The 62541-nt window shown below is 38.5% G+C and overlaps 1 protein-coding gene and 1 pseudogene across 3 annotated transcripts; both read left to right on the top strand.

The window, feature by feature from the left end:
* Nucleotides 1-21018: 21018 nt before the first annotated feature.
* Nucleotides 21019-60883, top strand: LOC309857942 (ankyrin repeat domain-containing protein 26-like). 2 transcript variants are annotated; one of them, XM_082750649.1, is made up of 13 exons: nt 21019-21438; nt 23394-23508; nt 23660-23833; nt 26603-26709; nt 28394-28531; nt 30627-30694; nt 41166-41202; nt 46625-46700; nt 49209-49266; nt 49374-49573; nt 54338-54461; nt 54763-54821; nt 58215-60883. In XM_082750649.1, the coding sequence occupies exons 1-13, from the start codon at nt 21194-21196 to the stop codon at nt 58443-58445; spliced, it is 1632 nt and encodes a 543-aa protein (XP_082606775.1). In that variant the 5' UTR covers nt 21019-21193; the 3' UTR covers nt 58446-60883. The 2 variants fall into 2 exon arrangements, with proteins under 2 accessions (XP_082606775.1, XP_082606776.1); XM_082750650.1 differs by lacking the exon at nt 21019-21438 and adding an exon at nt 21938-22004.
* On the top strand, nt 41255-42639 carry LOC309857944 (RAD51-associated protein 1 pseudogene; annotated as a pseudogene). The gene is made up of 2 exons: nt 41255-41279; nt 41546-42639. The product of its transcript is annotated as an RAD51-associated protein 1 pseudogene (transcript).
* Nucleotides 60884-62541: the final 1658 nt, after the last annotated feature.

Raw genomic sequence — 62541 nt, 5'->3', positions numbered from 1 at the left:
CCAGGTAAGGTATGTTGATAGCTTGGACTAGGGTAGAGATAAGATATCTTTTCAGGTCTGAGTCAACTAGACAGTGCTAAATTGGACTGGGAGGCCCAGGAAAGGGGGAATCAAAGATGACTCCTAGGTTGGGGCTTGAATAGCTGAATATGTAATGGTATCATTTGCTGAGGTAGTGAGGAATAGAAAGGAACATATTGAAATGGGAAAGGGAAAAAGAAAGGGAGTGTTCCATTAGGGACGTAGGAAATTTGAAATGCTCGATAGACAGCCAGTTGGGGGTGTTGAGTAGTTTGGTCCATGAGACTGGAACTTGGATGAAAGTCTGACCCAGAAATATAAGTCAGCGTCTGTATATGGTCTTCCAAGCTATGCAACTAGATGAAGTCATTTGCAGAGAATTTGTATAGGGAAGAGGACCCGACCTGAGCCCTGAATCCCTGAAGCCCCGAAACATTCATTGTTTCAGCAGTAGGGAAGCCAGCCAAGGAGCCAGGAAGAAATTTTCCAAAAGGGAGGAGGAAACCAGGACTATGTGGTGGCAGAAAGACAGTGGGGTCAACATTGAATACAGTTGAGGGCAAGAAAGTCCCCATTGAATCTGGTAACCAGGAGGGTAAAAGCAGTTTCAGTGGCTTGTTGGGGAAAGCTAAGGAGCGACAAGGGAGATGAAGAAGAGACAGTGGGGTTGGAGGCAGGCCCGTGCCTCTCTCCTCTCCTTCAGGACGCTTACAGAAGAGGGAGGGCTGGTTTACCCATCAGTGGAGGGAAGGGAATTTCAAATTATTACTTCAACTGCTTTTCTTACTAGGTGATGGGGAGATGACTCAATTTTTTTTTTTAATCCATACATTGATAAACATTGAATGGGGCTGTGTATGTGCATATACGGCATGTTGTACATCATGCTGAGTTTGATTTAGTTTGACCAAATATTCTTTTAACTTTAAAATGTATCTTTATAGACTTCACCATGACAGTAAACATCTATTTAGTGCCTGCTGAGATTTCTTCTAGTTCAGCTAATGCTCTAAATTGAAATTGATCATAGCCCCATCTTGTGAACTTGTTTAGCGAGTGAAGGTACAACTGTGTCCTGTTCTCTGTTCTCTATCACTCTCTCTGGAAGACAGTCAAGGCTTTAGTGAGCTTACTGGCTATCTGGTAAATGAAGACAAATCCAAACATTTGGCCACTTTGCTTTATTTTTGTTTGGCTTATAATTTCAGTGATTCTATGTTAAACCCATAATTTTGTGGGAGAAATAGAGACTCCTGAGCTAACAGTGATACAGTGTGAAATCCAGACTCATTCCAATGTCAGGAGGCTGTAGCAGTTTCTAGGAAGTGTCAGAATTCTAATCATCCCTTGGTTTCTGAAGGTAGAAGCAGGAGGTGTGGCCCTTCCATGACACAGTCAGTTAGGGAATTTTCTGATTGTGTAAATGATTGAAACTTTTATAGAAAAATTTTAGAGATTAATATTAGAAAATAGAAATCATTCACCATCCAATCACTTGAAGACAGTTGTTATTATCATTTTTGTATATTCTGTTTTGGAGCATAGGATTTTGGTGCTTATTTTTAAAGCCATTGAAATCATTATATAGAGAGAGCTATGTATTTGATTAAGGTTTGAGGGCTTTGAGGTTATGTAGGAAGTTAGAGATAATCTATCCATTTCTGTTTGTGAATCAGGAACACAATGATATTCAGACTGGTTTCTCTAAAGCCAGGCCATGAGGATTCATATCCTTAGGAGTTTACAGTGGCCTATTTTGTGCAGTGAGATTGTAATAAGTTTTTGCTTTCTAACTTCTCATGGACCCTGGCAAACACTTAAAGTCTTAGGCAACCTGAGATTTTGACTTTGATGAGTCACTGTGATTTATGGCCACTCTGACCACAGGGAAGTGGTTGTTTTAGATGTTGGTCTTGAACTAACTGGTGGGTGGTCATGGTGCCTAGCAGGGGCTGGCTTTAGAATTTGAATTATGACAGCTTTATTTTGAATGACACTGGTATTTAATAGCTTTACATGGTCTCACTGCCTGCAGACAGGGGGCCATCAGAACCTCAGTAACAAGTGCATCTGAGGCAAGGATTCACTCAAAAGGACAAGAGCATCTTGATTGGGGATAATTATTTGCTGCTTTTACAATCTGATCTTCAACCAGGACCACAGGCCAAGAATTTAATGCAGCTAATCAAGTGTATGAGCTTGATAACTAGCAAGCAAAGGGCTTGTGCAGGTGTGGGTTGGCTGCTCTCCTTTTGTGCTTTTTTTCCCCCTTTAGATTGTATTTGCTAAGATTTTATTTATCTGACAGATGGAGAGCACAAGCAGGTGGAGCTGCAGGCAGAGGGGAAGGGACGGGGAGAAGCTGGCCCTCAGCTGAGCAGGGACTCAAGCTCAGGACCCTGGGATCCTGACCTGAGCCAAAGGCAAAATGCGTAACCAACTGAGCCACCCAGGCGCCCCAGTTAATAGTGTTTGAACTGAATTCAGAGCCAAGGGAGGAATCTATGGAGGGACTAAGCCATGGATATGCATGGTTTATAAAAGCCTTTAAGATTCATTCCCCACTTTGACATCCAGAGCCTGTAACATCTCAAACCCTAGAATGCGGGGTCTCCAGTAGAAATGACACAGGGATTTGTCCCACAAGGCCTCTAGAGGCACACTTCACCAATAGCCCCTTTATTTCAGGAACTTGCTGAAAGTGGTTCTCCTGCTGAAATAGTTCTGGCCATGAACATTCCCTGGGAAGCTGAGTTCACAGACCTAAGATGTTCCATACCAAGGGGCAGTCTCCACTGTGGCTCGGGACTAAAAACACCGGTTCCTGGGAGAGAGTGCAGGCCCTGTCACCACGTGGGAGCCCACACTGATGCAGAAAGATGGCCCTCAAGGGAAAGTGGAAACTGAACGGGAAGAGCTGCTTCTCAGGGTCTGATGCCAACTGCTTCCCTTGCCAGTTTAAAGGAAAAAGAGAGAGAGAGAGAGGATTATCTCAAATGACAATCCCTGAGAAAAGAAATGAGTGACTCCCAGCCCCTACCACATCCTTGTCCCACAAAAGTGGTAAATCTCATAGTATCAAATCTAACCTCTTTTGAGATATTCTCTCAAGAGTTTTAAAAATTGAGATATAAAAGGACTCGTTTACAAAAACCAGGCTCTGAACTGTAGAGAGCAGATGGTTACCAGAGGGGGGATGGGTGGGGGCATGGGTGAAATAGATGAAGGGGATACGAATACATTTATAAAATTAAAACAAAAAAAGAAAAGAGAGAGTGCACTTATGATGAGCACTGAGTAATGTATGGAAGTGTTGAATCATTATCTTATACACCTGAAACTAATTTAACACTATGTTAATTACACTGGAATTAAAATTAAAACAATAAAATGATTGAAATTAAAAATGACTGCGCCCCAATTAAAAATGAATGAATGAATAAATAAATAAATATAAATAAAATTCATGGTTTAAAAATGCACATATCAGTAATTTTTAGTATATTAACTATCACTATTGCCAGTTTACCATTAACTAAAACCAGTAACAAATTCCAGAATATTTCCATCACACCAAAAAGAAACCCCACATCTATTAGCAGTCCGTCATATTTCTCTCTACCTCCACCACCTGGTAATCATTAGTCTACTTTTTATCTCTACAGATTTGCCAATTCTGGATAGTTCATATAAAAGGAATCATATAGGGTGTAGCCTTTGTGACTGACTTCTTTCACTTCAGCATAATGTTTTCAAAGTTCATCCATACTGTAACATGTAGCAACTCCCATTGGTTTTTAGAAGAATAATTTTTCGTTGCATAGATGAGCCACATTTGTTTATCCATTCATCAGTCGATGGCATTGGATTCTTTACATTTATTTTTAGACATTTATTTATTTATTTATTTATTTGAGAAAAAGAGAGACTGCAGTGGGGAGGTACAGAGGGCAAAGGGGAAGGAGAGAAGCAGACTCCCTGCTGAGCACTGAGCCTAGCTGAGCTCAGTGTAGTGACCCTGAGACCAGGACCTTAGGTGAAAGCAAGAGTTGGGTACTCAACTGAGCCACCCAGGTACCCCTGGATTGTTTTTGTTAATGTGTAGGTATGAAAAACAATTGCTGTGTAATTTTATATGCTTTAGATCCTTCATAGTGAGGCTGCTGAGCTGTGTGGCAAGCAAACAGACACAAAATCTGAGGTCCTGAAGTGCAGCCAGTCTAGAGAAGGACAGTCCAGGCTGCAGCGGCTTAAAGAATGAAGACATGGAAAATTCATCTAACCGAAATTGAGCAAATGAGCAGTTAAAGAGAATGATTACTTAGACTTTAAACTGAAATTGGGGACTTTAATTTTTGGATTCGTAATGCACATGGACAGCAGAATTTTTTCACACTTTACCCCTTTGGGACTTCAACTAAAAGATTTTGGATTTTAATTTTTTAAGATTTATATCTTTTAATTATATCACTGTGAAATTAACAATGGGAGGTTTTTTTTAATTGAATTTAGGAGTATCATGGTATGTTGATATATGATTTTTGGAATATTTTAATTCAATTTGGAATATTTGATTTCATTTTAATGTTTTAGTGCTGTTATCTGACCTCATTGCAGAAACTCTGAGAGGCTACGTTGGACCATATAGCTGGGCAAAATTTGGAATGGGAAATAGAAAAGAAGTGAACATTCATGTTTAAATTCAGAACAGCCACTGAGATCATTCAATTAATATACCATTCTGTCCCATTTCAGAGCCTAGAGAAAAATCCAATTCTATTAGCAGTAAGAAAGGTCCTAGAAAGTCCCAGAGAGATCCACAAATGAGTATGGAAGGGCAGTTATTTTCTTATAACAAAGATTTTCTTCACTATGATAACTGCGTATTAGTTCTATGCTAATAATAACTCATTGACTAATTTTTAGAAGAAATCTAAAAAAAAAAAAACAACAGAGAACTACATTTAGAATACAATTTTTAAAAAACACAGCGAAGTTAACTCTTCTATCCAAAGGTAAAGGAAAACTACAAGGAATGATGATTGTATTATCACTTACTCTTCCATCTGGGAAATGGAAAATTTCTTTTGCTGTAGTTTTTTAAGCAGTTAGATTACAGAGACATTCAAATGTGAAAAAAATAGTTCTGGATTTTCCTCTCCTAGCTGAATCACTGCTACTTCCACTGCCAGGAGTGTAAAAACAGTGATTGGACTTTGGCCCTTCAGGTTTTCTCCTTGGGCCAAAGTGGAATGTAAATTTGGCCATTCTTACAAGCATAGGCCTTGAGCCCTTTCCTGCCAGCATGGGAAAGAGGATGGAAACCAGCTATGCTCTTTCTGCCCCTGAGCTTTAGCACTGTGGGTTTTCCAGAATTTACCCATTTACTGCTCCTTTGCATACTCTTCTCTGGAAAGGAAGTCAGTTTTCCATTCCTGACATTATATCTTAATTTGGTGCAAGGTTGTGGTATAAGATTGGACCTTTTGTTTGTTTGTTTGTTTCATCATGAAAGACCTGTTCTTTACTGGTTTTATTTTTTAACTTCATGTCATTCACTTTTGAGAGTGATTTCAAAAGGGATTTCAAGAAGGGCACCTGGGTGGCTCAGCTGGTTAAGCATCTGACTCTTGATTTCGGCTCAGGTGGTCATCACATGGGTCATGATCTCATGGGTTGTGGAATTGGACACCATGTCAGGCTCCATGCTCAGTGGGAAGTCTTCTTGAGATTCACTCTCTCCTTCCCTCTCCTTCTGCCCCCCCCCCTTGCATGCCTGCTTGCTCTCTCTCTATTTATTATTAAATAAATAAATTTTAAAGAAAGAGAGAGATTTCAAAAATGTATGCGTATATGGCCATTTTATCCTGAACTTAGGACACTTAAAAATGTTTCAAATCTCCTTTAAAAAAAGTCTGGAATATTTGTTTAGTTAATGTATGGACACCATGCAAGGTTCTGAAGCAGAATGTCATATACATTAAAAGCCATCTCTGGAATTTTGAAGTTAGAGAAAAATTCTGCAAAATATCCCACGTAGCTGTCTAATTCAAGTAGTGTTAGGAAGCTCACCTACTTTTTTTTTTCTTTTTCAAAGATGATTAAATATAACACAGTCAGAATTTCACATTCTACCTGGCATATGGTGAGTGTTCAACAAATGTTGGCTTTTATTGTTACTACTCTTTAATTTGCTCAGACACATGTGATCATCACACAACAATTTTACCCTATGCTTATGTAATACTTTTTTGCTTTGCTTCACTCTCCCCAACCTGGCTCTTTCATTCTTCACTTTTTTTCTTTTCTTCTTGCTCTGGTCAGTTCCACAATCATCCTCTAAGTCTGCTACTATTTCTATTCTCATTGTTCCTGTCAATAACTCCCATCAGGCAAATAGTGCAGATTTGTGTGTTTACTTAAAAAAAAGATTCTATTTATTTATTTGAGAGAGAGAAAGAGAGCACATGAGTGGTGGGGGTTGGTTCAAGGGAGAGGGAGAAGCAGGCTCCTGTACTTTATAGAAGCTAGTCCTATAACGTAAAAATGTGTTTCTTCTTTTTTTTTTTTTTAAGATTTTATTTATTTATTTATTTGACGGAGAGAGACAGCAAGAGCAGGAACACAAGCAGGCAAAGTAGGAGAGGGAGAAGCAGGCTTCCCAAAGAGCAGGGAGCCCTAAGAGGGACTCCATTCCAGGACCCTGGATTCATGACCTGAGCCAAAGGCAGATGCTTAATGACTGAGCCACCCGGGCACCCACGAACATGTTGAGGTATATTATTAAATTTAAACATGAACTATTTAAATTACTGTATCAACTTATACTAGGAGGTCCTATAAGTTTAAATGCAGACCACCCAAATATTATTGCTTATGGGCATATCCCTTTAGTCTTCATGGACAGATGTGAAGTAGCAGAATGCCTTTACAATGCAAAAGGTCTGCTTCTGCTTTCCATGGCACATTTTGTATTCAAAGTAAGGATGCTTGTTAGTTAGCTCATGGCATTTTCCTTTAGTCTATAAGATGTGCAGCATTTGGGAGGACGTCTTAGCTCATGCTCATCTTATGCCTTTGGTCAACCCAGACATTTCTGGGAAGAAGGATTTTAACACTTTTTATAGCATTACGTTTTCTGGAAGTCAACCTATACTTTCATGGACTCTTAAAAAATCCAGTCATGTGTTGTTTCCAGTGCATGGAATCATCTCTCAAAGACATTTGCTGATTACCATTTTAATGCCTAAAAAATGTCGTAGAGTAGAATCATGGAAACTATTTTTTCAGGAAATTAGATTTTCCTGGCTGAGATAGCAATAAGTCTGATTGACAAGGAAAACTCTCCACATGAACAATATTCTAAAGGAGGAGTATGAGGTTTTATCTGGGAATTTCAGAACACTGAGAGAAATGATTGTTTAAGGTGGGTCTGATTTTGGCAATGCTTCTTTCATATATTGAAAAAGTGAGATAAAATTTTTATTTTTACTTCTTTGTAACCACAAGATGGCACCAGTTTTCTATTTTTAAACGCTTGGCATTGCTATTTTTTATTTATTTATTTTTTTTTTTACATTTTTTAAAGATTACAAGCTTTTTAGGGACATTTGGTTATAACTTTCCCTCAAATACGGGCTCATAGAATATAAGGCTAAAGTTACGGTATTAAATAAGAATTTGTAGGTAGAATAAGGTTTATAATATGCATCGCATATGCATGGGATTGATTGGTTTAAATGGTTGAAATCTCAGTCCAAGGGAAAGGAGTTTCTCTGGGGGTTTTGTAAGTGAAAGGGCATTGGGCAACTTAAACTGGGTTACACCACGAGAAGTCAGATGTAAAGTGGTCTTGGCCAGGAGTTCCCTGTCTGATCCAAGGGTATGAGCTGGCAGAGAATATAGGCAGGAGGAGAAGGAGGCTAAGAATGTCAGCTGTGCTGAGAGTTGAACTCTCCTAGAAATGATATTTTGAAGTGAGGGGAGTACTGAGGTTGTGTTTGAGGAAGAAGAAGGAAGAGATCAGTGTGCCTAAGCGTGCCTAAAGCAGAAGCAAAAAGTAGAAGGCAATTCCACTCACTTTTCAGCTCTGACCTAACTCTGTTAACATATTCTGGTTTAGCAAATTGTCCTGGGCCTACAAAAGACAAATGAAGGGAACCAATGGGGAACCAGCTACCTTCCTGTCATAAATGCTGTTGTAAGGCTGTTGTCTAGCTATAGTTCTAAGACCTTCCTGTCCTCACCGTCCCTTCATTCCCTGTTTTCCTTCTCTTCATCAGTCCAATTTCTTTTGGATATAAGTCGTATAAACCCAGTGCAAAGTAGCTTAAACACAAGGGAATTTATCCACACATGAGACTTAAAAGTTCAGGGTTTGAATAACTTCCAACAGCTGCATGTAGATGTTCCCCTGTTGGTTCTGTGGTTGTTGTTTATCCCCTGTTGTCTTCATTCTTCCTCACATCTGTCCAGGTTACAGGATAGACTGCCCCAACTGCACTAGACGTTCACGATTTTCATAGCCATCAATCTCAGAAGCCATTAGTTTCTCTCCCAGTATTCCTACAAAGACCCTCATTGATGGGTCTGGGTTGTGTGTCCACTTAGCACAAGAATTATATGGACCACACAAGGTGCAATACTCAAAAGAAAAGGTTTATGGACAGATTATAAATGTAACCCATGCCCATTATATCGTCCTAAGAAAGTATCTGGATAGGTACATGGCCCCAGGCCAATGTTCCCAATGTAGTAAGAACTAATCTACTAAATGCAGGGAAAACGCACAGCTTATAATTATGGATAAGGACTAGATCTAAGTTTGGAGATCTTCAACCTAGGAGGAAAGTCTCTTAGAGAGAATTAAAGGTTTGATCTGTTGTTACCCTCTAGTATTTCCTGTTCTTTTTAGTCATTTACTTCTCTGGTAAGCGTAACGGTGGGCAGGTTGACTTGAGAAGAATTTCTGGTCTCAGAGTCTCCTGAACTAAAATCAGTCTTTTCCCCTCTCCCTCCTTCTATCCCTCCCTCTGTACCTTCCCACCCCATCACCAAATGTGACTGGATTTCCTTTGACCCATTGTATGTAGGACTCGTTCGGAATCCTGGAATGAGACATCCAACAGAAATCTTGGGACTAAAATTTTTGTGTTCAAAGCAGGGAATTGGAGATGTTTCCTTATGCTGATGTGTGGTCATTGTGTCAATAATGAAAGCTCTAGATGTAGTTACTTTCATTAATTTCTATCTCACAAAGTTGTGTAGTAAGTGTTCTGTAGTGAGTGTCTGGGAAGATGGCTCCTGCCAAATCTGGAGAATATAAGAAAAGAAGTGTTCTTCTGGGTAAACATTCTTAGTGCCGGGTATTAGAAGCTTTTGTAGAGCTCAACAGAATACTTAGACGTTTAATTATATAGTCATATATTTTAGGTTAATTTTATTTTATAATGGGTTGACCCATTATATTAACATGATGACTGTGTTTTCTTGTGGAAAACTTGGAAACAGACTTATAATAAAATGTCCCCCTGCCTCCCCCTCACTATGAAAACTAGATTGCTTAGTTTGAAAGAATTGATCATAGTCTTACAATGATAGTTTCTACACTATTTTACACAGCATTCTCAGAGTATTTAACATTTACTCTGACAGCAAAGCTGTGGAAAGCTTCTATCTGAGTAGTATGAACCAAAAAGCAGGTAAGAAGCCTGACTTTAAGGACTAATTTCTACCCTGTTAATTGTCCTATTGGTCTTAAGGAAATGAGATAGACAATCATCCATTTTTAGTGGACTAAGAAGGCACAATGTCTGAAAAGTTGGCATGTATATTAGAAATTCCTTCATTAGGAATGATGTCCAACATCTTTTCAAGTACCTGTTGGCCATCTGTATGTCTTCTTTGGAAAAATGCCTATTCAGAGCCTCTACTCATTGTAAAATCAGACTGTGTTTTGTTTTGTTTGTCTATTGAGTTGTATGAGATCTTCATGTATTTTTGATATCCGCTCTACTCCAAGTCCTGTTTCTATGTTCCCTTTTCATTGACTGGCACCACCATTCATTTGGACAGGCTAGTTTTTCACTCATCCTATCGACGACTTAATTATATAATTTTTACTTTCGAAACATCTTTGGAATTCTTCTGTCAGTTTCTACCATAGTCTGAATAACAATTTTTTTTAATGTGGAATACTGCATTATTAGCCTTAAAAATGGCTTTCTTGGATGCAATCTGACCTTCACCCTGGCAGAATAACCCTTTCAAATATGAATCTGTTGATACCACTGCTTAGAATTTCCCCTTTACATTGAAGATAAAGACTCAGTTTCTAAACATAAGTCACCAGTGGCTATATGATCTGGCCCCTCCCTTACACTCTGGCTTTCTCCGGCACCACCTCCCTCACTCCTCTATGCTCCAACCTCTCTGGCCATGCTCTCTCTTCCCAGAGAGTCTTCTCATATGAGGCTTTTCTGTCTGAATCACTCTTCTACCTCTCCACTACTTACCAGGTGGATTCCTATCTTCCGTGATATAAGCTCAAGCTTTAGCTCCTCAAGTCTGCCTTTGTGGACTTGCCTTGCAGCTCTTTCTTGGTGCTTATCACTGATAATTTTACATTTGCTTCTATTATTGTTGTTGGCCAATAATGCCTGTCTTCCCTACTCAATTCAAGCTCTACAAGGTCATGACTTATGTCTGCCAATCATTAATTCCATAGTCCCAGGCAAGAGAATGTAATAGGAGCTCAATAAATAGTTAGATGAAAAATTTCTTATATTGCTTTACACTTACTTTTCTATCTAAAAGAAAGCAGTGTGTGATTACTGTTAGGTTTGGGCTGTCTTGAGCATTGTTGTGAAGTGGTCAGCAGAACCTTCAATGGCATACATGAAAGGGATGTAGCAGGCTACTGGGTATGTTCTTCCAGAAGAGGTTGTGGGTAGAGTAGCCCAATTTCTCAGAAGAAATAGATGTTGCTCCCACCTTATTTCCTCTCTAGCCATGTAAAAAGCAGACTAAATGGAGCAAGTTAATTTAGCATAGTTTTAGATGAAGCCTCACACTATTCCTGGGATGGGATAGCATTATAGGATAGTCAAGGTGGTCTGAGATTGGCTGTGGACAGTTGCAATTAGTGTTCTTTCCATACACATTGGGAAGCATGTCGAAGTTTCCAGAAGTGTTACCCAAAATAAAAATCTTGTTTGCCTACTTAAAAGCTGTTCCCACCTTTTCTGGGGATGTAGAGCCTTTATTGCATTCCAGTGTGTAACCCTAACTCATGTGCCTTGAGAAAGATACAGTATCCAGATCCCAGCAAGAAATTCTAATCGATCTAAGCCAGTCACTGTGACCCGGTTTCCTTGTCAGTTATTGAATCTGATGCGGGCATGCCACTGCATGTGAGAGGCCTTCGTGTTCTTGGAGAAAAGGCTCTTCACTTGTTATCAGAGGCACCTGGATAAGCAGTCCCCCTCCTTCTGCTCAATGCTGTTGTGTGTGAATGGGGTCCTGAGAAGGCTACATCCAGCTTGTGACGTGGGAAATAGTCTGCAGATGAGAGACATGCTGAGCATGGCAGAGAGGCAGGGTAAAAAGCTCTGAGCTGCAGCCTAGTTCTCCAGACTCCAGCCTCCAGACTGCCACCAACCCACCATCTGTCTAAAATGTTTTAATGTAATAATTGTATTCTTCTGCTTTCTTTTTCTTTTTTATTTTTTATAAACATATAATATATTTTTATCCCCAGGGGTACAGGTCTGTGAATCGCCAGGTTTACACACTTCACAGCACTCACCATAGCACATACCTCCCTAATATTCATAACCTCACTTCCCTTCTCCCAACTCCCCTCCCCCCAAAGCAAAGGAGTTTGTTTTGTGAGATTATGAGTCACTTGTGTTTTGTCTCCCTCCCAATCCCATCTTGTTTCATTTATTCTTCTCCTAGCCCCTTCCCTGCTTTCTTGTCAGTTTCTTGCTGTAGTATCCATTTGGCCTCTGCCAACCATTTTTCTGTTCTCATCTTTAAATATGGCACCCCCTCTGATCCTCTGCTCCGCTTGTTTCTTGGCATTTAAAGTCCTGTCATACAAGATCGCTTGCCATTCCTGACTGCTAAGGCCTGTTATTTCATGACTCTGTCACAGTGTTTATGCTTTGTGTTCCCTGTGGTTTAGAAATCCTATTCTCTGTGATGCCTCTCTTGACTTCTGAGGTAGCATTTACTTTACCACCAGACCTAGAACCTCTTTTTTCTTTTCTTTTTAAGATCTTCTTTACTTGAGAGAGGGAATGCATGCAATCAGAGGAGGAGCAAAGTGGGGGAGGGAAAGAGAAGGGAAAGAATCTTCAGCAGACTCCTTGCTGAGAGCTCAGAGCCTAATGTTGGGCTTGACCCCATGACTCTTAGATGATGACCTGACCTAAAACCAAAAGTCGAATGCTTAACTGACTGAGCCACCCAGGTGCTCCCAGACCTAGAATTTCTTTTCTTCTCTTTTCTTTTATTTTTTTCTGTTTTTTAGACCTAGAATTTCTAACATAATATCAAAATGATTTCAAAAAATTAGTTATTTGTTTATCTCTCCCCAGTAGACTGAAAACATTCTGATCATTGGTTATTTATCTTTACATTTTCACAACCTATACAAGTCCAAGTTTGTAAAAGGTACTCAATAAACATTTAATAAATTAATGAGGCTTTTCCTCTAGTAGAGATAAAGGAGTGTGAACATCAAACCATTGGAACCCTGAGTCCACAGGTGACCTATTGTTTTCAATATTGTTTTCTTACAGAGAGTTTCTTTCTTAATTGACTGATGGAAGGGTAAGTTCCAGGGTTAGTTTCCTTGCCGTTGATTAGGTAATTTATTTTTAACTCTTAGTGTAATTCTTCTGATGGTCAACAAAAACTAGAAATTCTAGATTTTTTGAAGGGATTTTTATTGCAAGTGATCATTATATTATAGGGCAGTGTTATTTATATAGTAAGTCAGTACTGATGCCTTGTTTGTGTATTTAGGGGTTCCTACTGTTGGACAGGGGATCAGGTGTTGAAAGTTTGGACAAACTCATGAAAACCAAAAATATACCTGAAGCTCACCAAGATGCATTTAAAACTGGTTTTGCAGAGGGTTTTCTGAAAGCTCAAGCCCTAAGGAAAAAACCAATGGTAAGTTGATTAGACACCATCCATATTGGGGAAGAATACCTAAAAGGAAGTCAGAGTCCTACCTTTAAATGGTTACACATACTTTTTCCAACACATATGTACCTTTTCATTGGTTATATTCCATTATATTTGTAACTTAAGCTGTGTCAAAATGGAAATACCTGTTGACACTCTCCCTTTTCTCAAATGAGAACCAGAGTCAAGGACAGAAGCATGAGTTCCTTCATGAGGTTTTTGATAACAGGGTGCTGAAAGGAAATTATGGCAACTATATAAAAGAATGTCAGGTTCCAAAATTGCATATGATGGAATATGATTACCATCAATAACCATATTCTTGCTTTTCGTCAAGGTGTCATTTGTCATTGTTGTTATTTGATTTAATTTTTTTTTTCTTTTCCTCCTCCAGATTCTCTGAGATGAACTCATCCGATTCTCTTCGTTCTGCTGCTGTTTGGCATTTATGGACTCTTAAAAAATCCATTTTTATCTGGTAAAGTCTCTTTTTATTTATCTGACTTTTATTTTTAATCTTTTAAATACTCAACATTTTTTTTTCATTTTCTGCCTGAGACAGGAGAGAAGAAGTATTTTCTGTTTTGTTTTTGTTTTTTAAAGATTTTATTTATTTATTTGACAAAGAGAGAGAAAGATCACAAGTAGTCAGAGAGGCAGGCAGAGGTAGCGGGGAAAGCAGTCTCCCTGCTAAGCGGAGAGCCTGATAGCCTTGATCTCAGAGCCCTGAGACCATGACTTGATCCTGATGTGGGGCTTGATCCCAGGACCCTGAAATCATGACTTGAGCTGAAGGCAAAGGCTTCAGGTGTCCCAGCACCTGGGTGCCCCAACATTTACTGTTCTGGTGCCACCCGTGTGCCCCAGCATTTACTGTTCTGGTGTCTAGGCCTTTCTTTCCTAAGTCAACACTTCACAGATTGGTTCAAATTGAGGTGATTTTTGCATTGAAGTAGAAAAGTTTTAATCTGTTATGGTTACATGCCAAGTGCATTATTAGGGCTCATTATATTTACATTGCTTTGTGGGTTACAAGAAAAGTTCCTTTAGACACTGTACGAATTTCAAGTTTTATTTTGAGAAAATAATTAATATTTTGTTAATGTTCCAAGGATTATGTTAGAGCAAAAATGTTAGCTTAGTGGTTGGTTTTCCAGACTTCTAGAAAGTTAAACCTGTCCAATTATAAAACTTAAAAACATGTAGAATAATTGTATAATAAGAATACAAAGACATACTAATAAATTTATGAAAAATTTATATATAATACATAAGTATATAAAAATTTGGGGATCCTCGGTGTCTCTGTTGGTTAAGCATCTGCCTTCAGTTCAGGTCATGATCTCAGGGTCTTGGATCGAGATGTCTGCACCTTCCCCCACTTGTGTGCTTTCTCTCTCCCCATCTCAAATAAAATCTTAAAAATATATGTATCTATATATATACACACACACACACATATAAATTTAGTATATAATTAAGAATTGCCTCAAGTGATTCTCCTAGTTCTCACTTTACCAGTCTAAAATGAAGTAATAATGCCCATCCGAAGTAGTTCCTGTTGCTTTCTCAGCTATTTAGTTTTTACCTCGTGTTTTCTATGTTCTTTATGATTGGTTACCTTGAGAGAAAAAACTGATAACAATTAAAGAATAACAGTTGGTCTGGATCAGGACTTCATCCCAGAACTTGCATGTTACCCCAGATATTTTAAGTTTTTGTGGCATCAAAACTTAGATGAGATTTTAACATCCAGGAATATTCTTTTTTTTCTTAAGATTTTATTTATTTGACAGAGAGTGAGTGCAAACATGGGGAGCACCAGGAACAGGGAGAAGCAGGATCCCTATTGAGCAGGGAGCCGGATGTGGGGCTCAGTTTCAGGATCCTGAGGTCATGCTTAACCGACTGAGCCATCCAGGCACCCCAAGAATATTCTTTTCATAGCTAGTCACCTTTTGTCTCCTCATTTTCAAAACACAACCAGTGTAGGGACACCATATGATCGATATTGGAGGGGTGGGGTTAGTTCTGGCTATTGTTTTATGTTTCTTAATTTCTTATATTAAATCAAAATATATATCAAAATATGAAGTGCACTGTCTTATAATTTCTTATAAGGTTCACGTGGTTTGGCTATAAATTTAATTTGCATAACTTATAAAGTCTCACTGTGTAGATCCTTAAATAAACAATGTAGTGGGCTAAAACTGTTAGTGTCCAGTGTATATTTGCTCTGACAACTTGTGTAATTTTGGTATGTTAAGTGTTTTCAGCAAAACTCTAGTTTTGCTTACTGATCTTTTTTTTTTTTTTTTTGCATCTAAATTTCTGTCTTAAGACAATATTTTTGTCTTTTTCTCAGGAAATTAGAAATTGCTCTATTTACTCACTTACATCTGTTCAGTAGGGAAGTTTAACCAAAGGGGAGAGGTTTTAAGATATTTTAAGATAGTTTTGTAATAGTTCCCTGTAGTTGATCTGAAGTGTTTTACTGTCTTTCCAAGTTTTCACTGTCATTCTTAATGATATTATTACTGATATATATCATATGAGGGCAAGTAATAACAGTTGCTAGAGGAGGAGGCTGCATGAAAAGTGAAATAATCTTTTAAGGTATACACTTAAAAAAATATGCTAGTGCTAGCTTTTATATTGGGTTTAAGGCAGTGTATCTCGTGGTGTACATCCCTGACCAGTTGTATCAGGATAATTTAGGGTGACGGTTAAAAATGCAAACAGTCCTGGACCTTTTTCTAGAACTACAAACCAGAATTCTAGGCCATGGCCTGGGAACTTGCATTTATACATTTCTCAAGTGATTTTTATGCAGAGTTGAGTCTGAGAATGATTGGTTTAAATTTCTCTTGTTAGATATGATGAGGGAAGAGGGAAATAATTTTTCATTTTAAAATATTTATTTATTTGACAGAGAGAGAGAGATCACAAGTAGACAGAGAGGCAGGCAGAGGGGGAGGGGAGGCAGGCTCCCTTTCTGGGCAGAGAGCCTGATGCGGGTCTCAATCCTAGGACCCTGAGATCATGACCTGAGCCGAAGGCAGAGGCTTAACCCACTGAGCCACACAGGTGCCTCAAATTTTTGATTGGAAGGTGTAAAGATGTTATTTAAGGGGTCCCTGGGTGGCTCAGTTGTTAAGTGTCTGCCTTCAGCTCAGGTCATGATCCCAGAGTCCTGGGATGGAGCCCGCATCAGAAGCCCTGCTTGGCGGAAGCCTGTTCCTCCTCTCCCACTCCCCCTACTTGTGTTCTCTCTCTTGCTGTGTCTCTCTCTGTCAAATAAATAAAATCTTAAAAAAAAAGATGTAACTTTAATGTGAGTCATTTGTTCCTTCAACATGGTCTAGAAATCTGGAAGATGTAGTTTCTTTACTTCACTATGAATTAATGTATGTAAACTTAGATATAATTTTCTGTACTTTCTTACATCTGAATAATAGGGTGGTTGAAATTTTAGGAAACTAACAAATATATAAAGAATTACTTTTGTTCTCTTTAGTCTGCTTCTGGATAACAGGGATTGATTCTGCAGTAGATCCCGTCCACATGAAAAATGTCACCTTTGAACATATTAAAGGAGTCAGTTAAAATGTTTACCCTGCACTCTTCAAATATTATCTAATTATATAAGACCAATATTTGATTTTAAAGGTATAAAATAGAAAATATATTTATTGGTCTCTACCTCCAGTTTGAGGCACTAAAACTCTTGTTATTCCCTAAATGACAAGAGTACTAAGTGCATCTTTGCTTCTGCAGTTTGGTCTTTGATGCTGATGTCTGACACAGGGCTTCCTGGGTGATGGCAGTGTCATTTGTATGAGGCCACTCTGGTGGACTCCTGGGTAGGGCTGGACCCTAGAAAAAATGAAGCCGTGATTAGAACCTTGGAAGTTTTAGCTTCGCTGCATATACTCCAGCCCTCTTTTAGGTATTGGGGCAGAAGAAATAAGTCTCTGCTGTCATTTATAACAGAAACTAAACCATGATATTGCATATGAGGAAATAATAATAGAGTGTGCTCAAATGTGATGAAGCATTATAGGAAAAATATGGAGCAGCATGAAGAAGACTGGGAGTTTTGAGGGAAAGATCACAATTTTATTTTTATTTATTTATTTTTAAATATTTTATTTATTAGAAATGCAGCTTGCATTTTCATGGTCTTTTTGTTTGTTTGTTTTAAACACCATCATTCTTACTAATGAACTTTATTTCAGAGCAGCAAATATTTTGTTAAATAAAAAGTGAGTCACTTCAAAATCTGAATAACTATAAAAGTATGCTTAGTATTAAAAGAAAGATTAACCCCAAATCTCAATCCTTTCAAAGTGAACTTTGAATTACCCTCCTGGTTATGGAAAGTCATATTTGCTTTTCATTCAGATTTTGTGAATATGAACATGTTGTTACAGGATTTACAGATGACTTTATTTAACTGAAGAGAATTATTTTAGAGCTCATTGTATTGGCCTTACAACCAGATTATATTCTTGAAGTGATTTTATTAAAATTACCTACAGTTTTCTAATAACTTTTAAGCTGTATATGGTCTTCATTGAAGAAGTTGATAGAGGGAGTTTGCTATACCGTATCTTGCCTCTTTTTTTTTGGGGGGGTAGCTTTAAATCTTGATCTAATTTCAAACTTGATCTAAATTCCAAACTTTGGTCCAGATTCATTATCCCATTTTTTAATTGGCCACTTCCCTTTCCCCTTTCTCTCCTCTTTCATCCTTCCCTGTCCCTCTCTCCTTCCTTCCTTCTCCCTGTGTGTATACATGTCTTTGTGTGGATGCATGTTTTTATTTTTCCTAGACAGACTTCTCAGGTAGAAATTGCTGGGTCATGTAGTAAGTTTCTGTTTACCTTTTTACGGACCTGATGAAATGCATCATTCTCCGTATCTTCTACAGCATATTCTTAGAGTCATTTTGATAAAAATGTCATTCTTAGAGTCATTCTGGTGTGAATGAAATAATATCTCATAGATTAACATACGGTTATCTACACTAGTGATATCCTCTCCTGTTTTATTGGCCGTGTGTATATTTTCTTTGGAGAAACATCCACTCAGAGCACCCTCACTGTCCCTTTTGGGTTGCCTTTTTTTTTTTTTTTGAAAATTATAAACATATATTTTTATCCCCAGGGGTACAGGTCTGTGAATCACCAGGTTTACACACTTCACAGCACTCACCAAAACACATACCTTTTGGGTTGTCTTATTATGTGGTGTGAGAGATCATATATTCTGAACACAAGTTCTTTATCAATCTTGCTTTTTTTAAATCCAATTGACAATCTCTGTTGAGTGGAGTGTTTAGTTAATCAGATTTAGTTTTGATATACTTGTTTCTACACTTCCCATTTTGCTTTTTCTTTCCTGTTTTTCTCATATCTCAAGAGATCCTTCTGTTCCTCCTTTTTTGAGTTACGTCTTAGTGATTGATCTAGGTATGACTGTGTGCATCTTGTCAGTCTACTCTAATTCTGGTCAAATGTAGGAACTTTGTTTCAGTAGATCTCATTTTCTTCTCTGTGCTCCTAGTGCCATATGTTATATCTGTGCATGTTACAGCAGCTCAACAATACAGTGACATAACTAGTGCTTTATAGACTCTTATTTCCACAGTCTTTCTCTGGAAATGTCATTTATTTTTGCCTTTGTTTTTTTAAGAATAGTTTTACTGGATATAGAATACATGGTTACCTTTTTAAAATCTTTAATCATTTAGATTATGTTATCCCATAGACTCCTAGCTTCCATTATTTTTTTAAATTTTGATTTATGTTATCCCATAGACTCCTAGCTCCCCTTATTTTTTTGTAAGAAGTCAGCTGTTAATCATAATTTTGGTCTCCTTTTGTGATAGATTGGTTTTTTTCTCTTGCAGATTTCAAGGTTTTGTTTTTGTTTACTTATCCTTGATTTTAGCAGTTTGAACCCATGATGACATGTTTAGGTGTGGATGTGCTTTTCTATTTCCTAGTTCAGATTTACTGGGCTTCAAGGATCTGCAAATTAGATTTTCATCAAATTTAAGCAATTTTTGGCAATTACTTCTTCAAATATATTAATCCTTTTCTGTCTTCCTTCTGGGGGTCTCCTTACATATGTGTTGGTACACTTATCGTTGATCTGGTCTCAGGCTTTGTTCATTTTATTCATTGTTTTTTACCTCCCTCTCCGCTTGAGATTAATTTCTGATTCTTCAAGTTCACTGATTCTTCTGTCATCTCAAATCAGTTGAATTTTTGATTGCAGGTGCTGTATTTTTCAGCTATAATTCCCATTCAATTCTTTACTTTGTATCTTTTTATTTTTTTTATAACTTTTTTTTTATTTGACAGAAAGATCATAAGTAGGCATATAAACAGGCAGAGAGAGAGGGGGAAGCAGGCTCCCTGCGGAGCAGGAGGCTGAATGTGGGCCTGGATCCCAGGATCCTGAGATCATGACCTGAGCTGAAGGCAGAGGCTTAACCCACTGAGCCACCCAGGCACCCCTGTATATCTTTTTATTGAGACTCTTCATGTGTTGTGTCATTTTCATCATGGTTTTCAAACTATTTCCATTAGTCTTTGACCATGTCCATGTAGCTGCTTTTCAATCTTTTAAATCTTTGCTGAATCTACCATCTGGAAATACTTAGATGGGTTTCTCCTTAATGCTTTTTGTAGGAAGGGCCACCTTTCTTGTCTTTTTATAATCTTGTTAAATTTCAGGTGATGTAGCAATTAGGGGTTCTGATTTCCACCCCAGGGGGTTGTCTTGTTTTGCTTAATAACTTGCCTCCAGGAAATTTATGAAGTCTGTCTCTCCTGCAGTGTGCAGCCATTGATGTCTCTGTTCATTTCTTAAATTTTTAAGTCTTGCTTCCTACATGTTGCTGTTGTGCCTGCATCCTTTCACATTTAGCCAAAGATTGGGCAGATGTTGTTTGCACACCCCATTATTCATGCTTTCTCCTCTGCTGATGGATCTGTGTGGGCTTCTAAGTCCATTCAACATTTGGGTCATTTTCAAGGCTCCCTGGTTTTTGCTTACTAACAAGCTTTTTGCTTCTTTGCGTGTATGCGCATGGCTTGGCAACCATGGGTATGTGGGTGGCTTGAACCAGCTTCAGTTTCCACTGCATGCCCTGGGTAAACCTGGAGCTTCTGTCAAGTGCTTATCACATTCAGATGGCTCTCTGACCTCTCAGAGCTTACAGTTAAGTACCTTGCTACTCTTACCTTGTTTTCCCCAAACAGCATTGCAACCTCAGGCTAGAGAACCCTGTCTGCTTAGCATGGAGGCCACCTCTTTGACTTACTCTGCCTCAGGTCAGGAAAGTCCCTTCTCTAAGTGACAGGTTTCTGGCATGGGAACTGAGAGCGCAGCACAGACTCACAAAACTCTAATCAAACTTCAGTAATTTTCATGAATAAACACTTCTTAGTTTGTTGTAGGTGTTCAGAGTCTTTAAAATATTATTATCCAGATTTATAGCCCCTGAGCGGCGAGCCGAGCGGCGGCCCCGCCGCCCCAAGCGGCGAGCCCGGCGGCGGCCCCGGCGCCCCTAGCCGCGAGCCGGGCGGAGGCCCCGCCGCCCCTAGCCGCGAGCCGGGCGGAGGCCCCGCCGCCCCAAGCCGCGAGCCGGGCGGAGGCCCCGCCGCCCCTAGCCATGAGCCAAGCGGAGGCCCCGCCACTATGTGATCTTAGAGGCTTGGGCTTCGCACATGCGCTTTGGGCACCTTTAGGCGCTGCCCTTTATGCGCAGGCGCAGACACGCGGGATTCAGAGGTGCGCAAGCGCATTTGTGCTTGGCGTCATGGTTACGGTTGTTAGGTGCTCCAAGATTCCTAACTGTTGCTCCCTACGTTTGGCTTATCTCTAGCACTGGTGCTGGTGTCTAGAAGCGGCGAAGAGCCGAGCGGAAAGTGGAGTGTTGGTTAAGCCTGTAGGCTTTGCAATGAAGAAGTTTTTTGGTTTCCGGACTGCGAAGGTGCGTTCATCCCCGACCTTAGACATGGAGCTGATGAATGACTTGAGGGCATCGGTTCACAAGGAGGAAGTCACAGAGACCCAGCCCCGGTATAACATCCGCGTGAAAGAGCTCAAAAAGATCCACAAAGTTGCTGTCATGGACAACATATTCAAAATGCAGCGGTTGCTCTTGCGTGGGAAGAACGTGAATAAAAGAGACAAGAGGAAAAGGTAATAGGCATTAAGGGCCTGCTTAGCCAGAGGGAGTCATTTTGTGTTTATGTAGTGAACTTAGATTGACCCCGCCCCTCCCAGAGGAAATTACTTGCAAAGGCTAGATACAGGGGCAGGTCTGGCCAGGTGAAGACATCCAATCAGTAGGGTGCGCATATATCTACTAGGGTAAATTGAAATTCAGTTGGTCATCCATATATCTACTAGGGTAAATTGAAATTCAGTTGGCCATCCGTATATTACTAGGGTAAATTGAAATTCAATTGGTCACACATAGAAAGCCCGGGCAGTTTTCTCTGTGTGTGGCAGACCTAGCATGATTGTTCAGTTTTCTCTGTGTATCACAATCTCATTGGTCACCTGTGTATAGCCGGCTAAACGATCTCTAGAATAGTCTGTCAGGCTGGGAGGGGTCTTCTCTTTGCAAGAGATAGCCCTGAGCGGTCAGTTTGATCCTGTCTATCTGGTTGTGGAGCTCCAGGGTATGGCCCACCGGGGAGAAGCTGGAGCAGCCACGCTCCCCAGGGCTAGAGTGGATGCGGGGACGCCCCTTCCCTCCACTGGTAGGTCGCCAGGGGGTTTGTGTCCCCATAGGCAGCCAGGGGGTTTGAGTCCCCCTAGGAGTCCAGGGGCTTCAAGTCCCCCTAGAAAATCCCCACCTGTGTCAGGACCACAGGCCTGCAGTTGTCTTTGTCTTGTTTTGTTGTTGTTGTTGCAGTAGCAGAAATATCTGCTATTTATTTATTTATTTATAATGGTATTAAATACTAATATTGATAATTGGTAATTCTTGATTTTCATATGATCTATAAATCTAAATATCTAATAAAATGAAAAATAATTTCGTTTATTATTTAATATAATGTATATGAAAATATGTCATATATAAATATATATTTATGTATAAGATATATAAAATATATATTATTTCATATATAAAATATATATAAAATACATAGTGTACAAAAATAAAACTGTTCCTGTTTATTTGAATCCTGAGCTTCCTTTGGCTTAAAGTTTCTTGAACATCAGATTGTAGATTTACTTAAAAAGAATTCTTCGTTATTTTAGTCCTCTTTTCCCATAGTGCTTTCAAGAACTAAAATTTATTTAAATGCCAACCATGTGACTAGAACTGCAGTAGAGCTGTTGTATGTATATACCATTATTTCATTTAACGTAAGGCACATTGATTGTGTGATGCCCCACCATATTGTATACCAATAAGAAATCTTTAAAAATTCTGCCAATTATAGTTGTAAGACAGTTTGAATTATAAATCACATTCCAGTGTCAGAGATACTAAAAGGCGACAAAATGAGCCTCCTAGAATCATTGATATATAGTATTCTTGTGAATATTTAAAACATACCTGAGAAATAGGCATAATTGTATCACTTTACCTAATGGGAGTGTTGTCTTTGTACAATAGTAGCAATAGTAACAGTCATAAAAATAATATGAAACAAACTTTGCATAGATCCTCATTTAAGCATGGTGATGAGGTCTTGTGAGATAACTATCCTTTATTTTTATTAGTTTTTAGTAATCTCTGTAGCCAACGTGAGGCTTGAATTCATGACCCTTGAGGTCAAGAGTCACATGACCTTCAAACTGAGCAAGGCAGGGAACATGAGATAACTGTTTTTCTCTCCACTATTTTGATGAGGAAATTGAGGATAAGGCTGAGCCATAACTATTAAGTTTAAATCCTATTAAACCCAGGTTGAGCTGAATCCTGAGGTCAAGCTCTACCTCGTCAGATAGCCTGCTCTTTTATTAGTATGGTGAATGATCACTAATAAATACTGTACTTTCTTCAAAAGAAAATGAAATCTTTGTTTTTGAGTCAAAGGAATAAGATGCTACTTAAAGTTTACAATTACATGAATTAATTGCATGTTTTGAAATCGTGCACTATAATTTCCTAAAACATTCTTTCACTTTCATAGGACGCCTCTCCATCTGGCCTGTACCATCGGCCATGCTGACATGGTAGATTTTCTTGTAGAGAGGAAATGCAAGCTTGACCTCTATGATGGAGACTGTAGGACTCCTCTAATGAAGGTGTGTGGTAGCAGCTGTGTCTGCCTGAGATGGATTTGATTTAATTACTTAGTATGAAAATCTATTGCAATTAAGTGTAACTAATTGTTTGTAGCATGCTTGCTTTAAATTCCCAGAATTTACACTCTGTTTCTTGGGATACTACTGACAGGCTGTACAATACCAGGAAGAGGCATGTGTAACTATTCTTTTAGAACATGGTGCTAATCCACATCTTACGGATAAGTTTGGCAATACTGCCCTCCACTATGCTGTTGCTGGTGAGAACACATCAATAGTAGAGAAGCTGATTTTATTCCATGCAAATATTGAAGCAAGAAACAAGGTACATCAACATTATTTATAAAGTATTTGAAATTTTAAAACATATATATATATAAATTTTTTAGCTACAAAACATTTATTTACATATTTATTCATATATGTAATAAATAATAAATACTGAATTCTATACATCAAGTCCTGTACCAGGGAAACAACTCCAAAGCCAGGGCAGGGAGGACTAGAGAACGATGAAGCCCACGGAAAGGGCAGAGTTCTGTTTCCCAGCCGCCCTTCCACCCCAGGAGGAGAATCTTCCCATTAGTGCTTGGGAGTGGATGGTGGGCTCAGAGCCCACAAAGGCTTGAAGGCCTGATGGGGAATGAGATGATGATGGAGGCTGGGTGCTGTGCAGGGGCTTAGGAAATGGGTGCTGCTGGGAAGGGGTGGGAGACCATGACCTAGTGGGGTAACTTGGGTGAGTGCGAGTGGGAGGAGAAAGCAGCAGGTTGCAATCCCCGGGCACTCCAGGCCCCAAGGTTCTGAAGATGAGAGCACGGGGATCGGGTCCTGACATCCTCCAGGGGCATCTACTTGGGCTCATAGCCACTCTGCCTGCCATGTCCCGCACTGGGGTCTCCCATTTCACAGAGTAGTTCCTGCTCAGCATTGTGTAGGTCCTCAGGGTTAGTAGCTGTGCATGGGGAGTCGAGGGGGACCACACTCACTCTTCCATTTGTTATTTCTTTGACATGCCTTACCTCCTACCACTGCCCTTAAGGAAGCACTGTTGGTTGACATAGGGTCAATTTTTCATACGTACAAGCTCAAGCATTCCCTCAATGAAAATATTTTGAAATAACTTCATTGTCTAAGATTTCACTTTATTTTTATTTTTTGATTTTTTTTTCTTGAGTGCACTTTTTGGAAATACATTTTTGTAGGGACTGTAAAGAAAGAAAGCAGGAAGAAAGCACATATACAGACTTATAAGAAGAGAAGCATGTTCTTCACATAGCAAGAATTTTTATGCCTCTATGCTTCTAACCCAAGTAGTAATTCTGAGTAATTTTACATGGAATATGCCTTATTCTGCTCTAAGACTATGATCTAGTTATAGGGATAGAGAAGTGATCTATGTTTCTATCATTCAGTTGATATTAATACTAATCTTTGATACATTTTCATTCTTAAATGCAGCAATTATCTACAATTGATTATAGTTATTAAGTTTTTGTTGACCCAAGTGTTGGTTTTCTTCAAGTTTTGAAAGAGGCCGGCTTTGGCTAACAGTGCTGTAAACTGTCAGTCAATTATTCGAAGTTTTAAGATTTCACTTTAACGAACTTTTTTTTAAAGAAAGATTTTATGTATTTGAGAGAGAGCATGAGAGCAAACACACATGAGTAGGGAGGAAGGGCATAGGGAGAGGGAAAAGTAGGGGAGCCTGATGCAGCGCTGGATCCCAGAACCCCAAGAACATGACCTGAGCCAAAGGCAGATGCTTAACTGACTGATCCACCCAGATGCCCAAGAGCTGCTCTTTTAATTTAGAGCCCATCTTCTTAGTGACCCATCTGGAGCAAGAGAGCCTTATGTTGACATCTGGGATCCTGATACCATTGACAGAAGAGAATCAAGCATGTTGGTATAACCTGGAGAAAAGCTTCACCTTTATTGGAAAGCTCTCGACACTGTATCCCTGAAACTAATTTCTGAAATGTTAATGTTTGCCATGAAAGTATTGTCAAATGGGGATAAGCAAATTTAAACCGGTTTCTTTTGCACTAGAGATAATGTGCAGTTCTGTAATATTTCTCAAACATAAAGGAACATTGAATCTTTCTATTGAGGCACAATCCTCACCTTCCTGCAAAGTATATGTTCTTTGGACTATAATTTAAGAAACACTACACCAGAGATAATCATTTAGGCTGTTAACTCAGTAAAAATACTTTAAGCTTTTAGAGCTATGTTTTAGAGTTTGGAGATATAGAGATAAAAAATAGTCCCTTCCTTCAAGAAGCTCTTGGTTTCGATGGGTGCAATAAAATAAGTAGTGTATACAGTGATAAATACTGTGAGAGAAGCCGAGATTCTTGGAACTGGTCAATGTTTGAAGTAAGATTTGGAGAATGACTACAGTTAATCTGTTGAAGAGGTAGAGGAGGACTATTTAACTGAATTTATTTTATTTTTCTCAAAAATATTTATTTATTTGAAAGAGTGAGAGTGGGAGAGAGAAGTGAGCATAGGGGTGGGGCAGAGGGAGAAGGAGAAGCTGACTCCCCACTGAGCAGGGAGCCTGACGTGAGGCTGGATCCCAGAACCCTGGGCTCATGACCTGACCTGAAGGCAGACCCTCAGATTGAGCCACCCAGGTCCCCTGTGGAGGGCTATTGCAAAGAGAAGGAGCAGCTGATGAAAGGGGGTGGTGAGGGGGGGGTAGGGGTAGTCGCAGGGGGTGGGGAAGATGGAGGGCTGGGGAAGTTGGGGGGTTGAGAGTACTTATATATGTGTTTAAGGTTAGAGGATACTTTATAGGTTTTAAAATTCAGTATGGGGGCGCCTGGGTGGCTCAGTGGGTTAAGCCGCTGCCTTCGGCTCAGGTCATGATCTCAGGGTCCTGGGATCGAGTCCCGCATCGGGCTCTCTGCTCAGCGGGGAGCCTGCTTCCTCCTCTCTCTCTGCCTGCCTCTCTACCTACTTGTGATCTCTCTCTGTCGAATAAATAAAAATAAAATCTTTAAAAAAAAATAAATAAAAAAAAATAAAATTCAGTATGGAAGTATGTAATTTTGTAAATTACAAATTGTTTTTTTCACTTTTACAGGTCGAATTCACACCATTTTTACTTGCTGTAATTGAAAACAATCATGAAATGGTGGAATTGTTAATTAGAAAAAAAGCAGATGTACATGTGGTTGATAAGTTTAAAAGGTACAGTAGTTGTGTTTTTTTTAACCGTATATTGTCCTAGGGTGGTATAATTAAGTCAGAAAGAGTAACATAATAAGAAGAGGATTAATTTATAATTATATAGTGAAAATGTCAACATGTCATCAGTTAGGCAGAAAGCAATTATTCTGATGGGGCAACATGAAGAACAGTATACACAGAATTTATATTCCTTCCTATTATTGACTGATGTGATCTGTAGTCCTTTTTTTTTCTGCCATATGATTTTATGTTACCTAAAAGGGTTTCATATTAGTTTTATTATAAAGTGTGCACTCCTTTTATTTTATGACACAATATTAAACTTCTTAACCCTTTTATAGTATTTTTTAGAAACTTCTACTTAATATAAATTCTCCTTAAAAGATGCATATTAAACATAAATAGGAGTTGTTTTATCTTTTGGATGACTCCTTGCTTTAAATTTTTTTTTTTAAAGAATACTGATGTTAGGTGATCCCTAAGTGATTATTAATTACTATTACCAGATAGGGTGGGCTTATCATCCTTTTTCATGTTATATATATATATATATATATATATATAGAGAGAGAGAGAGAGAGAGAGAGAGTTTTCATTGGTAAGGGTAGAAGGATGAAAGATAACTTTCATCAAATAGATTTTTCTTTTTGTGAGTACAAATCATAGGTTGATGATAAAGAGAAAAGAGATGGACTTTAGATAGACACAAGACTAGGTTTAATTCCTTTCCTACTTGCTGGATATGTGACTCTGATACGTTCTCTGATATGAAAAGAAGGATAATATATCCTACAAGGGTTGTGTGTAAATAATATTTTATATATATAGTATTTAATTTACTGCCTAACCATGCTTATTTTAGTACCATTAACTGCAACTATGACTCTTTTATTACTGTTAGTATGAATGCTGTTATTTTAAGCCTTCAAGTAGCGTTTTTGTTTTTTTTTTATTTTTAAAGATTTTATTTTTTTTTTGAGAGAGAGAGAGATAATATGAGCAGGGGAAGGGGTTAGAGCAGGGAGCCAGACATGGGGCTCACTTCTAGGACCCCAAGTTCATGACTGAGCTGAAGGCAGACGTTTAAATGACTGAACCACCCAATCACCCCTGCATATAACTTTTTTTAAAAAAGATTTTATTTATTTATCTGACAGGCAGGGATCATAGGTAGCCAGAGAGGCAGGCAGAGAGGGAGGGAAAGCAGGCTCCACACTGAGCAGAGAGGCCAATGTGGGGCTCGATCCCAGGACCCTAAGATCATGACCTGAACTGAAGGCAGAGGCTTAGCCCACTGAGCCACCCAGGCACCCCTGCAAATAACTTTTTATACAGACCTGTCCTCTAGAAGACTTGGAAATACACCGAATCAGCTTAAGGAAAAAAAATGGGGAATTCTTTTTTAAAATCTTCACTCGTTCAGTTAAGTGACCTCAGCATAGTTTCTTGTTCATCAAATGACTTTAGACTAGCAACTTCTACTGTCATACCCAGGTGGGACAAGAGGCTTCTCTTTTGCCTTTTAATTTTAGCCATGGAGGTAATTTACAAAGATAAACACTTGAAGTTGTTAATGGTCAATTCTGTACTGACAGGAAAGATATTAACCTGGTAAAATATATGAAATTTGCTGTTTAGATAACCCTAAGTTCCTAAGGGTGAAGTTATGTCTCTGTTATTTTAGAACAGCCCTCATGCTTGCTGCACCCTCTACATCTCCAGATGTAGTCAGGCTTCTTCTTCAGCAAGGTGTTAATACCTCTTCTCGAGATGAACGTGGATGGACGGCAGGAGACTATGCTCTTTTTAGTGGATTTGATGGGTAAGTGTTTACATTAAAATGTTAGTTATTACTAAAGTGAAGTTTAAAATAATTGAACTCTTAGTTCTTATGTAACAGATGAGCGTTCGTAGTTTGATTCCTGCAATTTGGGGACTGTAGTGAGTTAGCCCATGTCACTTGCCAGAAACCAAGACAAAGGCTAGACTAGTCAGCATTAAAAATGAGTGCGGGATTTTTTTTTTTTTTAATCTCAGGACTATCGAGACCTTTATCTTTAGGGACCCTAACTGTATCTGTTTCATTCCAAGGATAACTGTTATGCATGGGGTACAAAGAATGTTACATTTGTGTGTTTACTCCTTCCTGCCTCCCTCCCTTCCTCCCTCTCCTCCCTCCCTCTCCTCCTTTCCTTTCTTTGTAGATTTCAGTTATAATTATTTCAGAGAGGGGCAGAGTAGGGACAGAGGAAGAAGCAGATTTCCTGCTGAGCAGGGAGCCTGATGTGGGTCTCAATCCCAGGACCCCAAGACTGTGACCCGAGCTGAATGCAAATGCTTAACCAAGTGCCAAGTGAGCCACCTAGGTACCCCAACATCACGCCCCCCCAACTAGTTACTTGGGTCCTGAGATGCTCAGTTTAGTAGAAAGCCCTATCCTTTTCCTTGAGGGTTATCTCCTATTCTTTCCCCCTTGAATTTTCCAAGAACCTAAAGAGTTCCCAAAGACCAAAGAGACCAACCTCTTTCTTCAAGTCATTTGGAAAGAAAAAAGGACATTCTTATCATTGCCTTGTTTCCTTTGATTCTATTGCTGCAATATTGCTGTGTGGTGCCTTCTTGACTCAGTGGGTTAAGCGACTGTCTTTGGCTCAGGTCATGATCCTGAAGTCCCAGGATTGAGTCCCCCCAGGTGGGCTCCCTGCTCAGAGGGGAGTCTGCTTCTCCTCCTGACCCTCCCCCCTCTCATCTTCTCTCTCTCCCTCTCTCATTTTCTCTCTCAAATAAATAAATAAATAAATAAATAAATATCTTAAAAAAAGAAAGAAAGAAAAATAAAGAATTAATTATTTGTGAGAGAGAGAGAACAAGAGCATGAGCATGAGCAGGGGGAGAGGTTGAGTAGGGAGCCAGATGTGGGGCTCAATTCCAGGACCCCAAGATCATGATGGAGCTGAAGGCAGACACTTAAATGACTGAGCCACCCTGGCACCCCTGCAAATAACTTTTTATACAGACCTGTTCTCTAGAAGGCAATTTTTTCCCCCTGCAGTCTGGTTATGATTGACCTTTGCTCCCAGGAAGCCCTTGCTGATCCACATTCCCCAGTCTCCATGGTGACCCACAATGAGACTTCAAAGTCACAACATTTTTTAGTTTACGACATATGCTTATATGCTCAGCTGTTATTCCAAGGCACCAGCACCCTGTTCTGGCTGCCGGGCCCCCTGGCTTTAGCCACAAATACCCTTCCCTTCACACTCAAAAGTCTTACGTGAAGCCCATATGTTTGTGCTGACCTTCATAATGAAGTACCACTTGAGGATTTTGCTTGTCTATCCTGCTAGCAGATGATAGTTGGGACCCTTCTAAGCTGTTAAAGAGGTTCAAATAATGCTACAGGAAGAGCCTGGGCTTTCCTTTCTCCTTTGTTACTAGGCCTGTATCTCAAGCCTGATTTAAATCCTGCAGAGCGCCTTTTCTTATGAGGTGATGAAAGGTGTCATACTGACCTTCTTGGAGTGGTGGGCATCATCTTTCCCAAGAGGCCATGTTTTGGGTAAAATATTTCATTAAATCCTCTTAACAACATTGTGAAATAAGGCAGTAAGATGCCTGTTTTATAGAGGAAGACTTGAGATAGAGAGAAGTGGCTCCTCCAAGAGCAAATAGCTGTGGTTAGAGAGTTAGGACCACTGAGTTCAAAACACGTTCCATTATGGCAAGCTAACACTACTAATTGCTAAACTACTACTTCATGACTAGTTCACCTTACTTTGAAGTATATGGGGTATTTTAAGTTTTGATATTAGCTCTGATATTATTTCAAATACACTTATGAATTTGATATATTTGGTAAATATTTTTCATATCAGTATTAAAATAGTAACATTGTTTATCACCCTTTTTATATGTAGCAATCACCAAACAATTGCCAAACATACAGAAGAAAGACTTAAAAATTTTTCGCAAAATAACAACCCAGGTAAGACTTTTCAGAGTGAAGTACTTTTGGTGGTCACATAGATGAAGTCAGAGTAAAAAAGTTTTGATAAAGAAAGAACAGTGGGGAAAAAAAAAAAACCTGAATGTGTAAATTGTATAAGTTCACTTTCTTGCTTTCTTTCTCTTTCTCTCCCTCACCTCTCAATTTTACTTATTTGACAGAGAGAGAGAAAAGTGAGAGAGCACAGGCAGAGGGACAGGGAGAAGCAGGTTTCCCACTGAGCAGGGAGCGCAATGGGGGGCTCAATCCCAGGGTCCAGGGATTTTGACCTGAGCTGAAGGAGGATGCTTACCCAACTGAGCCACCCAGGAGCCCCTATTTTTTTTTCTTTCTTAATATCTTTCTATTGTTTTTTAAATTTCTTTTCAGTGTAACAGAATTCATTGTGTATGCACTCTACCCAGTGCTTCATGTAATACGTGCCTTCTATAATACCCACCACCTGGATCCCCCAACCTCCTACTCCCCACCCCTTCAAAAGCCTCAGATTGTTTTTCAGAGTCCATAGTCTCTCATGGTTCATTTCCCCCTCCAATTTCCCTCAACTCCCTTCTCCTCTCTGTATCCCCATGTCTTCCATGTTATTTGTTATGCTCTAGAAATAAGTGAAACCATATGATAATTGACTCTCTCTGCTTGACTTATTTCACTTAGCATAATCTCTTCTAGTCCGGTCCATGTTGCTACAAAAGGTGGGTATTCATCCTTTCTGATGGAGGCATAATACTCCATAGTGAATATGGACCGCTTCTTCTTTATCCATTCATCCATTGAAGGGCATCTTGGTTGTTTCCAGTGTTTGGTGACTGTGGCCATTTGTGCTATGAACATTGGGGTATAGATGGCCCTTCTTTTCACTACACCTATATCTTTGGGGTAAATACCCAGGAGTGCAATTGCAGGGTCATGGGGAGGCTCTATTTTTGATTTCTTAAGTAAACTCCACACCATTTTCCAAAGTGGCTGCACCAACTTGCATTCCCACCAACAGTGTAAGAAGGTTCCCCTTCCTCCACATGCTCTCCAACACATGTTGTTTCTTGTCTTGCTAATTTTGGCCATTCTAACTGGTGTAAGGTGGTATCACAATGTGGTTTTAATTTGCATCTCCCTGATGGCTAGTGCTGATGAATATTTTTTCATGTGTATGATAGCCATCTGTATGTCTTCATCGGAGAAGTGTCTGTTTATATCTTCTGCACATTTTTTGACATGGTTATCTGTTTTGTCTGTGCTGAGTTTCAGAAGTTCTTTATAGATCCTGGGTACTGTCATTTGCAAATATCTTCTCCCATTCCATGGGTTGCCTCTCTGTTTTGTTGACTCTTTTCTTTGCTGTGCAGAAGCTTTTGATCTTGATGAAGTCCCAAAATTTCATTTGCACTTTTGTTTCCTTTGCCTTTGGAGACATCTTGAAAGAAGTTGCTGTGGCCAATGTTGAAGACATTACTGCTTATGTTCTCCTCTAGGATTCTGATGGATTCCTTTCTCAGGTTGAGGTCTTTTGTCCACTTTGAGTTTATCTTTGTGTACGATGTAAGAGAATGGTTGAGTTTCATTCTTCTACATATAGCTGTCCAATTTTCCCAGCACCATTTATTGAAGAGACTGTCTCTAAGCCAGCATTAACCAGATCCCCAAAGCCAGCAAAGACCCCACCAAAAAGGAGAATTTCAGACTGATATCACTGATGATTATGGGTGCTAAGATTCTCAACAAGATCCTAGCAAATAGGATCCAACAGCACATTAAAAAGATTATCTACCATGACCAGGTGGGATTCATCCCTGGGTTGAAAGGATGATTCAACATTTGCAAATCAATCAATGTGATAGAGCAAATCAATAATAGAAGAGGTCCTCACAGTTGATGCAGGAAAAAGCATTTGAAAAAACTCAGCATCCATTCCTGATTAAGACGCTTCAAGTATAGGGAGAGAGGGAACATTCCTCAACTTCATAAAATCTGTCTATGGAAAACCCACAGTAGATATCATCCTCAATGGGAAAAAGCTTGCAGCCTTCCCGTTGAGATCAGGAACATGAAAAGGAGGCCCACTCTCCCCACTCATGTACAACATAGTATTAGAAGTCCTAGCAACAGCAATCAGACAACAAAGAGAAATAAAAGGTATCCAAATTGGCAGTGAGGAAGTCAAACTCTCTCTCTTCGCAGATGACATAATACTTTATATGGAAAACCCAAAAGACTCCATCCCCAAACTACTAGAACTCATTCGGCAATTCTGTAACATGGCAGGATACAAAGTTAATGTACAGAAATCAGGGGCTTTCTTATACACTAACAATGAAAACACAGAAAGGGAAATTAGAGAATCAATTGCATTTACTATAGCACCAAGAACCATAAGATACCTGGGAATAAACCTAACCAAAAAGGCAAAGGATCTGTACTCAAGGAACTGCAGAACACTCATGAAAGAACTCGAAGACACAGAAAGATGGAAGACCATTCCATGCTCTTGGATCAGAAGAATAAACATTGTTAAAATGTGTATACTGTCTAGAGCAATCAGAAGGCCATTCTGATCAAAATTCCATCAGTATTTTTCAAAGAGCTGAAGCAAATAATCCTAAAATTTGTATGGAATCAGAAGAGACCCCAAATTGCTAAGGAAATGTTGAAAAAGAAAAACAAAACTGGCTGCATCACATTTGATTTCAAGCTTTACTACAAAGCTGTGATCACCAAGGCAGCATGGTACTGGCATAAAAACAGACACATAGACCAGTAGAACAGAGTAGAGAGCCCAGATATGGACCCTCAACTCTATGGTCAATTAATCTTCGACAAAGCAGGAAAAAATACACAGTGGAAAAAAGACACTCTTTTTTTAAAAATTTTTTTAGTTTATTTTCAGAAAAACAGTATTCATTATTTTTTCACCACATCCAGTGTTCCATGTAATCCGTGCCCTCTATAATACCCACCACCTGGTACCCCAACCTCCCACCTCCTTAATATCTTTCTTAATAATCCAGTATTCAGAATTATTTAAGAATTTAAATACTGTCATGAACAATAAGAACAAATCCATGAGAGAGACTGGACTCCAGGAAATAAACTGAGGGTTACAGAAGGGAGGGGATTGGGGTATGCGGGTACTGGGTGATGAGTATTAAGGAGGGCACGTATCGTGATGAGCACTGGGTGTTATACGCAGCTAATTAATCATTGAACACTACATCCGAAACTTACGATGTAGTATATGCTGGCTACTGAACATAATTTTTTTTAAAAGTACCTCAGTGTGGACAACAACAAAAAAGGAAGTTAACTTTAGGCAATTTAAAATACAAGACATTATTGTTTGAAAAGAAATTCATTATTATAGTCATGACCCCTAAAATCCCTTATATCTTTGTGTCAATAAGAGAAAGATTTTTAAGTTAGTATGTTTTATACTTCCTCTTTAGGCATATTAAAACAAATTGAACTTATGTAAATGGATCTTTTAATTTTTTCAAGTGGATTACATTTAGTAAATATTATTACATAGTGATTTGTCTCATTAAAAAAGGAGCTATCCTTAAAAACTGGGAACTCTACAATACATTCGTGGTACCATAAACAAATGGCAAAAAATATGAACTGGAAAACTTAGCTAGTATGCAGCAATACCAGGACCCTGGAATCATGACCCGAGCCGAAGGCAGAGGCTTTAACCCACTGAGCCACCCAGGCACCCCGGGATAGTGTAATTTTGTTAGAACATGATACTCTGTTGCCATTAGTAAAGAGATTATCATAATAAAAATTCAAATGGGGCAGCTGAGGCTCAACAGATTATACTAAAAGCAGAAAAATGATTCACAATAACAAAAATGCTACCATTTGTCCCTACATATGGCACCTAGTGTTGTACAATCTGAAATGCATGAAGAAACATTTAATTTAGTAGACTTTTATCAAAGAAAATCTGTAGGTTGGTTCGGTTTTGCAATTTACTCATTTTCATTTGTTCACTTAGCAAATAACTATCAAGTGTATTTTAGCTACTGTCACTCTGATGTCGAATACAGACATTCAAAAAACACAATCCTTGCCCTCCAGGAGTTTGTTATTATCATTGTCATTTTTATTATCTACTCTATTTTTACTACTTTATTTTAATTATTTAGTTTATTCCGTGCTTACTATGTGCCAGAGCCTCTTCGTGTTTATAATTCTCATTGTTAGGTTTTTATTCATATTTAATATGTAAGTCAATAGTATGCAGACTGAGTAGTAAGTTTGCCAGGTAAATAAGCAGAAAAACCATGTTTAACAGGAGGAACGTCCATCAAGATTACATGTTTTGCAGAGGGAACAGCAGTGCAGACGCTCAGATGTATGAGTGAACTTTGGAGCACTTATGAGCAGTTCAGTTTTGCTGGTGCAAAAAGTGTGCTATGGGAATGGTTGGAATGAGTGAATACTTAGCTAAGGCAAGCTAATGAAAGTTTTTCAGTACCATAGAAAGGTGTAGATCTTACCATGTAGACCTTGGGAAATTTATCAGGTTGAATGCTTTAAGCTGCAAATAACAGGTGACTTATAATAGTGACTAAAACAGGGCCACCTGGATGGCTTAGTCAGTTACACGTTGACTCTTAGTTTTAGCTCAGGTCACAGTCTCATGGGTCATGAGATCAAGCCCCACATCCCACAGGGCTCCATGCTCAGCATGGAGTCTGCTTGACGATTCTCTTCCTCTGCCATTCCTCCCATTTGTGCACTCTCTCTTGCATGCGTTCACTCTCTGTCAAATAAATAAATCTAAAAAAAGCAAACCAAACCAAACAGTGACTAAAACGGTCAGAACCAGAATTCTTTTGATGGTTCAGTGATGTCTCCAGGATGCCAGTTGTCTCTTTTTAGCTTTGAGGTTGGCATTATTTTATATGTCCTTTCCTGATTGGCTAATTAGCAACAATATCCAGTGACTGGAAGGACTGTTTTTCTTTATATGTTTCTTTTCTTTTTTTTTTTTTAAGATTTTTTTTATTTATTTGACAGAGAGAGACAGACAGAGAGGGAATACAAGCAGGGGGAAGTCGCAGAGGGAGAAGCAGGCCTCTTTCTGAGCAGGGAGCCTGATGTGGGGCTGGATCCCAGGACCCTGAAATCATGACCCGAGCTGAAGGCTGACGCTTAACAACTGAACCACCCAGGCTCCGCTATATGTTTCTTAAAATAGGAAGAAAACTCCGAGGCTTGCAGCAACTTTCCTCTAACATCTTATAAGCTAGGTTATATCACATGCTTGTTCCTAAACCAGCCACTGGTAAACCAGGTACAGTGATTAGCTTAGAATAATCTTTTTTTCTTTTGAAGCTACGGTATGGCGGCTTCGTGTTTGGGACAATAAATATCCAAATAAAGTTGTGGTTTTCCAGCAAGAATGAAGACTATGGCATGGTTATTGGGGAGGGAGCCAGCAGTACTTGATGGAGCAGTACTTCACTGGGGAATGTGAAGCAGAAGGGTAACAAGATTAGATTTGAATTAGGGTCTTCTGGTTGTGGCACAAAATAGTGATCACCAAGATTTTTCTCTAAAGGTCCAGATAGTGAATATTTTAGGCCCTGTGGTTTTTCAACGACAACTACCACTATAGTGTGAAAGCAGCTGTAGCAACACGTAGGTGAATAGCAAGAGCCAACCATCTGGTTCTGTAAATAAAGTTTTATGGGGGCACAGGCACATGACTGGTCTGACTTGGCCTGTGGCCATAGTTTGGTCAACCCTCATGTGGAGGATAGATTGGAAAAAAACCATGTAAAGAGACTGGAAGATAAAGGACGCTTATATTTCCTTAGTCTAGTATCAGTCCATTATGAAATGTTCACTCCTCTATACTCAAAAAGTCAGGAGGCTCAATTTATTCAATTTACAATGTTGTTCTTTTCTAGGCCTTATATCTTTCTCATTTTTTAAAAATTTAAAACTTTTCAAAAGATTTTATTTATTTGAGAGAGAGCACAAGTGGGGCAGAGGGGCAGAGGGAGAGGGAGAAGCAGACTCCCCATTGAGCAGGGAGCCTGGAATGGGGCTTGATCCCAGGACCCTGAGACCGTGACTTGAGGGGAAGGCAGATGCTTAACTGAGTCACCCAGGTGCTGCCTTTCCCATTTGTTTTGCTTAAAAACTTTTTATTCATTTAATAAATAGCAATACTAGTTGGTGGGGTTATTTTTTTTCCCCTTCTGGAAGTCCTCAATTAAGAGCTCATGTTTGTGTAGGGCAGTGGCAGGGGAAATATAAAGCAATGATAGAAAAGAAGTATAGTTAATACAGTTTCATGATTATTGAATGTAGAAAGAGGAGAGAGGGCGATGCCTGGGTGGCTCAGTCATTAAGTAGCTGCCTTCAGCTCAGGTCATGATCCCAAGGTCCTGGGATGAAGCCCCACATTGGGGTCCCTGTTCCATGGGAAACTTGCTTCTCCCTCTCCCACTCCCCCTGCTTGTGTTCCCCCTCTCGCTGTCTCTCTGTCAAATAAAATCTTAAAAAAGGGGAGGGGGAAGAAGAAATCGTAGAAGAGTCATATATTTTCAGGTTGTGCACTAACATTTAAACTTGCCCATGAAGAATGAGTAGAACTTTATCGGAGTGCAGTGGGAATAGGGAAGACCAGGGATTTTCTGTATATGTTGAATTTGATGGAATATCCATGTAGAATATTTTTAGTAACTGGATAATTGAATACTAGGAGTTTCTAGCTGGAGACAGAGCCTCAAGTTTGTAGGTGCTGATTTGAAATAAACTGATTAGAATTATTAGGCTAAGTCATAGCTTGGACAAAGATTGAGCTTGTCCATGTTGGAAAACATATAGAAATAGACGAAGGCCAGTGAACAAAGCCTGGCAATACCAGTATATAAAGTGTGGATGGAGGTGTAAGACTTGGTAGAGAAGACTGAGAAGTGGCTGGGGAAACTTAGGAGAGGAATTAGAGAAAATGTTGTTGAAAAATTTGAAAAAAAATATTTCATGGAGTATTAATTGTATCAAAATCACTAAAAATAGTTGGATTTAACTTTTAAAAGTTCTTTGGTGGTAACCTTTTCAAAAGAACCATTTTTGAGTTGTAAGGTCTGTTATTTATGTGACTGGTCTTTTCTGTGTTCAAATATGGAAAAATAACACAACAAGTGTTATTTTTTCTAACTGCAGTATCTACCTGGACAGGGTCAAGGGGATATGGTCTGGCCTGGTGAGTAGACTGGCCAACATTTTTCCATAATTGTCAAAACCTAGGGGTCAAGTGTGAGGAAAAGTGTTGTCTTTCTTACCTGTTTTGTGTAGAGATACTTGAGCTTTTCTTCAAGTCCCTGATACACTCTCGTGGATGAATACTAGGACAAAAATCTGGAAGCAATAGGCAGGAAGCCGCTGTCAGGCCCTATCTCTGAAATGGAATCACGATGCAGCTGTCTTTTGACAGTTTTAAATTTGATCAGAAATACTTTATACAGACCTGCAGTTTGGGAGAAACTGACCTCTGTTAAGTATTTTATTGCAGAAAACTAGTATAATATCAAGGAGGAAATATAAGGTGATATGCTGAATATACCAGTTGTCACTTGCTAGGGATTCTGTGTCAGTAAAAAACGTCAGTACTGGACTATTTTTGTTAGTGCTGTCTCTCTCCATCCTCTTTAATTTGCCTTCCTCTTATATCTTTACTTTTACTGCTTCTTTCTGAATTTCATCTGTAAAGAAAGCACTAAGGAAAACTGTCTTGGAATCTATCACTATTGGAACACATTTCTACTATATGTATATTTCCTCCTAAGGTAACAGGCTACCCCATCTAAAATGTATTTCATATTTTGTTGTTTCTTGTGCTTAACTTCTTTGTACCTGTACCACAGTGACAGAGTTAGTGATGATGTTTAGCCAAGATTGAAAGCATTTTCTGGATTATCGGAAATTTTTACCTGATAACAGTTTTAATGTGACATGCTTTTGTACTTTTTCAGAAATTGGTAAACTATGGCTTAACAAGAATATGTGGCCAAATAGATTGACAAGTTTTTAACCATCTATGTATATAAGATAACTCACTTTGTTTTCCCCCAAATGAATTCTGTTGATCTCTAACGATCAAATCCACTATTTTCAGGCTGGAGTGGATAACTCATCCTACATTTCGAATGTAGTATTTCTGAGTTTTTGAGCAGATTGTCAACAACTGCCTTTAATAGGTGAACTGTTTCTAATTCTATAAGAAATTAATAAAATGAGTGGAAACAAAAAACCTCTAGAACCAATAGTGTGTTATTATACTGTGTATATTTTTCTATATATTTTTATATATTTTATATATATAATATATATATATTTTTTTCTATAATTATCCCTTACCTTATCGATTCATAACTACAATAGAAGTGAATTAAGCCCTATTTAGTTGCAGAAAATTTATGTGACCTTTTAGTTTTTTTATAGGAACTTTTATACTGTAGGACATATTGGTAATCAGCAGAATTCTCTTTTTTTCCCCAATTAAAATACGATTGTTGCTTGTTTCACATTATTTTCTGACATTATTTCATCTATTCCTTTTATGCCTTTATTCAAATGGATATAGAAATACAGTAGTCCCCCAGGCAAATTCTAAGAAAAACAGATTCAAGGAAAGGTATTCTGTGAAATAACCTTCTAACTGTAATCGTGTCTTAAAACATCAACCTTAATCATAAAAATTGCATATGATGCATTGGTATTAGAGGCTCCCAAAATGACACCCAGGTTTAGTTATTCACTGGAGGACCTCGCACGTCTCAATATATTTGTACGCATGCCTGCGGTTATTACAGTGAAATGATACAAAGCAAAATCAGCAGAGAAAAGGTGCATGGAGTGAAGTCTAGAGGAAGCCAAGTGCAGGCTTCTAAGAATCCTCGGCCTATGGGTGTGCTTAATTCCTCCAGCATTAAATCACGACAACTCGTGTGAGATGTCGTCTGCCAATACAAGAATCTTATAGATACTCAGTGCCTGAAGTTTTCTTTAAGTGATAATCATGTAGGCATCTTCTCCCTAGCATATATCAAAATTATGGTTCCCGGAAGGAAATCAAATAGTAAATGCTTGATAAATCACCTGGTTTGTACCAACACTTAACAGTCTCAATGGATACCTTTTGTTTTTTTCCTTCACAGTAAATAGACCTTATTTTTTACAGCATTTTCAAGTCCATTGCAAAATATCGCAGAAAGTACAGAGAGTTTCCATTTACCGCATGTTCCTCTACACGCGTAGCCTTCTTGTTGTCAACATCCTGAACCACAGTGGTACATTGTTATATTTATATTAGCTCATCTTTATCATCCACAGTCCATAATTTACATCAGGGTTCATTCTTGGTGTTGTACATTCTATGGGTTTTAACAAATGTGTGATGACATGTATCTACCATGTGGTATCACATAGAATAGTTTCACTGCCTTAAAAGTTCTCTGTGCTGTGCCTGTTCCCCTTGTCACAACCCTTGTCTCCTAACTTAAAAAGTTTTACTTTTACCAGAATGTCATATAGTTGCAATCATACAGTGGATATCTTCTCGAATGTTTAAAAAATTAAAATTCCGAGGTAATTGAATATAGTGATTCAAGATAATCTTTGTCCTTTGTTATGTTCATCAGTGTAGGATCTGATGACATATGCCTTACAGACTGAAAAAGTGTGATTTCTACAGATGTTTGTCACATAGTGGGGAAGGTTGAGAACAATGACATCATATCCTGCTACCTAGCACTAATCTTTGGTACCATTCAGGTCTAAGAGGTGGATCCAGATAGACTCTCCAGCAATGAAAGTAGGTCGACTCAAGAGGTTATACTTTATAGAACTAGAATCACTAAAATCACTAAAAGCTTTCATACTTACCTTGCAATTGGAAATAAGGCCAGAGAGAGTCTGTTTGCTATGTTTTGCCATGCTGCAAAGTAGAGTGGCTGTAGACCAAACTTTGTGATGAGGTGTTTCACCCTAAACTTAGCCCCTGCTGGAGATCTGGAGAAGTTCTGTTGTGTTACAGCAAAATAATTATAGTCTCTTTTAACTGTACCTCATAGTGAAAGTCCTGAAGAATCCAGAAGAATCCTGAATTTGTCAGTCTATGAGGATGATTCTGCTAATGACACCATTTTCTGTTAGTCTCAAGGGTTTGGTTAAAATTGTGGTCATTATAAACATCCACTTGTAGGTATCAAATTCCAATAAATACCATTCTTTTCTTCCATTTGGTAAATGTAGAGGAGAAAGTAACATTTTTTAGCGAGTTTACTGCCTACCAATAGTATAATTAATATTCACTCCAGTGTGGTTGCCAGGTTTGGTCCCGAAGAATACTTTTTAATACAACATCAGTCTTACAATTTGAATATTCTGTATTTTTCTGTTGTTGATTTAAAATGTACTTTGCTTTTTTCTTTAGTGGCGAATAAGACTTCTGAAGAAGACTCTTTAAGCAGGTAGGATTTTTGTGGATTTTTTTTTTTTAACAAATTCTGTGTTAACAAGGGAATGCAGAGAAAAGCATTTGTTGAGAGTCCTACTGTGTGTTAGGCACTATATTATGTGCTTGACATTTATTATTATATAGTCATTACAATAGCATCACAAAGTAGATGTGCTGTTACAGCCTATTTTTTTATTATTTAGTCAGCTGTGGTTCAGGAACATTGATTAATTGACCTATGATTCTATAGTTAAAGAGTAGCAGACCCAGAAACCGCCACTGCTGCTAACAAGAGCTTGAACACTGTGAATTTTTGGTCTTGGAGGGGGCCATGGTGCCCCCCCATGAGGCCTAAGAATCTAGTCAGTTACTCAGTTTGAAAATTCTTCAAATTTTCAAATGTGATGATGACTTTGTTTCTGCAACCACACCTTTGAATAAGAAGCCCAGAACAATACCAAAAGAGTTAATACTAGAAACAAGAAAACCTAAACTGAAGAATGTCCAGAAAGAAGATATCCCACTACAAGAGAAAACACCTAAAAAAGGATGGCTTTAGGTGACGAACTTTACCAGCGAGACTTAGAAGTGGCGCTAGCTTTATCAGTGAAGGAACTTCCAGGGGTCACCATTGATGTGGGAGAGGCTCGAGATACAAGCACCAAAAAATGTGGCAGCAGTGAAATTGGGATAATGACTAAGGCTCCCCATCTCTCCGATTGCAGTGTAGCCAGTGATGATTTAGATTGAGATAAGCTTACCGAGGGAGATGATGTGTGCGGTGCTCAAGGGAAAAGAAAAGCAGCATCAAAAGCTGTGGTACAGCAGAGGAAGAGTCTTTAGGAAGGCAGTCATGGCGGTAGTGCTGACGACTCTGAACCAACCCCCTGGTGGAGAGTCTGAGGATGAGTCTGATTTTAGGGAGAGTGAAGATGATGATGCAAACTTCACTGTGGGAGAAAATAAAGTGGAAGAAATTAAAAAGAAAGAAGTGAAAGTAAAATCCCCACTTGAAAAAAAGGAGAAGAAACCTCAATCCAAACATGATCCAAAGTCACTTTGGAAGTGACTTCAAGAGACTGTGCTCCAGTTGCTCTGAAATCAGAATCTCAGCCTTCACCAAAAAAGGCTTTATCAGTGAAGAGGCCACTCGGAAACCATTACAAATATGCAAACCTTCAGCTGGAAGCAGAAAACCTAAGTAGATGCCACCAGCGCTGTCTGGAAGTAGCAACAGCAGCAGCAACAGCAGCAGGAGCCCACTGGCAGGGGTGTCTGTTAAGTCTCCAAATCAGAGTCTCTGCTTTGGCTTGTCTAGATTAAAACAAGTGAAACCTTTGCATCCAAATGCTGCTAGTAGCTAAGTGTGGTAGTCAACAAAGGTTTGATTAAGAGAATAAGAGTTTTACAAGTGTGTTTATATTTGAATTGTGTTTCTGTTGAAGAAGTATCATAACATTTCTGCAAAGAAGACATCCAGATGGCCAACAGACACATGAAAAAGTGCTCCATATCACTCGGCATCAGGGAAATACAAATCAAAACCACAATGCGATATCACCTCACACCAGTCAGAATGGCTAAAATAAACAAGTCAGGAAATGATAGATGCTGGCGAGGATGCGGAGAAAGGGGAACACTCCTACACTGTTGGTGGGAATGCAAGCTGGTGCAGCCACTCTGGAAAACAGCATGGAGGTTCCTCAAAATGTTGAAAATAGAACTGCCCTATGACCCAGCAATTGCACTATTGGGTATTTACCCTAAAGATACAAACGTAGTGATCCAAAGGGGCACGTTCACCCGAATGTTTATAGCAGCAATGTCCACAATAGCCAAACTATGGAAAGAACCTAGATGTCCATCAACAGATGAATGGATCAAGAAGAAGTGGTATATATACACAATGGAATACTATGCAGCCATCAAAAGAAATGAAATCTTGCCATTTGCGACAACATGGATGGAACTAGAGCGTATCATGCTTAGCGAAATAAGTCAAGCAGAGAAAGACAACTATCATATGATCTCGCTGATATGAGGAAGTGGTGATGCAACATGGGGGCTTAAGTGGGTAGGAGAAGAATCAATGAAACAAGATGGGATTGGGAGGGAGACAAACCATAAGTGACTCTTAATCTCACAAAACAAACTGAGGGTTGCTGGGGGGGGGGGTTGGGAGAAGGGGGTAGGATTATGGACATTGGGGAGGGTATGTGCTTTGGTGAGTGCTGTGAAGTGTGTAAACCTGGTGATTCACAGACCTGTACCCCTGGGGATAAAAATATATGTTTATAAAAAATAAAAAATTAAAAAAAATTAAAAAAATAAAAAATAAAAAAGCAAACAAACAAAAAAGAAGTATCATAATATAAACAAATCATTTAATGTTAAAAAAAAAAAGAGTAGTAGACCCACGAATTGACTGTCAGCCTGCATGACTCCCACATCAATTCTTTTGTCCCTCAGCAGCACTGAGGTTAAGGAACAGATCCCAGTCAGATCAGCTCAGAAAGTCAGATTTAGTTATGTGTTTGCTGATTTAGAGTTTTCCTAAGAAACCAGGTTAGTCCAAGCATTTGTTCTATTATATTTGACAACTAGTGATAACTAGGGGTAATTAGTGCAGTGGCAACTAGTCTCTTGTTTTTACTGTCCAAGATTTTAGGATGGCTCTCATTACCTATGGCCATAGTACATAGCTTTTACATAAGCATGACCTAATCAGGCAAGTTCTTAGATAAAGAGATGTCTGCTCTCCTTGAGATGAATGCTTTTTCCAGAAGTGATGGATATGTAATCTAGGTGTAGGCCATGATACGTTAATTAATTTTATCATCTATTCAGAGGATATTTCTAAATGATTCCTGTTTACTGACTTCCCCGTCTAGTTTTCCCTTTAGACTAGTCCCTTGACCAGTTCCTTGAAGCCTTTTCTTTTTTTGTAGATTTTTTTCCTTTTCTCTCTTGACTTTTCTATAATCTTTTCTTGTATTTTTCTTTTTTCTTTCTTCTCTGCTTTTCTTGGTGTTTCTTTTATTCCATTAATTTTTTCCCTTTCTGCCAGCTAAGTATTCTCTGTTTTTCTGTAGACAAAATCAAAAGCACATAGAATTTCATGATTTTAGGGCATCTTAGAGATGAATTAATCAAAATACCCTCTGGTTCTACAACCTGTGTTTAACATCCTCACCAAGTGATTATTTAAATGGAGAATTTGAAATGCAGAAGAGACTAAAGTGACTTACTTGGATATGATAAGTGACAGAAATGATATTTACATTCAGGTTTTTTCCTTTTTTCCTCATCTTAATAGGTGAATGTTTTAATAATAGAAAGATGGGGAGTGGGTCTAGTGAACACAGTGAAGGTGCGTAAGGAAGGAATTGGCAGGAGAGGTCGAGTTTCAAGAATAACGACACTGGGTTGGATGGGAATAAGAGTTTTAGAAAAGATGTCAGAATATTTGGGCTTATAAGTTAGATCAAGATGGCTTACAGAAATGAGGGACACACACACACAGAAAGGAATGAAGGATATGGGATATTGGGAGTTTAGAAAAGCACATTAAAATAGAGGGTTCAAGAGAGTCATGAGCAGTTTTTTTGTTGGTTGGTTGAATTGAATGAACTAGCATACTTCAGGTTTTCTGTTGAGAGGTATTAAAATCATTTGAGCCACAGGGAAGGCTTTTTACAGCATATAGGAATGCTGTACTACTACTACTTCCAGCCCAATCTTGGATTAGATCCTCTCGAGTAATGGGGGAATGGAGATTCTGAACCACACAGATATATGGCCCAAGGTAGGGGTCTCCTCACTCCACCTCTTTTTCTAATACTCTGATGTCCTTCCCATGTACTTGTAGGGTTTGGTGGGCTAGGACTGGCTGTCAAATCAGTAACAGAGCTTCATTTGGGTAGTTGGTAACATGTCTACATTGCGATGATTACAAGGATGACTTTCAGTTTATCAGGAAATGGCTTCTACTCTTGATCATTTGATGCTGTGCTTGTTGTGGGAATCTGCTTTCATAGGCTAAAGATTTAAAAGTTTGGAGGGTACCACTGAGCCCTGCACTTGTTGTAGGGCTATGCTGTACTTGTATCCCTGTGACTTACTGTAACTGGAATCCTGAACCTTCCATTCCCCTTTACCCATTTTGTCCATCTTCCCACCCCATTCTCTTCTGGTGATACAGAATTCTCTGTATTTCTGGGTCTGTTTCTGTTTATTTTTGCTTTTACTGCTCTTGCCTCAGGAGCAGTAAAAGCAAAGCAAACTGTGGGGACTACATCAAAATCAAAAGCTTTTACACAGTGAAGGGATCAGTCCACACAATGAAAAGGCAACCTATGGAATAGGAGCAGATATTTGCAAATGACATAGCCAATAAAGGGTTAGTATACAAATAAAAAGAACTGATAGAACTCAGCACCAAAAACACAACCCAATTTAAAAATTATCAGAAGACATGAACAGACATTTTTCCAAAGAAAACACACAATGACCAAAAGGCACCTAAGAAGATTCTCAGCATCACTCAGCATCAGGGAAATGGAAATCAAAACTACAACGAGATAGCACTGCCTACCTGTCAGAATGGCTAAAATAAAAAACATAAATAACAATGTTGGCATGTATGTGGAGAAAAAGGTATCCTCTTGGATTATCGGTGCGAATGCAAACTAATGCAGCCACTGTGGAAACAGTATGGCGTTTCCTCCAAAAGGTAAAAACTGAACTACCCTACAATCCAGTAATCACACTATTGGGTATTTATGCCCCAAAATAGGAAAATACCAGTTTGAATGGATACATGTACCCCTATGGTTACTACAGCATTAGTTATAATAGTCAGCCTGAGTGTCCATTGAGAGATGAATGGATAAAGAAGTGGCACATATATATACAATGGAATATTCAGCCATAGAAAAGAATGAAGTTTTGCCATTTCAGTGAAATAGAGGGAACTAGAGAGTATTGTGCTAAGTGGAGTTAAGTCAGAGAAAGACAAATACCATATGATTTTACTCATATGTGGAATTTAAGAAACAATAGAAATGAGCAAAGAAAAATAAAACAACAAAAAGCGAGAGACAGACAACGAAGAAACTGACTCTTAACCATAGTGAACAAGTTGATGGTTACCAGAGGGGAGATGGGTAGGGAAACAGGTGAAATAGGAGCTAAGGGTTAAGGAATGCACTTGTCGTGCTGAGCGCTGGGTGATGGAATTACCAAATCATTATATTGTATACATGAAACTAATACAGCACTGTGTGATACTGGAATTAAAATAAAAACTTAATAACAAAAACAGAGGCTAAAGTTCAATTACATCAAGAAACTTTATTCAATAAATAAATAGATGACCTTTCACTTGATTTTTCTTTTTCATTAACTTGTTTTTGTTGTATATTTTTGCTCTAAAGTATTTCTGTTAAACCTGGTGATGATAATGCTTCATGGCCTACATCAGATGATGAAGACTTAAGTTTCAATATGAAGGTAATATACTCTCTTGTGAAATTAATTTTTCTGCTCTGAATTTAGTTTTGTGTATTATTTTCTCTTAAAACTTAGCAGTGGCCTGCCTATCATCATTTTATGTTTGAAGTGGAAAGTTGGTCAGAACAAACCACTTTATAGAAATATGACAAGTTGAATTTTTTTTAACTCTGTTAAATATCAAAGTTAGAAAAAATGGGCTGGAAATATATAATGACAGGAAAATTATATTGGGAAAAGCTTTCCCATGATGGAGGAAATATGACCTTTGGTCAAGGATAAGGATTCTTACTGTGAGTTTTAAATTATCTTATCATGACTTTTCTTTCTTTTCCTTTCTCTTTTTCTCTTTATCTCTCTTTCTCTTTTCTTCTAACATGACTTTTATAATACTCATTCCTAAATGAATCTTTAGTGGACCCAGTTATTTATTACAGATAGTTTTTTCTTGGACATTTTTTATTTTGGTAGCATACAGTTTTATGAAAGGCTTTTTTTTTTTTTTTTTTTTTTTTTTTGCTATTTCTTTCCCTTGTTCTACATTTAGACCAAAATAAGATTGGAAATTGTGGAAATTTAGAAATTTAAATTCTACTTAACACATTCTACTGTGTTTTCAAAATAATTCCATAAAGAGTTTAGTTAAAACTCTTTATCTAAGTAAAGAATACACGTTTTGCCTAAAAAAATAATTAACACTAGAAGCAGAGGCTTTTCATACCCATATGGTAAAATGTCTAATTTCAGAAATCTTTTATATTACAGTTTTTCAAAAATATCTACTCATAATCTTTGTATCAGATTCTAAGATTCAAACTTTTAGTCACTTTATATTTATTTAAATATTCATGATAAAGCTCCTGCATCATGGGATGCCTGGGTGGCTCAGTTGGTTAAGCAGCTGCTTTCAGCTCAGGTCATGATCCCAGCGTCCTGGGATCGAGTCCCACATCGGGCTCCTTGCTCTGCAGGGAGCCTGCTTCTCCCTCTGACTCTGCCTGCCACGCTGTCTGCCTGTGCTCGCTCTCGCCCTCTCTCTCTCTCTCTGACAAATAAATAAATAAAATCTTTAAAATAAAATAAAATAAAATAAAAAGCTCCTGCATCATTATAAGCTATTGGATTTTAGGAAACATAATTGTGCATCTCCTGGAACACCTAGAGTAAAAGCTTGCTTGAAGAATTAATTTTAATATTTTTTGAATGTGAATTAATGAGCAGACAGATGGAATTCTGTATAATGGAATGTTATATAAATAATGTAATGTGCATAATATGTCATAATTAAATATAAAAAATTTTTCAAATACATAATTTAAAAATTTATATTCCCTCTTCATGTTTAGGATTTATAAGTGCAAATGAATTATGTTGAGGAAATAAATGAGAAAGAAGGTTACAATCTATTTTTTACTATTCTTTAATTGTGAGCTTAGAATTTTAGATAGAGAGTCTTTTTTCTCCTGTATTTTTTTTTCCTGCTTTGTTGAAGATTATTTGACCATAGAGTCGAGGGTCCATATATGGACTCTATTCTGTTCCACTGGTCTATGTGTCTCTTTTTGTGCCAGTTCCATGTGTTCATCATCATTAGACATCAGAGAGATTCAAAGCAAAAACACATTGAGATACCACCTTCCACCAGTTAGAATGGCCAAAATCAAGAAGACAGTAAACAACAAGTGTTGGAGAAGATGTGGAGAAAGGGAAACTTCTTACAGTGTTGGTGGGAATGCAAGTTGGTGCAGCCACATTGGAAAACTGTGCTACCCGATGACCCTGCAGTTGCACTGCTGGATATTTACCCCAAAGATACAGATGTAGTGAACAGAAGGGCCATCTGTACCCCAATGTTCATAGCAGCAATGGCCACAGTCGCCAAACTGTGGAAAGAACCAAGATGCCCTTCAACGGTTGAATGGATAAAGAAGATGTGGTCCATATACAAGATGGAGTATTATGCCTCCATCAGAAAGGATGTGTACCCAACTTTTGTATGAACATGGATGGGACTAGAGGAGATTATTCTGCATGAAATAAATCAAGCAGAGAGAGTCAATTATCATATGGTTTCACTTACTTGTGGAGCATAAGAACTAACATGGAGGACATAGAGAGATGGAGAGGAGAAGGGAGTTGAGAGAAATTGGAAGGGGAGAAGAACCATGAGAGACTATGGACTCTGAAAAACAATTGGAGGGTTTTGTAGGGGCTGGCATGGGAGGTTGGTTGAGCTTGGTGGTGGGTTTTAAAGAGGGCACGTATTGCATGGAGCACTGGGTGTGGTGCATAAACAATGAATTTTGGAACACACGCATCTCTCATAATCCTAACCCCAGGAGAAAATGTAGGCTAGTAAATGGCAGAACTGAGATTTGAATCTACATTTGAATGATTCCAAAACCCATGTTCTTTGTGTAATGGTGCTCATTTGACAATGGTGAATATTATAATTATTTTACCAAATGTGTTATTTGTAATCCTTAATACTATTAATTTCTTTTCTAGAACACCTCAAAACCAAACTTAAGAAAATTAATGAATGCTTCTCAGCTTTTCAAGAAATGTAAGCTGTTTGAAGACTTGTTATGCACTGATTTTTGTCCATTCTTGTGTTAGTAACTTGAAATTACAGATATTTTCATATACTCTTTATTTTGTTTTTTTACTAAGTGGAAATAGAACTTGGCCTTCTATCACCAGGAGATAAAACTTTATCTGAGCATGATAATTCTGAAAACAAATGTGAAGATACAGTTGGTGTTTTTTCCAAACCATCTGCTGACATCTGTGACTCTTCTCCTCCTGCTTTGCCATCGCCTGATTCTATTCTAAAACCTCCTTTCACATCGTTAGGCCTTGGTCTTACAAAGGTAAGTTGTTTCATTTTAAACTTTTTCCCCGTTCATATTTTATCGTCTTGATCCTTCTAATGAAAAGAATCTTAGGAAGAAAGGGAAGTCCTCAAGATCATAAGAGAAAGCAGTGTCATACTGGAAGAGAGGTAATTGGATTGAGATTTATAAAGTCTGGTGGGAGTGAACAGTTCTTAGGTATGCCATTATGGGAGGAAAGAATTACAGAGCAACTGGAAAGAACAGCTATAGATGGAATATGAAGATGAGGGAGGAGGTGAAGGGAAAGAATTCATTTAAGAAGGGCTAGATGACTGTAAAGCTTGCAGAGTTGAGAGAGATTATTATAAAAACACAATAGCAGTTGTGGGGCTACGGGACAGCAGATACTCTACATTATAAAATATGGTAGAAATTATTTTAAGTGCGAATTAAGAAAACGGAGTCAGGTAATTTAAAAAAATGCTCACTCATCTGAATGATTACAGCTTATTTCTATGAAGAAGTGGAAGAAAATTTTATTCTTTTAAGTTGATAAAGTGTGATATTGTATATGTAATTTAGCAAAACCTGTGTTTATAGATAATGCAAAGTGAAATCTGTTTTAGGCCTTAATCAGACTTATTATGAATTTTGAATTTTGGCCATTATCCTTTTTTAAAAAAATTTTTCAATTTATTTATTTTCAGAAAAACAGTATTAATTATTTTTTCTACCAACCCAGTGCTCTATGCAATCCGTGCCCTCTATAATACCCACCACCTGGTACCCCAACCTCCCACACCCCCCTGCCACTTTAATCCCTCAGATGGTTTTTCAGAGTCCATAGTCTCTCATGATTCACCTCCCCTTCCAATTTACCCCAACTCCCTTCTCCTCTCTAACACTCCTTGTCCTCCATGATATTTGTTATGCTCCACAAATAAGTGAAACCATATGATAATTGACTCTCTCTGCTTGATTTATTTCACTCAGCATAATCTCTTCCAGTCCTGTCCATGTTGCTACAAAAGTCGGGTATTCATCCTTTCTGATGGAGGCATAATACTCCATAATGTATATGGACCACAACTTCCTTATCCATTCATCCGTTGAAGGGCATCTTGGATTTTATTTATTTTTCTGTGTGTGTGAGAGAGAGTACAAGAGCAGGGGGAGGGGAAGTGGAGAAGCAGACTCCCTACTGAGTAGGGAGCCTGATGAAGGACTTGATCCCATGAGCCTGGGATCATGACCTTCATGAGCTGAGGGCAGATGCTTAACCAACTGAGCCAACCAGGTGCTCTTTCTTGTGGCTTCTAATTTATGTACTGTGTGGTGTAATCTTGGAAAGTTTTAGATCTTTTTGAGAATAAAGAGAGGAGAGAAGTAAACACCTTACGTAGTCTTTTCATTACGCAAAACTGAAATTTATGACTATGTAAGTGAGGTTCTTAATCTTTATCCATTAAATGAAATAAATTTTAAGGTGCAACACTCTTAAAGAAAAAATATAATTTTTTAAAGATTTTATTTATTTATTTGACAGACAGAGATCACAAGTAGGCAGAGAGGCAGGCAGAGAGAGTAGCGGGGGGAAGCAGGCTCCCTGCTCAGCAGAGAGCCTGAAGTGGGGCTCAATCCCAGGACCCTGGGATCATGAGCTTAGTTGAAGGCATAGGATTTAACCCACTAAGACACCCAGGTGCCCCTAACATCTTGTTTTTTGATTCTGATTTATTTTTAATTGTATCTGCAATAGACACATGCACACAGATCAAATGAATAAACTAACAATTTATAGTTTTTTTCCTAATATGAACTAGTTGTCATTATAGAATCATAAGGAAGCAAAGGTTGCTAACAGAGTATACAGAATTATTTCTGGAAGATGATTTTTACTTTTTCAAATATCTCCAACAGTGGATACATTTTATATTATCAGGAAACGTTAGTATTCATAGCTATTAGTTTTGGGGGGTTCTTTTTAAATTTAAAAAATTTTAAGTAATCTCTATACCCAGCATGGAGATCAAGAGTCACACTCTCTTCCCACTGAGCCAGCCAGGAGCTCCATAGTTGTTAAATTTATCATGTGAATTCTTTCATATCTGAAATCCAGAAATGCTGGTGATTTTTTTTTTATTTATTTATGTCCCTTTCTTCTTTCCTCATGTGAATATTGGGTCCTGCTTGATAATGACACATGTATTTGGAGACTTTAAAACCTTCAACTTGGATGATCATAATTATTATTATTTGTTAAAGATTTTATTTATTTATTTGACAGATGGAGATCACAGAGAAGCAGGCAGAGAGAGAGAGAGGAAGGGAACCATGCTCCCTGCTGAGCAGAGAGCCCGATGCGGGGCTCTATCCCAGGACCCTGAGACCATGACCTGAGCCAAAGGCAGAGGCTTAACCCACTGAACCACCCAGGCGCCCCGATCATGATTTTTTTTAATATTAGATTCTTTCTCTGGTCATTACCTACTGGTGAAATATGCTGTTCACAGTGGAATAAGAAAATGATGTGAATTTTAAAATAGAGTTTTATATTTTTCTCATATATCATAGTAGTACTTAAAAATGCCTCAGAATTTTAAAATCCTATTATTTCTTTTATATAATAGAAATCTTTTAAGATTAATTTTCAAAAATGAGTATTCCTACAAAATCTTGGTGTTTTGCAGTTAAATCTTTATTAATCTTTTTAATAAAATTTTATTTATTTATTTGACAGACAGAGATCACAAGTAGTCAGAGAGGCAGGCAGAGAGAGAGTGGAGGCAGGCTCTCTGCTGAGCAGAGAGCCCAATGCGAGGCTCGATCCCAGAACCCTGGGATCGTGACCTGAGCTGAAGGCAGAGGCTCAACCCACTGAGCTACCCAGGCACCCGATATTTATCTTTTTAACATCATGAGTAATGTCATTTTTCCTACTCCAAATGTATTTGTCTAGAAATTTCTTCATAAGTCTTCTGGGTGCTTCAGGATGTCTGGGTGGCTCAGTTAGTTAAGCATCTATCTTTGGTTCAAGTTTTGATCCCAGGGTGCTGGGATTGAGTCCTGCATTGGGCTTCTTGTTCAGCGGGTAGCCTGCTTCTCTCTCTGCCTGCCCCTCCCTCTACTTGTACTCCCTGTCTCCAACAAACAAATAAATAAAATCTTTAAAAAAAAAAAGGCTCTGGGGTGCTTCAAATTTGGTATGTCCCAGATTGAAGACATTGTTTCTGATGCTTTCTTCTTCCCTGGCTTTCTGTAATTTGCTCTGTCATTTGTTTTCCCCTTCCTAGTAGATAGCACCACTGAAACACTGAAGTAGGAAAAATCCTGGACTCCAAACTTCCCTGAAATTACTACATCCAGGGACACTTCGGTGGCTTGCTCGGTTAAGCATCTGACTGTTGGTGTTGCTCTGGTCATGATCTCAGGGTCCTGGTATGAAGCCCCTGGTCGGCCCCCATACTGAGTAGGGAGTCTACTTGAGGTTTCTCTGTGTTTCTCTTCCTCTGCCCCTCCACCTGCATGCACACCCTCTCCTTCTAAATATAAATAAATTAAATCTTTTAGAAAAAAACATCACATCTCTACCTTTGAATCCAATAATACATTATATGTTAATTAATTGAATTTAAATTAGAAAAAGGGGCACCTGGGTGGCTTAGTCAGTTAAGCATCTGCCTTCAGCTCAGGTCAGGATCTCAGGGCTCTGGGCTTGAGTCCCTCATTGGGCTCCTTGCTCAGCGAGGAGTCTGCTTCTCTCTCTGCCTGCTTCTCTTCCTGCTTGTGCTCTCTCTCTCTGACAAATAAATATAAAACCTTTAAAAAATATTAAAAAGCAAAAAAAGAAAAAATCACCACATTCAGTCACTCTCTGCATGCACTATTTTGTATCTGCTTCCCATTTTTCATATCTTAATATAATTCCCTCTCTCTCTGTCCTATAATTTGAAATCCTCTTCTGGCTTGGGTTCCTTTTTTTTAATTCAAAGATTTTATTTATTTACTTGACAGACAGATCACAAGTAGGCAGAGCGAAGAAGAGAAAGCAGGCTCCTCGCTGAGCAGAAAGCCTGATGCGGGGTTCGATCACCCGCATCAGGGATCATGACCTGATGATCCCTGAGCCAAAGGCAGAGGCTTTAACCCACTGAGCCACCCAAGTGCCCCTTGGGTTCCTTTATGTTCGTCTCTACATTGCTATGAGAGTGACCTTTCTAGAATATATTTGTGGTGATGTAACTCCTCTGCTTCTTTAGTGGATGCCCATTACCTGAAGGAGAAAGTTTATATTCCAGCATCACACTTGCCTTTTTTGTTTCAGTCCTGGTTTTCCAATTCTGTCTCTCTATCCCACTCCCAAAAATTGTGTTCCAGTTTTGCCACCTTCTGTAGCTATAGTCACTTACTGTGTTATTCCATACGTCATCCTTTAGCTCATTCTACCTTTTCTAGAATGCCCTTCACACTGTCTTTGTGTAGTCTCTCTCTCCAGATACAGCCCTACCTTTGCAGCATTTCCTGAGCTTCCCATATACAACTGTTTTCCCCTTTGTGCCTTCACTGTGCTTTATTCACTTCACCTGTAGAACTAGTAAATGATACTCTTCTGTTCTCGTTTTTGTCCATCTCTACCCCTACTAGGATACATGACAGTCTCTTTTATTTATATTTCCAGCTTCTCCCAGGATAGTGCCTATGACTTGATGGACGCATTTGTCTTTCTGAGTGAGTGGGTGAGCACGTGAATTGATATGATGTTTTCTGAAGTCGGGCTTTTGTTTTGTATTGTTTTTATAGGAAGGAGAGGAGCGGCCAGGGATTGGAACAAAGGACGATGGTATCACTGAAAGTGTTCCACAAGCACAAACAATTAATGACTGTTTGACTTCTGCTGACAGGGCAGGTAAAAATGATAGACATGGTAAGTTAGTGAACATCTCCACATTTTTTTCTAGGCCTAAATGCTAGTATAAGAAATATCACAGTATGTAGATCCAGTTATGTTCCCCCATTTCATTAAGATATTTTTCTTTTTCTTTTTGCTGTCTTTCTTTTTAAGTATACCAGCTTTTGGTTCCTGAAAATTCTTCAACCCTCTGAAAATCTTTACTGCTTTTACTTTTATTTTATTGAAGTATTCATGAAGGGGGCATAGGCTTGTATATACGTTTAAAATTCATAATACACGTTCTCATTAATGTATCTGTGACTGTATTTTATAGTTATGCTGTCAGCATTAGGATTTGCAGAACAAAATGAAGAATCACCTTGGGATTCTGAGGTACCGTTTTATTATTATTTTAAAATAAAAGCAAGGAGTGATTTTCAAACGTAAAAGGGATGCTTAGACTTTACACTCTCATCTCTGCATTTGCCTATAAAAACTATTTCCTTATACTTTTTACCTGTAATTGATAAAATATTTCTGTGCTAAATATAATAATCCAGCAAATATAGTTCTATTAATTTACAAACTTAACCTAATGAAAACTGTGTAGTAGTAGTATTGCAGAAAACGGAGGCTTAGACATGATTAGGAATTAGTTTGTGTTTTGAAATTAAGTTATCTAAATAACCAAAGAATTACTCCAGGCCAGCTTATGGCCAGATATATGATTCTGTGGTGTATATGGATGTGCAAAACTCCTAATGAGATCTAGAAAGAGTTTAGATTTTAGTTTTTCACAAGTTGGAATTTGAAAAGATGATACCTGGGACTTGAAAGTGTATCTATCTATCTGTCTGTCTATCTATCTATCTGTATGTATGTATATGCATATGTGTGTATCTATGTAGTTGAGAGAGAGAGTTAGTGAGTGGGAGGGAGAGGGAGAATCTGAAGCAGACTCCAGTCTGAGCACAGAGCTCAACTGAACCATGGGGGGCCCCTGAAACTATTATATTTGGATTGTTAAGTAGATTTACAAGGAGCATTGTGATTATAATAAAAATTATAGTAATATAATGGTATTAGTGGTATTATTACCACTGGTTTAGTGGTGTTTTATTTATTTTTTAAAAGATTTTATTTATTTATTTGAGAGAGAGAGAGAGAGAGGGAGCATGAGTGGGGGAGGGGCAGAGGGCAAGGGAGAAGCAGGCTCTCCACTCCCCATTTCTGGGGCTCTATCCCAGAAATGCCTAGGCATCCCTAGTTTAGTGGTGCTTTCAATAGGTAAAAACTATTTCAGATAGTTAAAATAGTATGCCTTGAGTATCTTTGTGGCAGCCTTACTTACAGAAACGTAAGTGTAAGGTAACGATGACCTTTTCTAAGGTGACAGACTATGGAGGGAGCTTAAAAGGGCCTGATCTCTTAGGACAGGTAGGTGCTATACAGTACGGCAAGCACTGTGTTTCAAGTCAAAAGATACAGTGGCATCCAGATTCTGTCACTTGGTAGCTGTGGGATCCCAGAAAAACTTGTTTAACCTGTTTGAATGTCACAGACCTCATTCATAAAAATGGTTCTAATACCTACCTCTCAGGTATGTGTAATGAACAAGTATGGAAACACTTTGTAAACTGTTAAGGGCACTATAGAAACATGAGACAAAAATGATCACAGCGGTATTAGTGATTTACTAAATATCGAGGACCCTTTTTTGAAATGTGAAGATTTCTGAAGGGCAATAAAATAAATAGCAGTAGTGTTAAGAAAAGAAGGGGAAAGTTAGAATGGGCAGGTGGATTTCTAATTTGGGCTATGTTAAATTTCAGTGACATTGTGTTAGGTATACAGTTGACCCTTGAACAAGATGGGTTTGAATTGTTTGTCCACTTACACTCAGATTTTTTTGATACAGTACAGTACTGTTAATGTATTTTCCTCTTCCTTATGATTTTCTTCATAACCTCTTCTTTAGTTTATATTGTAGGAGTACAGTATATAATATATAGGACATACAAAATGTGTTAATTGACTTTACGTTATTGATAAGGTCAGCATTAGGTTATAATTTACTCTGACCTTCCGTGCTTAGTTTACAGAGTCAATATTCAAATGAGGATTAAGAAGTAGATGAGATCTACAGATCTAATGATCTCTACTCTAGAGATCTAAGGTCTTCTATTTAAATATTTTGGTTTTTAATATACACTTTTGCTATTTTTAAGTCTAATTGCTTTTGAAGTAGGAAGTTCAATAGGAGATGAGTAAAGTTTTGGGGGAATCCAAAGTTATATGTGAAGTTTGGACTGCACGGCTATCAATGCCCTTAACCCTTGCATTGTGCTAGGGTCGATACCTAGAATAGTGACTTGGTACTTGAGACCTCCTCAGTGAGCTTGTTGTTGTTACTTTTAGAGAAAAAGAAAGAGAGAGCATGTGAGAGGGGTGAGGAGGGGCAGAAGAAGAGAAACAGAAAGATTCCCAAGTAGGCTTTGTGCACATGATGGAGCCCAACATGGGGCTTAATCTCCCAACCCAGAGATCATGAACTGAACTGAAATCAACAGTCAGTTGCTTAACTGACTGAGCCATATAGGTGACTCCTCAGTGAGATTATTTTAGGTGTTTTGAACTTAAATATATTTGTTATTGAATACCAGCTATATACCAGGCTGTACAAGTTGAGGGGTTAGGCTGTAGTGGTTGATGCAGAAAAATGAAGAATAACAACCCACTGTAAGTCACTGTTAGTGGTTCATATAAGAAAATAGGAATGTTAGGTTAGGGAACAGTGGGGGAGTTTGCAGTTAGAATGGGTATGAGAATACAAGCAGAATTTTGTTGGTCAGAAACAATCTCTCTGCGTGTGGCAAGAGCTGTCAAGTAAAGGATGAGAAGGACCAGTTGTGTGAAGGTCTTGGAGACCTTCTAGACATTCTAGACAGACAGAACCGTGGATCACACCTGTTCATCATTTCACTCTAATGTCTTGGAATGACCAGGAAGCAGGAAGATCCACCCCATTGTCATAACCATTGGTATTATTGTTGTTTGTAGAAAAGAAAATGGGTATACTAAAATAAGTGCCTGGTACCTTTTAGGTAATTAATAAATAAATGTTCTTATTATTCCCTTATGAAAGCTTATTATACTTTTTGGAGAGTTTCATACCTATATCTAAAACTTTTTACTATTATTTAAACATAATTTCATGAAAAGTTTTTCTTCCTACTTTGGCATTGCATTTAACCATTATCCTGTCAATAAAGTTTCCAAGCCTTTGTTTATACAAATGAAGCAGCAGTTACCACACTGTATTCTTTATACTCAACATGATCTACTCCAAGGTTTCTTATGTCAGGTGTCCTATTTTTACATGGAAAAAGGTTCTGCTGTTCGGAACAGCTTAAATTTGTAGCAAATATACTTACTAAAGAATTTATTTAAATACATATTTTTAATATCCTTTAATTTGGTGGGGAATGCAAAGGAGAGTTAGGTGTTTTGTTAGTTCCTGTTGAAATGTACATATAAGTCAGTGTTCTGTCCAAGAAAATATTTACTCTAGCATTTGATGCTCAGTTTACAGCCGGTGGCCAAATGAAGATTAAACATTATATTTAATTTAGAAAGCATATATGAGTTTTTAAAATGTTTTGGTTTTCAGTATATGCTTTTCTTATTTGTGAGTCTGATTACTATGAAAGTAGGAAGTTCAGATATTTTCTTAGAAAAGGATTAGGAAATCTTTATGCAACTCATTTTTGTTGTTCATTTTAACAGAGTAATTCTGAGAGTCTCCCAGAGACATACCTTGATCATTTATCTGGGCATGCAGATCAGAAAGGGGAAAGTACATTAAATGAGCAAGTAGAAGGTAAGACTTGTATTTTATTAAAAAGTCATTTGATAAAATATTGGTGTAAAATGGGAGCACTGACATATTTCAATATCCAAAGAAAATCATCTATTGAATTAGAGATAAAGAGAAAGATTGAAAAGGTGATAAGTTGAAGTCTTATCAGGTGTCAGTGTCGGTAACACATGAAATTGAGGGTGCCACAAAGGAGCTTACTTAGTGGTTCCATGTCAAGGTACTCTAAGACCAAAGGAACGCCAGGAAATAAGTGGAAAGGATAAAAAGGGTGACTGACGAGAAAGTCAAGAATACGGGGAGTAAATGAAGGACAATAAGCAGCTGTCAGAGTGGAAGGTGGTAAAGTAGAACAATTCTTTATTTTTTATTTTCTTTTTAAAATTTTTTTATTTTTTATTAACATATAATATGTTCTTAGCTACAGGGGTACAGGTCTGTGAATCTCCAGGTTTACACACTGCACAGCATTGGCCAAAGCACATATTCTCCCCAATGTCCATAACCCCACCAAAATAATTCTTTTAAATGAGGAGCAGACTATTTGAAATGCAGGAATAATATCAGGTGAGCTTCCAGTACCAAAACCTGTCAGAGTAGGATACCGAAATTTTCCTGCTCTTACTGCTTTCCTCATGGTTGGGAAGACATTCAGGACTGCCCTAGTTGATGATGCAGAGCGATGTTCTAGTCACCAATAAGTGTGTGTATCTTAATGGCATAAAAATGGTGGTACTTCATAAATAGTATCATTGAGTGCAAAGTAAGAGTATTGGAAGGAAGAAGGGAGGAGGGTCAGTTCGGGGGAAATCAAGGAAACTTTAGCCATGATAAGAAGTCCATTAGAAAGCTTACGACTTTTAAGACATTTCCAGTTTCGAAGAATTGATAGTGATGCACATAAGGCTTGCTTCTAGAAGGTGAAGTTAAGGTAAAGGAATGTGGTAGCAGATACAGTATGGACTAGAATTTCTCCAACTTTAGTAATCAGAGACCTTGCTAAAAATGCAGATTGTGAGCAGCAGGTCTGGGATTCTGCATTCTGACCTCTCAGGTGATGCCAGTGTCTGTGGTCCCTGTGTCATGTGCTCTGTAGCAAGGGGTTTCTGCAGAGAAGTCTGGAAGGGCCAGTGGATAGTTCAAGACACCATGGGATCAAGGAAAAGCATTATTTTGTTTTTATTTGTGAGCATGTTTTTAGCTAGGGGGGAGCAAGGAGATGCAGAAAGAGAGGTAATAGATGTGAGATACTAGTGCTGAATAAAGAGGAAAGAAGTGGTGAAGATAAACCCTAGTAAAATGGGTGTAAAAGCAGAACAATCAAGACCATAGATCCAGAAATAACTCTGTTTTAAAGATTTATTTTAGGGAGAGAGAATGAGAGAGACAGTGAGTGATTAGGGGGACGGGCAAAGGGAGAGGGAGAGAGATGCCTCAAACAGGTTCACTTCTGAGACTAGAGCCCGATGCGGGGCTCAATCCCAAGATGGTGCCATCATGACTTGAGCCAAAATCAACAGCTGGATGACCAATTCGCTGCTCCACCCAGGCGCCCCCTGAATTACTTTACTTAATGGCTTATAAAACAGTGGTACTTCCTAAGTAGTATCATTGAGTGCAAAGTAAGAGAATTGGAAGGAGAAAGAGAGCAGGGTCAGTTCGTGGGGATCAGGGAAGCTTAGAAAGTTAATGACTTTTAAGACATTTCCAGTTTTGAAGAATTGATAGTGACGAACATGAGGCTTGCTCTAGAAGTTGAAGTTAAGGTAACAGAATGTGGCAGTGACTCAGTATGGGCCAGAATTTCTCCAATTTTACTGAATCCTCGGAGACCTTATTAAAAATGCACATGGTGAGGGGCGCGTGTGTGGCTCAGTGGCTTAATCCTCTGCCTTGGGCTCAGGTCATAATCTCAGGATCCTGGGATTGAGCCCCACATCTGGCTCTCTGCTCCACAGGGAGCCTGCTTCCACCTCTCTCTCTGCCTGCCTTTCTGACTACTTGAGATCTCTGTCTGTCAAAGAAATAAATAAAATCTTTCAAAAAATAATGAACAGTATGACCACAGGTCTGGGATCCTGCATTCTGACCTGTCAGGTGATGCGAATGCCAGTGGTCCTTGGGCCATGTGCTGCATCGCAAGGGTGTAGACTACCACCTACAGACACCTGGAAAGGCCCTGGATACTTCAAAGCACCACAGGATGAAGGAAATCATTATTTTCTTTTTATTTGTAAGCATGTTTTCAGCTTGAGAGGAGCAAGGGGATGTAGAAGGAGTTGTCATAAATGTAAAATATCAGTGCTAAATAAGGAGGAGAGAAATGGTGGAAGTAATCCATAATAAAAGGGGTGTAAAAGCAGAAAAATCAATACCATAGTTCCAGCAGTAACTCTGTTGTAAGGATTTCTGTATTTATTCTATGGAGAGAGAATGAGAAAGGCAGAGAGTGATCAGGGGAGGGGCAATGAGAAGGGTAGGGATTCCTCAAGGAGACTGGCTTCCAAGCCTGGAGGCAGATGTGCGACTCTATCCAGGGACCTTTCGATCATGATGGGAGCTGAAATCAAGAGCCGGATGTGCAATCTGAGGCTTGATTCACGTGTCCTCAGAAACTACTTTTTTTTTCTTTTTTTCAGAAATTATTTTTGAGGAAGGGGACAGTGATGGGAAAAGGGAAAAAGAAAGGCACGTTAGCTGAGAAGTTTTGGAGTTGAGCAGGAAACTCCAGAGAATTCACTTGTGATGGCCTCAGGGTATTTGCACTAGAACAGATTTAATCACAGCAGCACCACAAAGAATACTGAAAGCAGATGTAGTGCTAGACATGGGGTAAATCATAGCCACATATTCATCCTCCTCAGGTCTATTGGACATCAAAGATAGAGGTTATGTTGGTATTTATTATTCATTGCGATTTGGAAGCTATGGCTTTTTTTCTGTAAAGATATTTAATTTTTTGATAGGATAGCTGTTTCCAAAAAACCTTGAAAGACTGATATGATCTACCAAACCAAACTCCTTTTGGAAACTATAGAATTACAGGATTATTCCCTAAATGTTAAAATTTTTATTATCAGTAAGTGTGACACTAATTCTGAAATACCTATTTTTTAAATTTTAATAAATAGAATATTTTTTAAGAAAAGAATTAGGAGAAAATAATTTCTTTTAGGCTTTTTTTAGCATTCACTTGAGAGTGGGTGGCAGGATTATATTTAGATGTTTGTGCCCAGCTGGGAATACTAGGTAGAGGTCTAAAGATTGCTTATTGAAAATAAAGTTTCTTAGCCTTATATTTATAGCTTTAAATTTACAAGTATTGGTCAAATTATATTCAATGTTACTAGAAAAAGCATCTTCCCAAGCCAAATATTAAAATATTTCCTATATTCTCTACAACTTTATTTAGAGTTGGCTTTCCCAGCAATAATGGGAATCACTGAGAATTTAGTATACAGTACCATCTTCTCAACTATGTACGCATTGTCTATCTCCTTGTTTTATTATTTTTATTTTTTTTTTTAGAGAGCAAGAAATTGGGGAGGCAGGGAGGGAAGGCAGAAAGAGAGGGAGTGAGAGAACCCTAAGCAGCAGACTTCATGCTTATCATGAGGTCTGATGCGGGGCTCGATCTCATGACCCTGAGATCATGACCTGAGCTGACATCCAGAGTCAGACACTTAACTCACTGAGCCACCCAGATGCCCCTTTATTATTGTTGTTGTTGTTGTTGTTATTATTTTTAATTATTTTATTGATTTGAAAGAGATTGAGAGAAAAAGTGGGAGAAGCAGACTCCTCACTGACGTGTGAGCCCGATGCAGGACTCCATCCCAGGACCCAGTCATGCCCTGAGCTGAAAGCAGCCGTTTAACTGACTGAGCCACCCAGGCGCCCCCCTTCATTAATTTTGATGAATAGGTGGAATATTGGTTTTCAGGAGTACTATATCATTTAAAAATAATATTCTCCTGATATTCTCCTATTGATTAACCATATCTAATTTGTGCTCTACTTAATGTACCAGTTAACTCAGGGCCTTTCATCAGTCATATGATCAGATTGGTACTAATAAATTGTACAGTATTTTTTTCACCCCTGTAGTTTTATGTTCTTTCTTTACTTGTAGAACTAACACTATATTTTCAAAAGATTTTCAATTATCTCCTAGAGTAGTGAATACAGACAATAAATTCAAACTTATTTACTTATACAAGTGACATGCTCCTGTTA

The sequence above is a fragment of the Mustela nivalis genome (genome assembly GCF_964662115.1).
Source record: "Mustela nivalis genome assembly, contig: HAP1_SCAFFOLD_1585, whole genome shotgun sequence".
Taxonomy (NCBI): domain Eukaryota; kingdom Metazoa; phylum Chordata; class Mammalia; order Carnivora; family Mustelidae; genus Mustela; species Mustela nivalis.
The sequence above is the reverse complement of the archived record's forward strand: the minus strand, read 5'-3'. Positions and strand labels throughout refer to the sequence as shown.

Bases quoted from the DNA above. Each gene is read 5' to 3' on its own strand.
- LOC309857942 (XM_082750649.1), top strand. From the start codon at position 21,194: ATGAAGAAGTTTTTTGGTTTCCGGACTGCGAAGGTGCGTTCATCCCCG. The intron at 23,509-23,659 runs GTGTGTGGTAGC...TACTACTGACAG, and splicing joins GTAGGACTCCTCTAATGAAG to GCTGTACAATACCAGGAAGA. The intron at 41,203-46,624 runs GTAGGATTTTTG...TTTGCTCTAAAG, and splicing joins GAAGAAGACTCTTTAAGCAG to TATTTCTGTTAAACCTGGTG.